The 67,659-nt window shown below is 60.3% G+C and overlaps 8 protein-coding genes across 8 annotated transcripts in view; 3 read left to right on the top strand and 5 right to left on the bottom strand.

Annotated features, from left to right (window-relative positions):
- Positions 1-17,399, bottom strand: part of PIP5K1C (phosphatidylinositol-4-phosphate 5-kinase type 1 gamma) — a gene marked incomplete at both ends in the record, with an annotated part of 30,856 nt that extends 13,457 nt beyond the window's left edge. The window contains 6 exons of the mRNA XM_079546731.1: positions 459-611; positions 2,387-2,504; positions 3,099-3,229; positions 3,553-3,639; positions 5,207-5,238; positions 17,300-17,399. Coding sequence (XP_079402857.1) covers positions 459-611; positions 2,387-2,504; positions 3,099-3,229; positions 3,553-3,639; positions 5,207-5,238; positions 17,300-17,399 — 621 coding nt within the window. The remainder of the gene's footprint in view (positions 1-458; positions 612-2,386; positions 2,505-3,098; positions 3,230-3,552; positions 3,640-5,206; positions 5,239-17,299) is intronic.
- Positions 17,400-21,776: 4,377 nt separating this feature from the next.
- TJP3 (tight junction protein 3) lies at positions 21,777-28,555 on the top strand (the record flags this gene model as incomplete). Its single annotated transcript, XM_079546614.1, has 19 exons — positions 21,777-22,043; positions 22,121-22,245; positions 22,361-22,463; positions 22,701-23,166; positions 23,442-23,545; positions 24,095-24,257; positions 24,347-24,437; positions 24,638-24,702; positions 24,863-24,941; positions 25,077-25,233; positions 25,573-25,681; positions 26,113-26,332; positions 26,647-26,843; positions 26,928-27,023; positions 27,306-27,376; positions 27,466-27,777; positions 27,875-28,099; positions 28,312-28,352; positions 28,456-28,555. The coding sequence occupies exons 1-19, from the start codon at positions 21,996-21,998 to the stop codon at positions 28,553-28,555; spliced, it is 2,772 nt and encodes a 923-aa protein (XP_079402740.1). The 5' UTR covers positions 21,777-21,995.
- A 1,337-nt stretch (positions 28,556-29,892) lies between these two features.
- APBA3 (amyloid beta precursor protein binding family A member 3) lies at positions 29,893-34,269 on the bottom strand (the record flags this gene model as incomplete). Its single annotated transcript, XM_079546812.1, has 10 exons — positions 29,893-29,964; positions 30,102-30,242; positions 30,615-30,734; positions 30,953-31,165; positions 31,330-31,509; positions 31,815-31,973; positions 32,231-32,317; positions 32,420-32,565; positions 33,015-33,054; positions 33,355-34,269. 10 exons carry the CDS (start codon positions 34,267-34,269, stop codon positions 29,893-29,895), a joined length of 2,073 nt encoding a protein of 690 aa, XP_079402938.1.
- A 532-nt stretch (positions 34,270-34,801) lies between these two features.
- On the top strand, positions 34,802-35,867 carry MRPL54 (mitochondrial ribosomal protein L54; the record flags this gene model as incomplete). The annotated part of the gene is made up of 3 exons (XM_079546934.1): positions 34,802-34,877; positions 35,299-35,455; positions 35,616-35,867. 3 exons carry the CDS (start codon positions 34,802-34,804, stop codon positions 35,746-35,748), a joined length of 366 nt encoding a protein of 121 aa, XP_079403060.1. The 3' UTR covers positions 35,749-35,867.
- A 658-nt stretch (positions 35,868-36,525) lies between these two features.
- Positions 36,526-41,286, top strand: LOC306955435 (mucosa-associated lymphoid tissue lymphoma translocation protein 1-like; the record flags this gene model as incomplete). The annotated part of the gene is given in 18 exon segments (XM_079546730.1): positions 36,526-36,662; positions 36,771-36,937; positions 37,627-37,757; positions 37,833-37,971; positions 37,974-37,986; positions 38,206-38,290; positions 38,292-38,384; positions 38,513-38,609; positions 38,719-38,766; positions 38,836-38,871; positions 38,979-39,182; positions 39,307-39,484; positions 39,606-39,680; positions 40,031-40,158; positions 40,231-40,377; positions 40,573-40,730; positions 40,814-40,948; positions 41,038-41,286. Coding segments are annotated over 18 exon segments (2,220 nt in total).
- A 1,907-nt stretch (positions 41,287-43,193) lies between these two features.
- On the bottom strand, positions 43,194-45,137 carry RAX2 (retina and anterior neural fold homeobox 2; the record flags this gene model as incomplete). The annotated part of the gene is made up of 2 exons (XM_079546570.1): positions 43,194-43,637; positions 44,895-45,137. The coding sequence occupies 2 exons, from the start codon at positions 45,135-45,137 to the stop codon at positions 43,194-43,196; spliced, it is 687 nt and encodes a 228-aa protein (XP_079402696.1).
- A 5,691-nt stretch (positions 45,138-50,828) lies between these two features.
- LOC306955416 (complexin-3-like) lies at positions 50,829-52,245 on the bottom strand (the record flags this gene model as incomplete). The annotated part of the gene is made up of 3 exons (XM_079546702.1): positions 50,829-51,044; positions 51,347-51,434; positions 52,094-52,245. 3 exons carry the CDS (start codon positions 52,243-52,245, stop codon positions 50,829-50,831), a joined length of 456 nt encoding a protein of 151 aa, XP_079402828.1.
- Positions 52,246-53,308: 1,063 nt separating this feature from the next.
- Positions 53,309-56,763, bottom strand: MATK (megakaryocyte-associated tyrosine kinase; the record flags this gene model as incomplete). Its single annotated transcript, XM_079546729.1, has 12 exons — positions 53,309-53,491; positions 53,588-53,674; positions 53,911-54,106; positions 54,228-54,301; positions 54,436-54,520; positions 54,602-54,701; positions 54,821-54,886; positions 54,962-55,055; positions 55,709-55,928; positions 56,263-56,378; positions 56,473-56,586; positions 56,755-56,763. The coding sequence occupies 12 exons, from the start codon at positions 56,761-56,763 to the stop codon at positions 53,309-53,311; spliced, it is 1,344 nt and encodes a 447-aa protein (XP_079402855.1).
- Between the last annotated feature and the right edge of the window lie 10,896 nt (positions 56,764-67,659).

Genomic DNA, 67,659 nt, shown 5'->3' with positions numbered 1-67,659 from the left:
TTCCCAGCTCTAAAGGAACTCAGGATGAACCTCCTCTGCTTCCTCCTCATTCACACTGAATGGGTTTCCCAAAAACAGCAGAGATCAGGCTTTAGCCCTACGCTAAGCCCCAGGCATTGGAGTGCTGCAGGGAACTCGCAGCTCTGCGCCACAGCAAAACTCTTTGAACTGAGGGAATTTCAGTGCCCTCATCTGTAGAGCTGGGTCTCTCAGTGTAGGTATGCAGACAGGCAGCTCCTGCTTTGCACATATCTCTAGGCAGCAGATTCTGGTTCTACTTTACTGCCTGTTTGCAAACAATTGGTAGGGTTTTTGCTTTGGGATTGGCTGCATGAACAGCACTGGTGCACAGGGCAGGAATGCCACAAGAATCCTGGATGGACAATGTGCTCTGTGTAGGGCTGGGAACAGAAAACTGCCACCGCAAACCCAAATCCCAGGTGCTGGGTGATACCCACCATGTAGTAGCCTGGAAGGAGCTTCTGGAGGAATTCAGCTTCTTTGTGCATCACAGTTTTTATGATGAATTCGTCGTCGCTGGTGACATAGAAGAGGGAGCCGCTGGCACCAGGGTTGGAAAGCTCTATCAGGGGCTCGTTACATAATGAGTACTAGGGAGGAAAAAGATGATGTTTTCAGCCCAGCTCATTGCACACTGAGCTCCATGACCTTGAGGGCTTTCCCCAGCATGCTGCCTACCCGGGAGATTAAGGGGTAGCAAAGCTCAAAAGAGAATTATTTTCATTATAGGTTAGGTCTAAGCAGCAAAGCTGATGGACAATTTACAATTAGAGAGCAAGATTACAGTTGAGGGCATCCCAACTGCTCAGAATCAAGCTAATCTGCTTTCAGCAACATCCAGGCTTCATAATGACATCCTATCTTCTCCCATTGTGCGTGTCCATGCGCATCGCATCGCGGCTCCTTTCAGCACAGACAGAAAGACAGGATTTTAAGAGACAAGCCAGTCTGCTCTGGGTATCTGTGCTGGAGGGAACACGATGCTCTGCTGCTCTCAGCAGCCTCCCTGGCCTCGTGCTGCCCTGCTACAGATGTGCTTTACAGCCACATCTCCCCCAGCTCCTGCTGGAAACACGTGAAAAGCCTAAGAGCAGGTGTCCAAACAGAAAGGAAGGGATCAGCACTCAGAACAGGGGGGGATTCTGCATCGGGAGCACATTTCTAGGCACCAGGCTGCAAACAGCAGGAACAGAAATACAAAGCTCGAGTGCAGACGTGCACTTTGCAGTGAGGCACCAACCCCAGGTGTCTGTGGGGTCAACAGGGTCCCCACAGCACCAGGTGAGGTGAGGAGAGGAAGGCAGGGGACGTAAGGGCCGTAATCAGAGCAATGACTCAAATGCTCGTCATCACGTACTGAAAACAGCTTTCAGCACTGCGCAGATTAATGATCCAAGACTTTATCAAGTTAATTATCTCATGCATAATTAAAGGCATTTGCTGCTGTGGCAGGCAAGAGAGAATCGGGGGAAGCAGAAGCAACAAATCAGAGCTGTGACCTTTGCAGCAGCTCTGTGCCTCACCCGGGTTCTGAGCCACTCATCAAAGCAGGCAGCGTTATCTCGGCTGGCACAGATGGGGAGCGCAGTGACTGTCAAGCCATGCAATGGCACAGACTCGTTTCTGCTTGCATGGTTACAGCTAGGGTTACCCCTGCCTACTGCTGGAGTCAGAAAAAAGCGGCTGTTAGAAAGTGGGGAGGGTGGGAGCTCATTTGGATGGGCGTTTTACCCCCTGAGCAGGGCACTGCTAACATGCATGGCACCTAATTCAACCCCAGTGCACTCCAAGCCTCAGCAGCCGGCATCTCTGGGCAGTTTAAAAGCAGCTCTGAGGAGCTTTCCGAGCCCGGGAACAAGCTGTGCGTTATTCTGTCTTTATAAGATGATTAACATAACTGCATTCACATAGTTCTCAAGTGAGTACACAAGGACAAATTCCCATCTTTGTCCTCGGAGCCCCAGGGGACATTACAGGGTTGCGGCCAACAGAACACAGCCCCTTTTGCTGGTAAACACAGCGAGTTATTGTTAGGGACAGCAACAGAGGAACCCCATAACAGCCTGTGCAGCGCACACTTGAAGCAGGTCATTTCCCCTTCCCTCCAGTGTGAGCTCACAGCGAGCTCTCAGCAAACACAAGCTTTGGTTGAGTGGTGCTGGCCTCACTGGGATTATCCCCCAAAACTGAACAGGAGCCCCAGAGCCACAGCCTCTTCCCACTCCTTGCTGGGATTCCTTCACTCTTCTCTGCCCCTTTTAGGTGAGATCAGCTGACAGCCTCAATTTAGGGGTACGTTTACTGTATTGCTCCAGACCATCTTGAATAAAGCAGGGTAAACACAAGTCCAAAAATACATCCATACCAAATAATCATCTGGACGAATCCCAAAGAGTTCTCGGAAGTACCGAAAAGCCACTGGTGCATAGGTTTTGAACCTGAAGTCAGCATAATGGTGAGCTGGGGTGAGATTGCTTCCTTCACTGCACGAAACAGACATGAGATGTGTGAGTCCTGGTGTTACCAATCACAGGAAAGCGGTCTTGTCGAGGCTACTGTATGGTAAGGATAAATTGAGCCTTGCAAAAAGACACAAACAAACAAACTGCCTTTCCTCTGTGGCTGGACAACAGGAAAGTGGGTTTTAAATTATCTGCCACAACCTATTGCCAAAGAAAGCAAGGAACAGCCACTTGCCAAGCAGGACGTGTTCACATGGAGAATACAGCTCTTGTGAGCTCAGTTCATTTACAGAGGTGAAGAGCCCTAGAATGAGCTTCTCCCATCTTAAACAGTATAATTTGGAGGCAGATATCCTACAGATAGGAGGAAAAGCACACAGCAAGGCTAACCCAAGCACACAGCACTGCACCTTGCATTGTACTTCCTTGCAAGTCAGTGCAAGAATCTAACACTTCCCACTGCTATGTTTGCACAAAATAGATGCATACTTAAAGCACCCAGAGCATCCATCTCTGTCATCCAAAGACAGATGGAAGCTCTCTTGAAAAAATCAGTGAGAGGAAAAAAAAAAAAAAAGAACTCATCCGTTCACTTTGTTTCCTTGTCTCCTTTACCTTGGGAAGAAAATGCTCTCCACCACGTAGAAGTCCTGCATCAGGACATCTCTCTCTGGCTTGGAGCTCAGGTTGCCGACTGTGTACCCGATGCCCAGCTGGATGGCGCCCTTCAGGGTGGAGGAAGTGGTCTGGCAGGGAGGAAGGAGCCGTGTGTCAGTACACAGAGGCTGTGGCTGTGATACTCCTTGCACTGCAGCAGGGCCGTGCCTGTGCCTTCCACGGCCATCCTGAGCACTGCATTCTGCTAAAGAAGCTCAACCAGCTGCTGAACGCATCCTTCAGGCCTCCAAAGGTTGGCACTTTACAAGACAACACAGCACAAGGGCGCTGCATAAAATCAAAATCAAATTGGCTGCTATTGGTTGCTAAGCCAGGAAAGCTCAGCTGCAGCACTCCTGACCCCTGGCCCCGATTTCTCTGCCCACCACCAACGTGCTCCCCAGATCCAAACCTTTTTGTAGGTGGTTTCCCCAGAAGCATCAACACTCCGATGACCAATCTTCTTTCCTTGGCCAGGCTGCCCTGGTAGCGATGGGCCCTGCAAGGAAAGGGCACGGTGACATCCCAGAATAGCCGGCCTGGCCGACAGGAACAAACAGAACAGCACAGGCTGGACCAAGCCGTAAGGATGGAGGAATCCTGACTGCAAGAAGGTGCACTTGGCACTGGCAAGCTCCACCAAGGCTGTTCGATTTATCCATCCATCCTTCAGGACAGCAGGGCTGAAAATACCCAGTCCCCCCCCCAACACACTCAGCACCAACGGGGCAGAGCCTGCGGCAAAGCTACCGAGCCAGGAGAGAAGCTCGTGCCCGGGATTCCCTGCATGCTTGGCTCTGGTTTCCCATCGATTACAAACAGCGACGCATTAAATCAAACCGCGAGAGGTTTGCTCTTAAAAACCCCATGCCCTCAGGTTTCATGGCAATGCCTCACACTTCACTGGAGAAACGAAAGGCTGATAAGGTGGATAACACAACCCTGCTCCTGCGTTCACATGGAGATAATCCATTTAAGCGAGATCTCATTTGTTAACAGTTCAAAGGACGGGCTGCAAAAACAGCTCCTCCTGAAGTTTTGCAAAGGAGGGAGCAGATGGCAGCTGCAATCCAGCAGGCTGGCAATGCAACCCACTGGGTTAAGCTGCACGCAGCTCCTCTTGCAGCCCCAGCAGCCAGCTGTGGGGAGCACCGGCAGCACTTGGGGTCTTGGGACACTATGGAATGGCCAGGCCCTGGCTGCTCTTAAAGCAGAAAGATCCAAGGTCACTTCCCAAGTAACAGTGTTACATCACTGTCTCTCAGTGCTGCACAGAGCCGTCTCTCAGAGCTGCAGCAAACAGCAGATAATTTTGTTCAGACAGAAGTTCTTTGTGGTTTAGCTGTTCATCAGGAGCTTGCAGCTATTTCTGGTCCCGCACTTCAGGAACAGGGGGGCAGCCTCATTTCTCCTTCAAAACCTTCCTACCCCTCTTTGAGCATCTTCCTGCAAGCCTGCCTTTCCTCACGGCTCACCACCACCCTCCCACAATAATTAAGCCACAGGTGTTGGTTCAGCAATTCCCATCGTATGACAAACAGCAACAAATCTCCTGCACAGAACCTGCATTTTCAGGCCAAGAAGAAGCGGGGCTCATTCTGCACTGAGGAAAGTAACTTTCAAAGGAGTTTTCTGCAATGCGCATTTCTGGGCAGGCAAAAGGAACAACATCCCATGTTCCTGGCAGCGTATGGAAGGTTCTGCTATTCATGTGTATCAGTGCTCATCATCCCAGGTGAGTAATACAAAAGGGGAATGCTGGAAACTCGGATCAAAGAAAACCCATTGGAACACAGTGCCCTAAAGCACGAGTTTGGGGCACAGCTTCCAGACACAACAGCTTCCTCACACTGGGCTCCTGCTGCCAGGTGATCCAGGAGGTGACAGTGATTCTGCAGCCTGGGCTATGGGACAGAGATCAACCCCTCGAGCTGCTGCAGGGCTCTGTGCTGCACTGCTGCCTGGTCCCACTGCCAGGAGCAGGTGAGGCCCTGCAGGAGCCCAGCATGCAGCCTCCATTCATTGCGCTCTCATTTCTCTGCAAGGGGTTTTCAAGACCATCTCACCTCGGTGATGGCTGCTTTCTTCGGTGCCAGACCTGAGGAGAGAAAGGCAGAGCATCACTAAAGACAGGCATGTGAGATTAAGAACACCAGAGACAACAGACTGCTTTGCTCACTCAAGCAAGCTGCAAAGCCCATCAAGCAGTTGTGCTGTTTTCAGTTTCACTTCAGTGCAGGAGCCTCAAGTTCCTGGGTTCACCCAACGACACAAAAGCACCATTTCTCCCAGCAGTTATTTTTTCTGGAGGTTCCAGCAAAGAGTTCTAAGACCCATGTAAGCAACTGGGCTGTGCAACACCACGGCCAGATGCACCCAGAGGCCCACAGAGATGCTCGTGAAGCTGCTTCTCATCACAGCACAATGCACAAGGATCACTGAACTTATTTACAGAACCCAGCGTCCAAATACAACACAAAAATGAACCCATCGCTTATCTCCACTGCTGACTTTGGGAGAAGCCACCATTCTCACCATTTCTCCATTACAGCCAACAGTGAGACAGTAAGATTTTGCCTACAGCCTTCAGATACAGGACCAGAGCTGGGAACAGCAGCCAAAACCACCTCATCCCAGTGGTACGTTCACAGTCTGCAACTCAGCCTCCCAAACCAAGTGCTTTGCCTGCATATGCAAAGCTGGAGCAGCTTTGTTTTGCTGTTTTGCTTTACATCACACTGCCTTCACTCGCATGGGTTGAAATCCAGCTAATCCACAGCACAACTATAAACCAGACAGGGTGACCATCAATGGAGCACAGCACCGTTTGTCTTGGAGAACCTGGAGCTGAAACTGCAGTTCTTTGGCCCACGACAACTCGCCTTCCTGGTCACCCAGCACAAAGCCCAGCAGTGGGCAGGGCAGGGGGATGCACAGCACTGCAAGGGCTGGGATGCTGCCCCGTGGCCAGGAGCCCTGCTAATCTCTTTGCTGCGCTTTGTCACGATTCCAGAGCGGGAGATTATCTTTAATTTTGCGATAATTACCACAAGCTGCTTTCATTGCCAGCCTTTAAGTGTCTGCTGCTGTACACGTACCAAGTGTGGGATCCACACCAACCGCTCGTAGGAAGGACCCAGGGCAAGGACTGGGGATCTCCAGGAGAAACAATGCTTCAGGTGCATGAGGGAATCAGCAGCAAAACCTCTCCAAAGAGGAAAAAAAATCAGCTTTATGAAATCAACTCCAGGCAGAACACAAAAAAGAAAAACCTTCCGCTGGCTCAACACGCTGACAGATGGACCTGCGCAAACTGCCCCAACCCCAGCGCGGGGGCTGCGCAGCCATGAGAGCTGGCGCTGTTCTGTGGGGCACCAGAGCTGTGCAGGGGGAAGTCTGGGTGCTCAGCAAGCTAATTGAAACGATTCTTATCCGATTTGGTGCAGCTCAGCGCGGGCGGAAGCGTTTGGTGCGGCTCTGGTTGGAGAAGCGTGGGCCGGCCTCAGCCCTCTGCCCGCTGCAGGGCTCTGCCGGGCCCGACCTGCTGCCTTCAGCTCTTCTCACCCACACGCTGCTCTCATTCGGTTCGATGCTGACGCTGTGCCGCTCACCGCTCCCATCTCCGGTTTTGTCTCCATTGCTTCCATCCGCCTCTCAGCACAGCCCGCCCGGCTCCTGCATTGCAGCTGCAGCCAGCGGGATGCGATCAGCCCCACAGCTGCACGTCTCGGCTCCAGCACGTGCCCCAGCTCGGTTTCTGCATTCAGTTCTGCCTCTCCACCAGATTAGATAACCCGTTTCTGCTCTTACACAACATGCTGCCTCGACAAATTCACGCTCTGAGCTCTCCAGGCCCCTCGCCTCTCATTCGTGTGATGCAGGCAGGGGGCTCACCAAGGAACCCGCACCTTCAGCTTCGTCCTCCTCCTCTGGGCCCTCAAGTCAGCACGCAGTGCAGTGGGGTTGGGGCACCCTCTGGGTGCTGCCAATGGGGACACACCAGCGGTGGCACAAGTTCAGCAGTCCAAGAATCATCGATCTTTTGGGCTGAAAAACAAAACTCTGGGGAAAAAACTTTTCCTTGCTGTCCACAACCTATCCAGAGTTAAAAGCATGGGTTGCAAGCTTGACTTACACGAGGAATTTCTCTGGAAAGAAGCCTTCTTTATGAGACATGTGCACACACTTATAACTCACAGATATTTAATGCTCTACGACACTCCAGAGAAGCAATGGCAGCAAATTGTAGGAGCTGGTAGATCTGTCTGGGCTCCTTTACCCCAACAGAGGTGGTGCTGCATTCGAGTATTTACCAGGAGATCTGCACTGTGACTGCAACTAAAATTCATGGAACACAAACAGACCCCTGGATGGAATTCTGCTGCCGTTCAACGATGATGGAGCCAGCACCAGCAAACCTTTTGGACTGGAGAAGGTGGAGGCTGTGAGCACAGCACTGCTGTCTGCTCAGGCTGCCCCACGCCGCCTGCTTTAGGGCACGAGCTGGGAAAGGCAAGGGCTGTGCATGGGGAGCAGATGTGTGGAGGCAGAAATATGGAGAGAAAGGCTGGAAGTGCAACGTGTCCATCCAGAGAGACAGCTGCTGCTCTCCGCGAGGGCCTGCTGAGAAAATGAAACGAAGGCAACACAGCAGCAACTGGGAGAAGATGCCAGGAAACAAACCTTGGCCAGGAGCAGTGCCCAAATTGGCACACATGAGAAGCAGCCCCCGAACTTCTCACAGCCCAAGAGCAGCATATGGCACCGAGTGGCCTGAAGCAACGGGCTGGGAGGAGCAGGGACAGGAGCAGGGACAAGACGTGCAGCAGCCACCCTGAGAAGGCAGCTCCTTACACCCTGCCCTTCCCAGCCACGATGACCTACTTCTGATCACTACGTGCACTTTCTCTCCTTTGGACAACAACGTTGGGTTGGGATGGGAGGCATCAAGAAAGTCGCAATACTAAATGGAGCACTGAGGTCTTCTCCCACTTTGATGCAGCATCTCTGGGCAGACGAACGATTTCCAGGACCACCTACAAGACCCTGCGCTGGTTCCACACCACCTGGCACCCCGATAAAGCTGGCGGTCAGCAATCCCCATAACCCCACACAGATTCCACTTGGGGAAAGCTGACGGCGCTGGCACCGTGCCCTCTGCCATGCCAACACCACACCCTGCTCTCCCTTCCCACCCCTTTGCCTCGTTCACCTGAGCATAAACTTGTTGGGGACAGAACGTTGTGGATATACGAGCAAAGGGAAAGCGCTCCACGTGCTGCAAGGCAGGACGGGGCTCTGGGGCACTGCGCACAGCATGCTCCATCCCTCACCAGGCACCAGACCCACAGCCAGCCCTGCGCAGCATCACAGGGACCGCCACGAAGAGGTGTTTCTGCACCAAAGGCAGCCATCAGCCTGCTTTCCTGCTCCAAGTTTTAAAGCAGAAATTCACCCTGCCTCGCACTCATCTGTTCAGCCAGGCCAGGGCGCAGGGATGCCAACGCCTTCCTGCCCAGCTCTGCTCCCTGGATGCAGGTGCAGGACAGCATCAGCCCTTTGGGATGCAGGTTGCTGAGGCAGGATGTGCCCTGCTAAAACGTTTCCTTGACAACTAACCAGAAAAACGCTTACAGCAGGGAAGGCCAATTACAGCAGGGAACAAGCAGGACAAGCTGGGGGAAATGAAATTTAAAAAGAACTGATTTGTTTCCTTGTCTCCCATCAGCTGCATGTAGGAAAAGGACAATTTTAGAGCGCCTGTAGCCCGAACCGTGTGACACATCTGACAAAAAAAGCCAAACAAAAACCTCATCAAGAGGAGCCCACAATAGCTGACATCCAATAGCAGAGAAGGCTGCAGCCGCTCGGCTCTGCTGTGGTTATGCAATGCAGGGATGGATGCTCAGCCTCTGTGCTGGATGGGAAAGGTGCAGCCTTATCTGAACGCAGTGTTCTGGCTGCAGGAGGGCGGCGGGGATGAGCAAAACACGCTCCCAGCACCCAGAGCGGGGTGAGGGTGAGACGGTCCCAAGGTCAGCAGCTGCAGCCTCCTCCCTGCCCCGGCTTCGCTCCTCAGTGCAGCCTTCAAGCCCAAGTCTGCCTAAAATTCAAGCTTGATTAGGATTAATTAGAGACAGCGAGCAGCACGGCAGGAAGCGCAGCCTCTCTGGGATGGAGGCAGCTCTCTGCATCCATGACACCACAGCAAAACCACGATGCTAATTTAGAGCAAGGCCATTACAGGCTGGAGGACTTTGAAGCTATGGCAAGGGCCAGCTGCCCCCGGCCTTTGCTGGGGGGGAGGATCAGCTCTGCATCCCTGCACACAACGCAGGGCAGAAGGAGGAGGTGGCTGGAAAAACGAACCTGCCTGGAGCCAGTCCCAAACTTCTGGAGCCGAAAAACAGGCTGGGATGTAGCAATGGAGAGGAGCCGGGACCCCACAGAGTCATTAAGTTGGAGCAGACCTGCGTGATGCTCCAGTCCAACCCCAAACCATCCCACCGTGCCTGCTGACACCAAGTGCCACATCTCCAAAGTTCTGGAGCCCTTCCAGTGATGGTGACTCCACCTCTCCCTGGGCAGCCGTGCCAGCACCCCTCCAAAGAAACTGCACCTAACATCCACCCCGAACCCTCCCGGGTCTGAAGGCCACAAATCATCTCGAAGACACACCTGGATTTTTCAGGAGCGAGGTATTTCCTGATTTACTCCAGCCAAAGCTGCTCGCCTAAATCCTCTAAGATTTAATTCCCCTCTTGCTAATGTCTCCTGACAGAGATTTTCCTGGGGGTGCTCACACACCGGGGCTAAAAGGGGATTTCAGAAATGGGTCGCAGAGCTGCGGCAGGGGAGGCTCAGGCTGGGGGATAGGAAGGATTCAGCAGCAGCGGGCAGTGGGCTCCTCGAGCTGCTCACCACCACCTTCCCTTCCCTTGTTGAGGCCATTTGTGCTCTGTGTCCGCAGTGCTTTGGTCTGATGCTCCTGCTCCATGCTAACAAAGGCACCTGAACAGATGGAACTAAACAAGCCATAGCAGAATGAGCTCCAAAGATGATGTGTGCTGCTCACCCCAAATCCCAAAGGTGTTGGGGACATTGCTGGGCTCCCAGCACACATCCATGCCCAGAGCTGCACTGCTGGGGATCCAGAACACAGCACACAGCCCCAGAGCTGTGCCAGTGGATGGAGAATCTGAGCATCCCCTATGAGGAGTAGGTACAGAACGAAGCAATAGGAGACAGCAGCACCACATGAACTGAATGCCAGCACTTCTGAACCATGTGGCGCTCAGCTCCATAAGAAAAATCCTGCAGGAGCTTTAATCCAGCTTGCTAAGGCTTCCTGCTCCCAGCACAGCCCTGCAGGCTCCGCGCTTTGTGGGGTGGGAGGAAGAAAGACAACATGCAACCATGCTGGCCAACCATTCTCAATGGGGAATGCAACACACAGAGAAGTCGTGCTGTGTAAATCCCAAACCCCGTAGCTTTTATGCTATGGGCAGACAGCTCAGCACACAGGTCAGGGCTCCTTCAGGCTCATCAGTGAGGCCAGGGGGGTTTCAGTGTTGTTTTCAGCACATCAAAGTGGAAGTCACAAGGCTTGGAGCAGTTGAGCATCCATGGCTTTGTGTGCAAAGAGCCCAAGGCAGCTGTGATGAAGCAGAGCTGGATGTTGCGGGGCCACGAAGGACGGATGCAACCCAACGCCGCAGCTCTGCACAGGGAGCCTCTCCAGCCCCACTCTGCTGAAACAGGTGCACCAGTTTTGCCAGCGCTTAAAGGCCAGCCATAAGGCACAGGACACATGGAGAGCGTTCTCTTGGCAAGTCCAACGACCCAAAAGCAGAAGCTCTAATAGAAAACATGAAATAACAGGCAGCACTTGCCACTTCTGCCCATGATCTGCTCATTCCCCCTTGGGATGAGCAGCTGCCATTCACACACGGCCCACCTCTGCCTCCCACAGCCCTCGGAGAGCCCCATGTTGTTACAGAATGATGTCATTTTTCCACCCTGAATTCCTGAAAATCCTCCGTCCTCTTGCAGCAGCTCCCTGAGAGCAGTTACAAGCAACCTTAGGATGCTCATTCCTTTGCTTTCACATCTTTAATGCTCATTTTTGGGCATTCTCAGCCTGGCTGAGCATCCCAGACCCTTCGTCTCCCTACGACTCCTGCTTAATGCTGCACAGAGCACAACATCCATCCCTTGGAGAGTACAGGGCAAAAAGGTGTTATCATCTCTCTTCCATCAAAACCGACTGAAGCCCGAAGGGATTCTGCCCTGCGAGGAAGCACTCTGGATTTAACAGCAGTGCACACACCAACACCGCACCTGAGCACTGGGAGAATCAACGTGCAGCTTCCACTGAGCAGAGGTTGAGAAGAGAAAAATCAAACACTACCAAACTGTTGGTCTTCCAGATGTTGGGCTGAGCAGAAAGAACTGTGCCTGATTTCTGGCTTGGCTGGAGCACAGCACAATCAGCTGGCACTGCCAGCACCGCTCCAAGATGCTTCCATCTCCCAGCACTTACACTGAGGATGCAGCAGTGCTCAGCAGGCGACGGCTTCAGCTAGCTGCCTCCCTTTGGAAAACACCAACATGGATGACTTTGCCTGGAAAAATCCACAAAGTTTGATCCATCAAATGTGCAGAGAGATTATAGGAGAAGTGCTGCAGCAGCTGCTGTCTCCAACCTGTGCTAGAGGAGCTGGTAATATTTTGCTTGTGCAACTGAACACAGCAGCAGGGATTGCGTGGGCATGAAGGCACACACAGGTCTTCCCTGGGCTTTCAAAGAGGACAGCAAGGCAAATTGCTTCTGCCCCCCGAACTGAACCACCACACTGAGCATCATCAGCGCTGCGAAGGAACCTCAGCTCCTCCTCTACACATATATAGCACTTTCCAAAAAGAAACCAGGCCACCCAACCAGGCAACCAGAGCAAATCACCTTCATTTTACTTTGCAAAAGTAGAAACCTGCATTTCTGGGCCTTATGCCAAGCCCGAAGGTTTTTTTCTTAAATCCCTCTGATCTTCAGGACCTTGAGTAAAATCCCATTCCCATGGGCTCAGCTTTGGGAAAGCTCTGCTTGGTGCAGCCAGGAGCTGCCCAGCCTGATGGAGCCACGCAGAAGTGGAAACAGAAGGGAGAAAGGTCTGAAAGCAGCAAAAACCGAGCCTCAATCGCCAGCAGGCTGCAAGCAGCAGCGCTGGGAACAGGGTGTGCTCACACTGTGACTGCAGCACCGCCTTCACTGCTGCCCGATTGCAACTGGAGGGAGAAAAACAACAAGTGAAGATCCAGGAGATTGGGAGGATGCTGCTGGCTTGGCCTTCAAACCAAATCTCTTCCACTCACAAACGAGGAATTTCACCCTAAGAATTCTCTCCTGCTGTTGGAATGGGTGGCAGACTCAGACAACCTCCCTGATTTAATACATGGCAGAATAAGAGCAGTGCTGCCCACCTCCTCCCTGCCCACCCCTCCAAACTGGCTGTTTGTTTCCCCACCAGCTTCAGAGCAAGCAGCAATTTCTGCCGAGAACAGATTCTGCTAATTACAGCCCTGTGCCCTGCAATGAGCTGCAGGTGGCCCAGTGCTGATGGGGCACTGTGAGGGCTGTGCTCAGTGGCTCTGGGTGCAGCTGCAAAAGTTCCACTTACATCACCCACCTTGGCAAAAATAATGGAATTCTTCAAAAATCACTTTGTTCCTGCTTTTAATATTTAAGAGAACCACTCATGTGATGCACAGAACCACAGAATGGCCGGGGTTGGAAGGGACCCCAAGGGCCGTGAATCTCCAACCCCCTGCAGGGCCACCAACCTCCCCCTTTCACAGCAGCCCAGGCTGCCCAGGGCCCCATCCAACCCGGCCTTGAACACCTCCAGGGATGGACGGGGCATCACAGCCTCTCTGGGCAGCTGTTCAGCCCCTCACCGCTCTCACAGCACAGAACTTCCCCTGACATCCAACCTCCATCTGCCCTCCCTCCATTCAAACCATTTCCCCTTGTCCTGCTGTCATCTCCCCTTGCACAGAGTTGATTCCCCTCCTGTTTGCAGGCTCCCTTTAGGCACTGCAGGCTGCACTGAGGTCACCCCCAGCCTTCTTTTCTCCATGCTGAATGAGCCCAGCTCCCTCAGCCTGCCTTTGTAGGGAGGTGCTGCAGCCCCTGCTCATCTCTGTGGCTCCTCCAGACCCTCTCCAACAGCTCCCCATCTTTCTTGTGCTGGGGCTCCAGCCCTGGGCGCAGTGCTGCAGACGGGGCCTCACAAGAGCAGAGCAGAGGGGGACGATCACCTCCCTGTCCCTGCTGCCACCCCTCTGCTGATGGAGCCCAGGTTTTACGACTGCAGATTCAGGTTCTATGCATTCTAGTTGCCCAGGGAGGTTGTGGATGCTCCCACCCTGGAGGCATTCAATGCCAGGCTGGATGCGGCTGCGAGCAGCCTGGTTGAGCAGGAGGCACCTCTGCCTATAGCAGGGGGTCGGAATTAGGTGATCTACCAACCCAAACCATTCAGTGATTCTATGAGAGGGATGGGTTTGCTTTGGTGAAGGAAGCAAAGGGACGAACCCTTATGGTGAGCAGCCTGCAGCCATGGGGTGACCGCTGTGACTCAGCCCATGTTTCTCACCACAACCCAGCGCCAAACCCACACACACACCGGGAAAGCCACGAGAACACCCGATGGAAGACAACAGCTTAATTAGGGGCTGACAGAGCTTTTTGCTGCAACACGTGTGGGTGAGAAGAGACGAAACGACAGAAACGCTGCTTCGATCGCTTTTAGCTTTTCCATTTCCCAGAAAAGTTCTGAGGTGAACTCGGCTGCTGGCAGCACTGCAGCACACGAGTGAGTGCCAGGCTGCTGGGGAACGCAGCACTGCTGAGAGCTACCTAAAGAAGGCACAACCACAACATCACTGTATCGTTGGCTCGCCCTGGGCTGCTCAGAGGCTCCGAGCGCAGGGCTCACCTCACACAGCCTGATTTCCTCAGAGAGTAAATCCCCAGAGAGCAGCTGGAGAGCCTAGGAGAGCCCCACAGCGCTTCTCCTTCCAGCACGACACGAGCTGGCAGAGCAGCACTGGGCACCGTGCTGAGAAATCCAGCGCTGAAGAGCTCAGGACAAAACTCACCCACGGGATTTCCACATGACCCTCCTTCCCCCCTGCACTTCTGCAGTTTAATCCCGTCATGAAATCGGCCCTTTGCTTCACGGTGCCTTGGTGTACCTCTCCACCACAAACACGACTGCCACCAACCAACCCTTCCCACTGGGAGAACACCATGCAGGAACACCATGCAGAGGAACCGCCCTGCACTGGGAACGTGCTTGGCAGTCCAAAGAGACAGCTGGGCACAGCAAAGCACAACAAGGGCAGAAGCAGCGTGCAACGAGAGCAGCTCCCTCGGTCAGGACGCTGCCCAGCCCTAATTCAGCACTCAGCTGCCTGCATCTGAACGATGGATGTGCTGGGAAAGAAAGCAAGTGTTAAAATTCCTGTTCCTGCTCTTCAGGCTTCAATCACCTTATAAGGGAAAATCACATTTATTTACTAAGGCTGTGCATCCCTGCAGCCCTCAATGGCTGTGTCAGTGACTCGCTTCCACCATCGCTCGCAGTCACACGCTCTGCACACCAACCCCTCATGGGCTGCTCCCCATGGGGCTGTTCAATCCCCCACAGCCCCAGCCTCCGTGGCCAAGCAGCAGCAAACTGCCACCAGACCCATCACTGCACGCCCTGCTGTCCCAGCCTCCCTCCCTGGTCCGGGCCCATCCACGCCTCAAAGGAGGAGGATTCTGGAGCAGGCTGAATTCCATTCACGCTGCCTCGCTCCTTCCCTGCAGCTGAGCTGTGACTTATTGACTGTGAAGGAGCTGCAGGGTCTTTCTGAGTTCAGGGCATGGGGTGTTTTTGCCTAGCTGGCTCCCCCTGCCATCATCTTATAGCACCATTTCACGGGAAAGAGGCACGTGACATCCAACTGTGAACCATAATCGTGCTGAGGACGATGTTTACATTTGATTTTTCCTCAAGCTGATAAGCTCTCTCCAATTTCCCTCTCCATCACGTTGGTACAGATTGAGCGGCTCATGCCCCACGGGTTGGAATTCTTCTCTTATCTCTCATCTGCTCACTGGAAAAAAAAAAAAAAAAAAAAAAAAAAAAAAAGGGCTTTCAGCAGCCCTTCAGTTATCACTGCAGAGGGAAGGGCTGCGGAGCTCTGTCTGTGGCATCCAACGCTGCCCCAATGCCTCTGGGGCTTCAGCTGTGCCCAGCACACGCAGAGACCTCCACGCATCACTGCAGCTCCTGAAGCAGAGGGATTCAGCCCCAAAGAACATTCCGTCCCTGCTGCAAGCTGTAAGCAACACACAGGCTGCGATCCATGCAACAGGAGCCACGAGAAATGGAAACAGATTGAAACCAACTCTCAGCCCAATGGGGAATCAGGATTTCCAGACTCCACCTTTACAAGGAGAGGGAGGAGAGCGCTCTGTCTCTTCTGCTCTCGCAGTTCCTACTGTGAGCCGCCAGCAATGCGACCCCCGGCTCAGACGCAGCCCCTGAGGGCAATGCTCTCCTCTCCCAGCTCCTGGGGACACCCCAGACCAAAAGCCTTCGGTGCCCACTGCACTCAGAGTTCCTCAGAACCCCCCAGCAGCTCCGAGCCCTGGACCAACACTGGTGAACAACCCCCCATGCTGCCTGCAGCTCCCTCTGAGGACCAGAGGCAGAGGGGCCAGGAAGGAGCCATTCACACACGTCAACTTTTCCAAACTCCATTTGCAGCCACGGCGATTACAAAACGTTCAAAACCTCAAGGCCTTGTTCTCACAAAGACATGGATTAGCCCTGTTTGCTCACGAGCATGCCCGGCTGGCAACACTACGCTGCCTTCCTCCTTCAAAACACACCCTGAGGGTTCCCAGAGCTCCAGAAGGGGCCCCGAGCTCAGTCCCGTGGGGTCTCACTGAGCAGCAGCCTCGCTCACTTCACCCTTCCACGTCCTGTGGGGGTCTCACTCCAATGGGGGTCCAAATGGCAACGGTGCAGGGCACGTAACGTGGAGATGCTGTGACTGGGAGTCACTGAAACAGGATGAGGTGAGCATGAGAGCCCAGTGCACAGTTCCATCTGCTGCAGCCAGCAGAGCTGATCACGATGCTGCTGCCATGCCACCAGGCCTGCGGGTTTGGCTCCTTCCAGAAAACACTCAGGGCTGCTTTACCGCTGTCTGCAGCCTTGGGAGCCCCGAGCGACACAGCTTGGGATCTGCTTAAGTGAGCAGCGTGCAGCTTGATTCAAAGAAACGACATAAACACTGAAGCATCGGTGTCGTTACCAGCTCCACTTCATCTCTGCTATCAGTGTAAGGTAAGAGCCCATAGGCTTGGGAAATGCAGGTTCACTTGTGATGGGCAGAAAAGCACCCAGCGCTGAGCTCCAGTCTCCATAGACACCTGGTTTTGGACTGAGCACCAAACAACCGCACAGAAACGCAGAGAGGGGGGGGACATACATCACAACAACGTGCCAGGGCCGAGCACAGGGACGCGGGTGCCTTCCCTGCCATGCTCCCCAGCAGCACAGCTGAGGGCTGTCAGCCCCACAAATCCTGCAGCAGAGCCCAAGGGCTGTGCAGGCAGCTGGGGGCTGCCCCACATCCACGCGATGACGTCCCTGAAATAAGCACGGACCCGCTGCCAGGTTTTGGTGTGAGCGCTGCAAGGCACGGGGTGGCCGACAGACCGCAGCCCGCATCTCTCAGTGCCGCGGAGGAGCTCCGGGAGCGGACAGCCCCCCGGCCCCCCACACATCCAAAGCCGGTTTTGAGACCACGAACGAACCACAGAGCGGCAGAAAGGTGCAACTCCGGCCGGCGCGGGCCGCCCCGTGCCCCCCCAGCACGGAGCCCCAGAACCACGGGCTCCGTCCGCGTGTGTGGGTACGGAGCCCCCACCCACATCCCCCATAGGGCGGAACCATTCGGGCTGAGGGGAGGGGGGCAGCTGGAGCGGCCCACGCCGAACCCCGAGGGTGGCGCTGAGAGGAACCACGAGACGGAACTGGGGGGGGAGGAGGGGACACCGCCCGGAGGGGCTCCGCGGGGGGACGTTACCACGTTACCTCCCGCCGCGTCCGGTTCCCCTGCGCCGGCCTCCGGGGTGATGGCGCCGGCCCCCGCCACGGCCGAGCCCTCCGCCTCCTCGGGCACCTCCAGCTCCATGGCGGCCGCCGCCAAGGGCGCGGGCAGGGCACGGCAGGCCGCCGCCGCCGCCGAGCTCCTCCCGGCTCCGGCCGCCGCCGCTGAGCAGCCTGGGAACGGTGGGGACCATAGAGCGCGGGAGGCGCCGCGGCCAGACACGCCCCGGCGGCTCAGGGCGGAAGTGGGCCGCGGCCACAGCCGGAAGTGGGGTCGTCCCCTTCCGTCAGAACTAATCGCGACGCGGAATCTGAGTGTCGCGATAGTCCTCGGAACCGGGACCGAGATCGGGACCGGGATTGCGACCGGAGTGGGATGGGAGGAGCGGGGACGGGAATGGGGCTCAGCGTACCATAGAGCGGCGGAGACAGAGCGGCGCCAGCTGTGCCGGCGCGCAGAGGGCGGGACCTAAGCGTCGCTATGGCAGCGGAGCCGGGCCGTTGCCATGGCAGCGGGGCCTACTGCTGCCCCGCGGTTGGATTCCCCCTTGCCGGGCCCGGTGCATCGGAGCCGCGCTGAGACCGCCGGGGTCGCTCCGTGCCGTGGAGCCGCTCCCCCTCTCGGTTCCAAAGCCCCGCTCGGCCCCACCGCATCGTGTGGCCCCAGGCCGAGCCCCGCGCCCTCCGGCCGTCGGCGCCACCTAGCGGCGGCTGGGCCCTGCGAGAGGCTGCGGCGGGCAGCCCCCGGCCCGTGACGTCTCGCCCCGAACACGGCGTGGCTCAGGGGACGGCCGTGGCTGCCCCGGGCTGTGAAACCCGTCCGGCAATGGGCCGCATTCCCCGCCAGCCCTAATGATGCTGCTCGGCCGCCCCGCCGTGCCCCCGAGGGGCCTGGGCCGCGTCCCTGCGAGGGAGGGGACCGGGAGGGGACCGTCCGAGCTGCCCCGTCCTCCTCCGAGACGAGCGGCGAGCGGCGGCACTCGGACAGGGACGTCGCCATGTCCCCAACCCCGGGGTGGCCGCTGGTGGCGGGGGGATTCCGGAGGAATTGGTCCCCCCGCGATGCCCTGGCATGGGGCCTCGGCCCGCCGCAACCCCACGGGAACCAAACGCAGGCTGCTGGAGCCGGGAGCCGCGGCGTGAAGCTGATCTCGGTGGCTGGAATCCCACCCGGCGGCAGGAGGAAGGGCTCCCGGCCCGTAGTGAGGTGGGGGCCCGGCAGAAGGGATGGGGAGGAAGGCAGGTGGCAGCTGCCGCTGGGGGGCAGGGGGTTACATTTTCTCCAATGTGGCCCCCCAGCATTGGTGCCGTGGGTCAGCTGGCAGCGTCCCTGTGCCCTCTGGGGCCTGAGGCACCCATGGGTGCTCCAGGCAGCACAGGTGGCACAGAACCCCGTGCAGTACCCCATCCTCAGGCACTGCCACCCCGTGTCCCCAGGTGCCCTGTCTCTATCTGGGGCTGAGAATGGGAGCAGATGTGGCTGAGCCACTAGCCTGGGGGAGTAGCAGAGACAGCCCCCCCTGGGATTTCCACTGTGCTGCTGGAGCTGCCCAGGGACCCTCAGCTCCTGTTGTCTCCCTCCTGCAGGCAGCGTCTGGCCCACAAAGGGTTACGCAAGGCAGCACCCAGGAGTGTCACCGCTGCCACCAACCCTGGCGCTCAGCTCCTTCCTGGTCACATTCAGCTGCGGGGGACGAGCCACAACACGGTGAGTGCTGGGGAAGTGGGACACAGCTATGGGCTGCCTGTGCCCAGCAGCCCCAGGAGGGGGTCTGAGGACCCTCCTGGAGCTCTGCCCCAACCACGGGGACAGATTGGGAAGAGAAGCCCCAGGGCACTTTGGATGTTGGCAGGAGACCTGGGCAGGGTGTGCCCTCCTTGGGGTGCTGTGGCTACAAGCTGTGTGGGCTTGAGGATGCAGGGCTGGAACCCTGTCATTGTGGCTCCGCACCCCAGCCCGGAGGCCATGCCTCCATTCCACCTTTGTACACCCAGCTGGGGCAGCTCCCAGCACCAGGGCAGGATCAGGATCAGCTCTGGGATGCAGCTGGGGCTCGGTCGAGTGCTGGGCGGCTGCTGTTGGGGCTGGAACCTCAGCGATGCCTTCCTGCATGGCTGATGCTAGACAAGGGATGGGTGGCTTGGCAGAACTGGGTAGGCTGCGGGGGGCATCTCAATGTGAGTGGGGCACGTGGGGCTTCTGGTGCACTGGGCTGGACCATGGTCTGCTCAGCCCAGATACTGCCTTCCTCGGTGGGGCCACTTTGGGTGCGGGTTGGTTTCTGTCAGGAACCGGCTGAGCCGGCTTCTCTGGCTGCCAGTCTCGGCCTTTAGCTCGAGGCAGGGCCCCCGGGGAGGCTGAGGGCAGAATGGGGGCTTGGTGTCCCCACGGGCAATTCCCGGAGAGAGGGAGCTGCCTGTTGTCCCACTGTCCCTTCACCCCCACAAGGGCAGAGAGCCGTGGGATGCAAACGTGAGATCAGTTTACCACGTCCTAGTGATGGGTAGGAGATACAGTTTGGGGTCCACTGAAGCTGTGGCTCCCTGTGGGTGGTGCTAGGGCTGGTTTCGATGACCGGTGATGTTGGGTGTTGTGGGCCGGCCTCCTGGACTCTGCCCTGTGCTCTCAGCCTGGCTTATTCCCAGGATCAGGTGAATGATTGCATCACTCTGCTTGTTACTCTGTGCTGGCATTTTGGGGCTCTTTTGGTGTGTCTGGGGCTGCATGCTTGCCCTGAGCTCTGCCCTTTTTGGAGTTGTGTCTACACTCACTGTGACCCCAGGGACAGGTATTTCCCATGGGCATCAGCATTCATTTTGGGTGCCTGTGGACCCACTGGTGCTGTGCTGCGGTTCTCATGTGGGGCCATGGGGTTTCCAGCCCCAGTTGTCAATGTGAATGGGCTCACAGGGGCCCAGAGGTGGTGAGCTGTACTGGGGCCCAGAGCAACCCTTTGGCCCCTGGCAGCACCATGCTGCAGCCCCCAGGCAGGACAGGGACCTGTGGGTGGCACAGGACAGGCACACAGGCAGCAGGGCCAGAGCTGGAGGCTGCTGCCACGACGGATGGGACGATGGACAGTGGGAGATCTGAGAGGTCTGCTATGGCAGAAGCATTGACCAACGAGAGCCCTGGCAGATCTGCTATGGCAGAACCAGCGGTCAATGGGAGTCTTTGTAGATCTGCTATGGCAGAACCAGAGGGTAATGGGAACCCTGAGAAATCTGTTGAGGGAAGGGCAGCGGCCATTCTGAGCCCTTGGAGATCTGCTATGGCAGAGCCAGTGGCCAACGGGAGTCTTTGTAGGTCTGTTACGGCAGAACCAGTGGATAACGGGAGCCCCGGGAGATCTGTTACGAGAGAGGCAGCGGCCGTTCAGAGCCCTGAGCGATTGGCTGCGGCAGCCCCACTGACCCCGTGCCGTGCCGTGCCATGCCGTGCCGTGCCGTGCCGTGCCGCACCACGCTGCGCCGTGCCGTGCCGTGCCGTGCCGTGCCGTGCTGCACCACGCTGTGCCGTGCCAACAGGGAGCGCAGATCCCCTGTCACCTGCGGTGCCCGCCCAGCCCCACGTGGGCACGCCCCGAGGCGGCGGGGTGCGGCGGAGGCGGGCTGTGCCAAGCCGTGACCGTGCGTGCCGTGCCGAGCCGAGCCGAGCCGTGCCGAGCCGTGCCGTGCTGCGGGTGCCGAGCCGAGCCGTGGGTGCAGCGGCCACCTGCCGAGGGCCCCGTGCCGCAGCATGGCCGTGCGGTTCCAGGTGCGCTGCTCGCCCGGGTGGGAATGGGAGATCCTGGGAGGGCTGCGGGGAGGTCACCGAGGTGGGCTCGGGGCCGGGGGGCAGAGGCGGCCCTGGCCTGCGCGGTTGCTGGCTGCGGGGAGCAGGCGGGAGCCGGGCGGCGGTGGCACCGCACGGAGTTGCCGGCTGTCCGTTCCCTGCCGCGCTGCACGACGGCGTTACAATCTCACCGCGATTTCCTTGGCTGTGGTTGATCCATCACGGCGTCGCCCGGCCCTCCCGGTTTGTTTTTCCGTGCCCAGATGACCCTTGAGATAGAGGCTGTAAAACAGCTGCGGGAGCCACCGCCCCACGGCAGCTTCCGCGGTCTCTCCAGCTTTGTTTGCAGGATTTTCCCCTCCTGGTGCACAGATTCTGTGCCTCTCCAGGGTGCTGGGAGCTGCTGGAGGGGATCCCGATCCCACACCCTGTGCAGGGCTGTGCTTCAGCCTGCACGTGCATCCCAGTGAGGTTTCTGTCCTAAGTGGAAACTGTTGGCTTTGGGGAAAACCAAAGGGCGAAGCCAGGTGCAGTGGTCAGCAGAGCCACCAGCTCTGTGGTCACACCAGGGCCTGAGCTGAGCAGCTGGGAGGGCGTGGGAGCACCGTCAGAGGCAGCACTGGGGGCTGCTGGCTGCTGGGGCAGGGAGGGCAGTGGGGACACGGCGATGGCAGCTGGCAGGTGCCCCATCCGCAGCACCCTCGTATCCCCAGCGCCTGCGGCTCGGCTGATGCTGAAAGCCCTTGCTTCGACTCTGCCTTGCAGCCCAAAGCAGGACAGAGGAAGGGGCTGGTGGCTGCACAAAAGAGCTGAAGCCGATCTGTGCCCCCAGCCCCTGGGCTGCAGCCGAGGCACCGCTCAGCCTCAGCACTCACCCTCCCTCACTTGCGTTGGCAGGTGGCTGCCATGGAGGAGATGCTGATCTGGGAGCAGCACACGGTGACGCTGAGCAAGGTGAGCGTGGCTGAGGTGGCCGTGGGATGGCGGTGTTGGGGACGGGCTGTGAGCTCCTCTCTGCCCCTCCCTTCTAGGACCCTCATCGGGGCTTCGGTTTTGCCGTTTCGGGTGGCCGGGACCATCCCAACAAGGTGACTGGGGACACGGCGGTCATTGTCTCAGATGTGGTGTCCAGGGGACCGGCGTTTGGCCAGCTTCAGTGAGTTCACGGGGATGTGGGGGTGCAGTGGGGTCGTCGCTGCCGGCAGGGACCGGAAGGGCAGCAAATTGCTGCTACAACCCCATGCAGAGCCACGGCTGCCTTTCCCTCACAGGAGGAGGGATCAAATCGTGATGGTGAACGGCCTTTCCATGGAGAATGTCTCATCCTCCTTCGCCATCCAGACAATTAAGTCCTGCGGCAAGATCGCCAACATTGTGAGTGTGCCCTGCAGTGGGACGGCTCTGTGCTCGTCCCTGTCCTGTCCCTGTGTCCCTGTGTCCCTGTGTCCCTGTGTCCCTGTGTCCCTGTGTCTGTTTGCAGGGTGCACGGTGGCTCTGGGCAAAGCTCCTGTTGCTGCACATTTCTCTGCCACCTCAGAGTACCCATGGTTCCTATTCTGGGCTGGGAAATCGCCTCATCTGCATCCCTTCTTTCTTTCTTTCCACTTGCAGACACTGAAAAGACAAAAGAAAATCCACCTCCCCGCGAGCAAAAGCAGCCCCGCATCTCCCGCTGTGACCCGGCGCTACGACTCAGACGAGGACTACGACCCTCGTGGTGGGGATCCGGCCCTGCGCAGCACCAGCCAGCACCGCTCCCGAGATGACCTGGACCACAACCAGGGCTACGACGGGGACTCGTCCAGCGACAGGAGCTCTGGTCATCACCAGGACGACCGCCGCCACTGCAAGTCGTCCCGCAGCCGGAGGCGAAGCCAGGACAGCAGCCACTGGAGGCGGAGCCCCGACAGCGGCTCGGAGCACAGGGGTTACAGCCGGCACCGCTCCGCCAACGGCCTCGGCCCCGAAGGGGGCACCAACGGGCTGGCACTGGTGTCGGGGTTCAAACGGCTGCCGCGCCAGGATGTGCCGACGAAACCCATCACATCAGTGCTGGTGAAGAAGAAGGAGGATGAAGGTAGGGCCTGCCCGCTCCCTGCGTGCCTGGGTTTTGTCTGGTCGGTGGCTGCGTGTCCCCAGAGTGAGGCTCTGGCATGCAGCACTGGGGCAGCGTGTGCTGTGCTGCAGGCACTGAGCCTGCTGGCCTCAACGCAGGGTGTCACAGCTCAGCTCTGGGGCTTGCTGATGGCCTGATGGGAGCTGGAGTGTGCTTGTGGGGTGGTGGCAAGGGGGAACTTTGAGGGAGTCCCGCTTCTGCCCAGCCCCAGCACTGCCGCAGGTTCTCTGATGCAGAGTACGGCCTGAAGCTGGGCAGCCAGCTCTTCATCAAACACATAGTGGAGAGTGGGCTGGCGGCGAGGCGCAGCTCATTGCAGGAGGGAGACCTCATCCTGAAGGTATGGAGCAACAAGGGTTGCACAGCACTTGGGGGGACTCAGTATCTCTCTTTTGGTTGGCTTTTTGCTGGCTTGTGTCACTGCAGGGGACAAGCTGAGGGTGTGTTAGGTTGGCTGTGGGGGACTGCAGCTGGACTGGAGGCAGCTCTGCCTGGGGCACATATCCTGCCTTGCTCCCTGGCCACCCCTTGGCACTGCACACGGGTTCTTGGGCTCTTGGGGACCAGCTCCACTTGGTGCCAGGGGCAGCAGCTTGTCACCTCCACCCTCCCATCCCCGTGGCACCAGTCCTGTGCTGTGTGTGGGTGTCCCTGCTGGGGGAGCAGCCGACGAGCAGTTTGGTGCATGGCGAGGTGTTTGGGGCATGACAGGTGAAACGGTGCTCGAGGTGTCTGGGGAGGATAAAACTGAAGAACGGAGGCTGGTTTGCAGGCGCGGGGAAGGGACCTGGGAATGCTGCGGTGGGAGCAGCTCTGTGTGATCAGGGTTTTCCTGGGGTGCCTTTCCCAGGAGCGAGCACCCTGAGGCCTTCCCGCTCTGCCCCTCCAGATCAACGGGGTGGCCAGCAAGGACATGTCCCTGGCTGACACCCAGCGGCTCATTGAGCAGACGGAGGGGATCCTGACCCTGCTCGTCCTCCGGGACCACCGGCAGTTCCTGATCAACATCCCCAACATGGAAGACTACCAGAGCGACAGCTCCCGGATGGACGGTGAGGGGACAGAGGGGCAGTACTGGGGTCCCACTGCGCAGCGTGGGGACTGGATGGGCACCGATGCCTCTCGCTTTCTGTCACTGCAGATATCTCCGACATCGACTCTGACCTGTCCCACCCACCATCCCCTAAGACCTCCCCACAACTTCCAGCTGCTGCCAGGATGAATTCGCCAGGGTAAGCCATGCTGTGTCCCCATTCCCGTGTCCCCATGAGCCCTCCTTTTTTCCTCCATGCTCTCTGCCTGTCTGGACGGCCTCCTCTATGCTGGAGCCAGCTCACTGGAGGTGGCTCTGCATTTTGGCCCCCATCTTGCCCGTGCTGATCAAACCCTCATCTCCTCGCCCTCCTTAAATCCTGCCCTGACTCTGTTCCAGAGAGAGGAGACGATCAAGCAGGAGTGCTGCAACCAACACAAACATGGACGATACCCTGGGCCGTGGTGAGTGACTCAGATCGGCCTGGGGGGAGCTGAGGGCTCTGAGCAGGCTCCAGGCTCCTCCGTATCCCCACTCCCATCCCACCAGCTCTCCCTGTGTCTCTGTGGTCTGGGGAAGCACACAGACACCAGCACTTCCTGAACCAGCTCTCCTTCCCTGCAGACATGCTGGAAGCTGTGGAACAGGATGGCCACCACAGCCCCCGCAGCAGACCCAGTGCCCAAGCTGCCCCCAGGGACGGGTGAGTCTCTGCAAGAAGTGGTGGGAAGGGCTGAGCAGACAGGGATCTGCCCCAAGGCAGCTCCAGGGCTGGGGGTTCAGCACTGGTGACCACCAGCACGTCGCCACCATGCTGACTGCAGCCTCCACTGGGCAGGTACAGTCCTGACTCCAGAGTTGTGCAGTTTGTGAAGGCCAGGAGCGTGGGGCTGCAGCTGGCTGGTGGGAACAACGTGGGCATCTTCGTGTCGAGTGTGCAGGAGGGGAGCCCAGCCGACAGCCAGGACATCGAGGAAGGGGACCAGATCCTGCAGGTACCTGGGAGTAGGAGTGGCACCGAATGCTTTAGTGCCTGGTTTGTCCCTGTCCCTTCTGTGCCCAATACCCCTCATGCTGTTTGGATTTCTCCCACTGGGCATCATTTTGAGGCAGTGTTGGTAGGGGATGGTCCTGTCCCCAGCACTGTGCTAACACCCAGCAGGGTCCAGGCGCCAGAGGAGCCGTCCCCAGGATCACCCAGGGGTTGTGGCAGGCATTTGGGTAGCAGGGGCCAGTTCCCCCTGCTACCCCCAGGGCCCCCTGCCCTGAGTTCACCTTGGAAGCCGTGCCCTCCATCCCACTGGTGGGACACATCTGAGTGCTTTCCCACGCAGGTGAACAGCACCAGTTTCCAGAACCTGACCCGTGAGGAGGCAGTGCAGTGCCTCATGAAGATCCCGCCGGGTGAGGACGTCACTTTGTGGATCCAGAGCAAGCAGGACAGTGAGTGATGGCTGGTGACTTCCTGGGCTCATGTCTCTCCATCTCTTCTGAGTGAGCATCGGACTGCTCAGCTCCCCACAACTCTTTCTGCCCCACAATGCGGTCCTTCTTCCCCACGCCATCCTCCTCTCCCCCTGAGAGGTGATGGGAGAGCACTGGATGACCCTGGAGAACCATCTGTGCAGTGGCATCCTGGAGCAGGGGGGTTTCTGGCTCTGTGGATCGGCTTGAAATGGCCACTGTGTGCTGTGGGGCCGAGTCCCGCTGTCCCCAGTGTGCCCAAGAGCACCACGTGTAGACAAGGTGTCCCCAGAGCCTCCTTGGCACCGAGGGCTGCTGTGGTAGATCGCACCCAGCCCAGCACATTCCTCCACTCCCAATTCCTCCTCTACCTGCTCTTCCCTCATGCTCACTCTCACCCCGGGCTCCAGTTTACAGGAAGATGATCTCCTCCAACATGCGCGATTCCTTCTACATCCGGACGCATTTTGACTATGAGAAGGACACGCCGTCGGGGCTCAGCTTTGCCCGTGGGGACGTCTTCCATGTGCTGGACACCATGTACCGCGGCAGGCTGGGGAACTGGCTGGCTGTGCGCATGGGCAGGGACCTGCAGGAGCAGGAAAAGGGCATCATCCCCAACCAGAGCAGGTAGGGAAAGAGCCAGGAATGGCCCCGCTGGGGGCAGAAGCAGGGGATGGCTCCCTAGTGATACAGGGTGTGGGTGCTGGGCCCAGTAAGAGCTGGGCCAGGGCTGAAGGGTGGTGGTGGGAAGCGTGAGCTGGTGAAACGCCTTCCTGGTGCCTGGGGTGGGGTTGTTGAAGCTGTGGTTGACGGAGGTCCCGGAGGGGCTTTCCAGCCTGAATCGGTCCTGTCACCAAGTGGGGACCTTGACTCCTGCCCAACTCCTTGGATGGAAGGAGCAAATCCAGAGGCTGCAGATCCTGAGCCCTTTCCCTTCCCAGGGCCGAGCAGTTTGCCAGCCTGGAGTCTGTGCTGAAAGCCACGCCTGGCACCAACCCGTTGGGGGCACGGGCTGAGTTTTGGAAGCTGCGGGGCCTGCGGGGAGCCAAGAAAATGTTGCGGAAGAGCCGTGAGGACCTGTCTGCTCTCACAAAGCAGGGCCACTACCCCCCATATGAGAGGGTGGTTCTGAAGGAAGGTGGGTTGCCTGACCCACCCAGGGTCCTCAGCCCTGGGGCTGCCCAGCCCAGCCCCCCTGAGCTGCTCTGTCTTCTCCCCACAGCCAGTTTCAAGCGGCCGGTGGTGATCCTGGGCCCCATCACAGACATTGCCATGCAAAAACTGAGCATGGAACAGCCCGAGCTCTTTGAGATTGCACGTAAGTCCCCTCCACAGTGGGGGTGAATTTTGCTTAGCAGCTGAACGTTGGTGTAGGTGGCTTTGGGAGCTTTTTACTCTGTCCTGATCCTTCCTTGTGACCACTCCGTGACACCCCAGCACCCTCTTGGACTCAGGCACCCCCTCCCCACGCACCGTGAGGCAAGCCAGGTCCCAGACAGCCCCCATGGAGGCACACGGCCCTGGGGCCTGACATGGCCAGACCCACAGGGATGGCACAACTGCCCCAGCCCCTCTCAAACCCTGTTGTCTTGTCCTGCAGCGAGTGTGCCACGAGATGGGGCGTCGTCTAAGGTCATCAAGCTGGATTCGGTGCGGCAGATTGCTGAAAAGGTAAGAGCTTGCAAGACTTTCCCCGTGTGCTGGCAGCCAGGTGGGTGACCCTGTCCCCAGCAGGGCTGAGCGCTGGTGCCCTGCCCCAGGACAAGCACGCACTGCTGGACATCACGCCCTCGGCGGTGGAGCGCCTCAACTACGTGCAGTACTACCCTGTGGTGGTGTTCTGCGAGCCCGAGAGCCGGCAGGGCATCAAGGCCATGCGCCAGTGGCTGGCACCTGACTCCAGGAAGAGCTCCCGGCGCCTCTACTCCCAGGCCAGCAAGATGAAGAAATACTGCAGCCACCTCTTCACGGCTACCATCACCCTCAGCGGCAGCGGAAACTCCTGGTATGAGGAGATCAAGAGCATCATCAGGAAGCAGCAGAGCCAGCCCATCTGGACGGCAGCAGAGCACGTATGGGGCAAAGGCTGAGCCCTGCAGGGGCCGCACAGGGCTGCGTCCGCTCTCTTGGTGCCCAGAGACCCGGGGTCTTCATTGTCCCCATCCGCAGGTGGACGCGGCGCTGGAGGACAGCCTGGAGCTGCTGAACCCTCCCAGCAGGGCGGCCTCGGGCTACCTGACCTGCGACAGCCACGCCAACAGCGACTACGATGACACGGATGGTGAGGGGGGCGCCTACACCGACGGCGAGGCGGAGGATGCCTACGGCCATCCTGCACTGTCCCGCTCCTCTGAGCCGGCACAGACGTACCCCAGTCACGATGTGAGTGAGCAGGTGGGTCCCCCGCAGCAGCACGAGGGGCACAGAACCCGGCCACAGGGGGCGATTCCTATCCCCTGTGGCCCTGGCAGAAGGGCTGTCACCTCTAATGTCTGCAGTTCCGGTGTTGGTGCCTTGCCCACCTTGCCCTAGGGGAACGCAGCCCAGTCTCCAGCTGGGGCACAATTCTTGCCTGCCCCCTCTCACATCTACCTGTTTGTTCACAGGTGACGGAGCATCAGGGACAGTGGGCGCAGGAACACCTCAGGTACGCTGCGTGCCGGGGCCAGCTCTGCGCAGCCTCACCCTGCGTGGCAGCGACTGCCCCCATTGATCAGTCCCAGACGTCACTGCAGCATTTCCTCCTGCAGGGATTACGAGCACGAGGCCGTGAGGAAGAGATTCACACAAGCCAGGGATGACTCAGATGAGGACGAAGGCTACGAGTGGGGCCCGGCTACAGATGTGTAGTGAGATCGATGTCTGCGCACGACTCCTGAGCATCACTGCACATCTCTGCCCCGCAGGGCCCCTCAGTCCTGCTGCAGCTCCATGCCACCAGGGCTGGGTGACAGCCCTGGCAGTGCCACGCAACACCCCCCAGCTGTGCGGGCTGTGCCTGCGCCACCAAGTGCCTCCTTCCCCTGCTTCATCCACTGCCTCAGGATGAAATAAAGGGGACGTTTTGAGTAGGATGGGCTGCTGCTGTGTGTGCTGTGTGACAGCATGCAGGGCAGAGGTGCAGCAGGGCAGCCTTGCTGGGATCCACACCCTTCCATGGCCAGGGCCCTCAGCCTTCTGCTTGTAAGCACCAGCGCAGGACCCTCCTGAGGGCAGCAGCCTCGGGCTGATGTCTGGCACTGCAGTGGGCTCAGGGCTGCATCCTTTGAGCTGAGCGTCCTCATCTGCAGCCCAGCAGGGTGAGATGCAGCCTTCAGCATTGCCCCAAACTTTTATTTTTTACATCAACCAACCACACAGGCAAAGTTGTGACAGGCCACCTTGGGCAAAGGGTCCCAGCTGTCCCCTTGTGAACAACGCATCCCCACAGAGCCCTCAGCTGCAGGCAGGGCTGTGGGGTTCACATCCCCAAGCTGTGTGAGACGTGGCAACGCTGTGTTCCCTTTGGTTGCACAAAGGAACAGCCCTGAGGGGTACCACTGTGCACGCAGAACGGTTCAAGGCAGTGCTGAGGAAGCAGAGGTAGTTTCCCAGCTCAGTGCAACAGGGCCAACAAGGTGTTGTTTGCAGCCCAGCAGGCCCCTGGCAAAGCTGGGGAGGAGAAGCGGGTGCTCAGGGTGCTGCTGCCCTTAAGGCTGAGTCTGGGGGCTGCTGGCTCTCCCTTGGGGTGCCAGTGTACACCCACACCTCAGGGTGCAGGGGCAGAGCTGCTCAGGACTGCCTGGGATGAGCCCCTGGAGCACAGTTCCAGCCCCACCTGGGAAAAGGCACCTTTGGTGAGTGTGAAAGCACGATCTGTAGTGATGGAAAAGGGGGTGGCCTTTCATGCAGGGTCCCCTCTCCCCTGCCAGCACCAGGCCAAGGCGAGGGACCTTAAGGAGCAGAGGGCAGCACTGCGCAGGCACTGAGGCAGAGAGGGGTGAATGGATGTGGAGAAGGGTCGCTGCGGGCCCTAACGCTGCTCAAGCTGAGCATCGGCCCACAGCCTCCTGTCGCGTCCCGAGTCCAACTGAAAGTGAGCAGGATGAGGCCCTGCGGGGGCCAGAGGGCTCTGGTGGCAGCGCAGGGGCAGCAGGCAGAGCGGTGGCCCCCAGGGGCGTGCAGTGACAGCTGGGCCCAGGCAGCACTCAGAGGAAGACGGGCTGCTCCTGCCCCGTCAGCAAGCGGTACGTGGAGGCTGGCATGGTCTTGATGTGGACCTGCACAGAGACGCTCAGATCAGCTGGGAGATGGCAGCTCCAGGCTGGAGGCTCAGGGCGAGGACCCCGAGCCCGGCCTGCGCCGTCCGCAGCCACGGGAGCACGGGGCCAGGCGCCCACCCTGCTGCTCTGCTCACCTCGCTGACCGCCTGCGTGAGGATCTGGATGATCTTCTCGTGAGGTGTGGCCACCACGCTCTGCCCGTTGATCTCGATGATGCGGTGCCCCACGCGGATGCCGCCCTTCTCAGCGATGCCCCCGCGCATCAGGCTGCAGATCTGGGGAGCAAGGAATGCTGGTGAGCCGTGCTCACGCCCCACGGCCATGTACAACCACCGCCCTGAGCCCTGCTTCTCCAGCAAGGACTGCGACAAATGTCACCAAGGACACGCCAAGGGAGCCAGGAGGAAACCACCACCCCCAAAGCAAACAGTTGACGAGCACCAAGGAGACAAACCCAAACAACAGCACTGTGGGAGAGCAACGAGGAACCTTCCACCGTGGCACAGAGCCCTGTGAAACCTCAGAAACTATCAGTGCTGAAGGCCCGTCTGCACAGGCACAGCCAGGGCTGCAAGTCCCTCTGCCAGGCAGGTGGAAGAAACCCTGGGCAGCCCTGGCCTGGCTCTGCTCCCACCCACAGCACTCACCACACCGTTCTCCACGCAGAAGCCCAGCTGGTACTTGGAGTCGGGGCGCCGGATGACAGCTGTGGTGACGGGGGAGCAGTGCACTATGTTCAGCATCACCTCTGTCTGGTGCTTCAGCTCCTGGAAAGCGAGGGGGGATGTGTCAGACTCAGGAGAGTCACTTGGAGGGGTTGAGAGAGGACAGAGCTGTGTTGCTCAAGGGAAGGCTGAGGATCAGCACAGGACAGGTACAGGCCCTCCTGCCCCTCTGCCCCACTGTCACTGACACCCCAGACACCACCAAGCTGTTTCCCATCTCTGCCAGAGCAGGGAGCCCCCCAGGCCCAGCCCCAGCTCACCCTGATGATGCTCTGGCAGGTGGTGAGGGGCAGCCCCACCAGGCTCGTCCCATTGATGGACATGAGGCGGTCCCCGATGCTCAGCTCACCCGACCTCTCTGCAGGGCCCCCGTGCATCAGGTTGGCGATGACAACGGTGGGCAGGATGGAGCCCCAGCCCGACTCCACGATGGCGATGCCCAGAATCTCCCCCTTCTGCTTCCGGATGCAAACCTGAGGAGGGGGGACCGGGACAGGGAGCTGGGGTGTGTGCCACATCCCCTGCACAGGGGTACTGGGCTCAGAGCGAGCTGGGATAGGGCCTAGGTTGGTAGGGAGCATCTCAGCCTCTCAGTGGGGACCCCACGCTGTCCCCACCCCTCCAAAGCAGCTCTTACATCCTTGCAGTTCTCCTGCCGGGAGAAGTGGGTCAGCTCTGCATTGTGCTGCTCCTGGTCCTCAAGGGCACGGCTGTACTGGCGAGGGCTCAGCTCACTTGGGTCGATGCTGTTGGCCTCCAGGAAGCGCTGGTAGGCCACACCAAATGCCTGCCCGATGGCCTGAGCGATGATCTGGGCCTGGGGACGGACGGGGGACATTTGTGCTCAGGGCCACGGCCTGACCGCCAAACTGGTCCCAGCAGCTCAGTCCCAGGTCAAACAGGTCCCAGCACAGACGGCCTGGGAGCTGCAGGGCACCCTGCCCCTTCCTGCCCCTTCCCAGTACCACACCCCTCCTTTTCTCACTGGGCCACTCTACACAGCAGAGCTGCCCGGGCTCCCACTCTTTGCGCCCCAGCACAGCGATGCCAAGCTGTCCTGCAGCAGGATGGGTCCAGGAGCCCCCAGCAGCCCGCCCTCCCTCAGGGCTCGCTCCCACTCACATCAGCCGAGTGGAAGACGTGGCAGATCATCTTGTAGAGCCGCTTCTCCTCCGCCGCCTCTGCCCTCCGAGGCAGCTTGCGGCGCGCCATGAGCACCACGAGGGAGCCGATGTCGGCGATGTAGGAGATGGTCTGCAGGGAGTGATCCATCATGGCCTCCTGGCAAGGGAACACAGCACAGACCTTCAGCCCTCCCCTCCATGCAGCCGGGCGCTGCTGCACACCAGGAGGATGCAGGCTCACTGGCTCAGATCCCGCTCTGCCAGAGTGGCATCGCTCTGAGTGACAGCTCCTCCCAGCTGCTGCCCCTGGCCATCCCTGGGCACGACCCTCCATCATGGCAGGCAGAGAAGATCCCACAGCCCACAGGAAGGTCCCAGCAGCCCCAGGGCCACGCAGGCACAATCCCTGCTCACCTGTGTGTCAGCTGTCAGCACCTTGATCCTCTGCGTGGAAACAAACAGATCCACCTCTGTCATGGGTTGGGATTCTCCCTCTGGTGCCTGCAGAGCAAAGCAGCTCAATGAAGTCGCTGCTGGGTCCCTGCCCTGCAACAAAATGCTGCCCAGCACCCGCAGGAGGTCAGGACGTGCCCCTCCCTGCACCTTGATTCTGTCCACAGCCTCCTGTGCCTGTGCCATGCGGACGCTGGTAGGAGGGTTCCTCTCTGAAACCAGCTGTGTGGAGCCCAGGTACTTTGCCCCAAAAATCACACCGTCCAGCAGATCCTCTGGGTCACAGGGGCCTGGAACTGAGAGACTGGGAGGGCTAAAGCAGGGGCTGGTTTTCTCCTGCCACCTGTTAGCTGTGCTCCTGTATGTGAGGAAGTGGCTCAGCGCTCGAGAGATGTGCTCCTGGCATAACAGAAGAACCAATGCTGACCCTTGGGCTGCAGCCCCCTTCCCCTGGAGAGCCCCCTTGGGCTATCTCCCCTTCCTCTAGAGAGCCCTCCTTTTTCTCTTTCCAAACCTGGGCACCCCACAGGATTCCTGAAGCTTCTTCATGCCCAGCTGTGCACAAACTGTGAGCAAACCAGCCACCCCAAGTCTGCAGCCACGTTTCCCAATAAGTGGCAGCAATGCCTCTGCCCTGGGAGACTCTTCTGGGTGCAGAGCTGGACTCCCCCAGGCACCCCAATGCTCAGGTCAGAGCAGGCAGCGGTGGGTTAATACTCCCAGTTCAAGCAGAGAAACAACTCACCTTCTTTGAAGGCCAGGCAGGAGGAGGGGGATTCCTTGTTCTGCAAAGCAACAAAAGGGCGAAGCGCTGGCTGGGAGCCTGGGGAGCACCAGAGGAGCAAGGGCACAGGGTGCCAGGGCTGCGGGGCTGTTTAGACCCACTGGCTTCCCCCCACAGTCAGACAGGCACAACCCTCCCCTCACAGTCAGGACAGCACGGCCCAGAGCAAGTAAGGGTGCTCTCCCCTAGTGCCACAATGTCCCACAAGACCCAGGGAAACGCTGCCCCTCACTCCCCCCTGCCCAAAAAATCCCCCAAGGAAGGAGAGCGAAGGGGACCACAGCCATGCGCCTGCACTCACAGTCACACTGCTTTGTGGCAGCCGCTCCTTCTCTGGGGTCACAGCAGGAGACAATTCTGCCCAGGCTGGCTCTGGCGAGCTGTCTCGACTGCCCTCGCAGGTGGGTTTGTCCTCACTCAGCCCATCTCCACAAATCCAGCCTCCAGAAGGTCTTTCCTCCAAACCACCCGGCCCATCAGCAGCAGTGCGTTCCTCAGGCGTCTGCAGCATCTCCAGCTTGGTCCCGGTCAGGACTTCAGAGCGGGTCAGGGGTGTCTCAGTGTCGGCCTCAGGCACCCCCCCCTCGTAGCACAGGAGGTTCAGCAGGTCCTCCCGGTCGGCCTCAGCAAAGAGCAAGCCGTGGCAGGGCCGCGAGCGGGCCGAGTGCTGCGCACAGCAGGGATGCACAGCCAGGCCCCTGCCTGTGGCCACGTGCAGCGGGCAGGGCTGGCACTCACCCCGGCACTCTGCATAGCCCCGCTTGCCTGCCACAGGGGCCGTGTTGGGGGCGTCGCACAGACTGGGGCTGAGTGTCTCCAGCTGGGCCAGCAGACCCTGCATCTCCGAGGGCTCCTCCTCAGGCGCCTCGTCCAGCTCCATGGTGCCACTGCTGGGGGTGCGGGGGGGTCCCGTATCCCGGGAGGTACTCCCAGCTCTCGGCCTCCAGTCCGTGGGGCCCCGTGGTCCAGTGGTCACCACCTCCTCTTCCATCTCTCTTCCTGAGTTCCTGCAAAGCCCGCTTTGTTCATCCCCGCCGTTAAGATTCATGGCTGAAGCAGGCCCCGATCCAGGCTCCGGACTTCTCTGCTGATCCACAGCGGTGCTGCTGAAGGTGGGCCCCTCCAGCTGCCCCTCGGCTGCAGTGGGTCGGGAGGCATCGCGCTGCCCTTCTTCTGTGTCCATGGCTGGCAGATCGGGGGCCGGCTGGAAATCCATGGCGCTCTCCATAGGGAACAGGCAGGTCGGGGGGAGATGGGGAAGGAGCACGGGGGAGGGCAGGCATAGGGGAGGGAAAGGGGGGGGGAACGAGAGGCCAGAAAGCGGGCGGTGGGGGGTCAAGGTGGGAGCAGAGAGGGGTCAGGAAGGGGGCACAGGGGGTGCGCACAGCCGTGCTCGCGGGGCGGGCCGCAAAGGGTCACGAAGGGGCCGCAGGGCAGCTTGGGGGGGCCTGAAGAAGGGCCGCAGAGGAACACACGGGGTTCCAGGGCCGGGGTTCCCGTCGTCCCTCCGGCCTCCAGCCGCCACTCGCTGCCTGGAGGCGCCGCGGTCCGGCCGGGCCCGAGCGGAACGGAACGGGTCAGGATGGGACTTACGGAGCGGGCCGACCCCGCGGCGACTTCCGGGCGCCACCACCCCCCCACTTCCGGGCGCTGCCGCGTCCACTTCCGGACCCGCCCAGCAGCCACTTCCGGGCGCGGCCGCCGCGCATGCGCGCTCCGCAGTTGTCCCGGCGCGTCCCGCCGCCGCCATGGCCGCCCGGCTGCTGCTGAGGGCGGTGAGCGCCGTGCGGCCCGGCCCGGCCCGCGGCTACGCCAAGAAACCGGGTGAGGCCGGGATGGGCCTGGAGCCCGGGCCCCGATCCCAGTCCCGTTCCTGTGTCCCGACTGGGCCCTGCCCCGTGTCCCGTTCCCATCTCCCAGCCGGGTCCCGTTACAGAGCCCCATCCCCGCGTCTCGTTCCTGGGTCCTGTTCCCGGATCCCGATCCCGTGTTGTAGTTGGGTCCTTTTCCCACGGCCTGTGCCCACATCCCATCCCGTGCCCCATTCCCGTGTCCCAGTTGGGTCCCATTCCCATGTCATGTACCCATGTTCTATTCCCCTATCCAATTCTGTGCCCCAGTTGGGTCCTTTTCCCCCACCCCATTCCATTGTCCCATTCCCACCTCCTATTTCTGTCCCAAAGCTCCTGGCCCCATGCCCCCCAGCTGCCCACACCCTCTCACATCACCGTGTCCCCTCCCCCAGGTGTGAAGGCAAAGGGGAAAAGCACTCCGAAGGAGCAGCTGAAGGGGCCGGAGGTGTGCACAGACCCCGTCAAGTTGGCCAACTATGCCGTGGGGGTCAATTACCTGAAGGACAGCCCTGAGGTGGCCCTGAAGCCCGACTCTGAGTACCCTGAGTGGTATGTGGGGCTCACCCAGAGTGCTGCGTCCCGGCTGGGGGTCCTGAGGGTGGGGGAGATGCGGCCTTCAAAGCTCCCCTCCAACTGTAGCAGCTCTGTGATCCCAGGAGCTGCTCTTCGCCTCCCCCACCGCAGCCTCGCCTGCTCTGTTTGCCCCCAGGCTGTTCCAGATCCACCTGGGTCCCCCCAAGAAGCTGGAGGAGATGGACCCCGAATCCCTTGAGTACTGGAGGCGCCTGCGGAAGTACAACTCGTGGCAGCGCAACAAGCTGAAGAAGAGCAGGAAGCTGTGAGGGGCTGTGATGAGGCAGCAGGTGTTGGTGTTGGTGTTGGCGTGGCCGACTCTGGGGCAGCTCCCACTGCCAGTCCCATCTTCTCACTACAGACTGACAATAAATCTCAGCTGAGGCCTCTCACAGGAACTGTGGCATAACCAGGAGCCCTGTGTGCTCAGTGTGCTCATCCCCTCCTGCACAGCGCTGGGGGAGGATTGAGGCTGTCATTTCTCGGGGCTCTTTCCACAGTGGGAATTCTGTTTATTGCTGGCAGCAGGACCCGTGGCAGCCCAACAGGTCCCATTCCTTCTGCCAGCGTGCTGCTGTGGTGGGGATGGGTGGGAGGGCAGCGGCTTTGGGGTGAGAGTGACCCAACTGAGGTCACCGTGTCCCCGAGGGTGGGCAGAAGGGGTCCCAATCCCCTCCCCGTGTGCCCTCGGCCTGGCTTAGCCCAGCGCTGGCCCTACTGCACTGTGTGGTGGATGAGGGGGGCTGCTGCTGCCCCAGGGCGGGGCTCTGCTGGTTCCCTGAGGGCCGCGTCGCTCTGCAGGGCAGGAAGTGGCAGAGGAAAGCAGAAGTGCTGCAGCGTGGGGCCGCTTTTGTTCCTAACCCCCATTTCCTCTGCGCGGGGCTCAGGGTGTGCTGAGCTGGGTGCTGGCGGCTCCGGGCACACTCAGTACCTGGAGGTGAGTTCTCTGCACCTTTTGGACTCCATCCCCTCCTCTCCCGCTTGTGCTGCCATCTCCTGCTGGCACCCTGTCCCCTCGCAGCCAGAGGCAGCAGCCGTGGGGCAGGATGGGGGACTGGAGCTTGTCCATCAGCTCGCTGGGAGAGGAGGTGGTGGCCCAGCTCTGTGAGCTCCTGGACACAGCCAGCCGGGGCTGGCGCAAGCTGGCTGAGGTGGCCGGGGCAGAGAAACGCTTCAAGTGCAGGTAGGGATGGGGGGACAGTGGGATGGACCCCGTGCCTCCCAGCGCTCCCCCCCCCACGTCCCTGTTGTGGCCACATCTGCCCTGTTGTGGCCCCACTGTCCCTCACAGTGAGGAGGAGCTGGAGATGTGCTCGCTGAAGGTGCTGGAGCCCCTCGGCAGCCCCACACAGAGCCTCCTGCAGCTCCTGGCTGAGCGTGAGTGCAGCCTCCGGTACCTGTGGGGCTGCCTGCACAGGATGGGGCACACGCAGGCCTGCCAGCTCCTCAACAGTGCTGGTAGGGATGGTGTCACCTGGGGGCCGAGGGGGTCAGCAGGGGGAAGGCGGGGAGGTGAGGGGGTCATCCTGCTGGTGGAGTGGCAGTGGGGAGGTGAGATGGGCTGCGATGGGTGCAGCAGGGTGGGTGGGATGGGATTGGATTGGATGAATGCAGCATGGTGGAATGGGATGAGAAGGGTGCAATTGGGTGGGTGGGACGGGATGGAATAGGTTGGAATTGGAGGGGTGGGATGGAATGAGATGGGATGGATGAAGTAGGGTGGGTGGGATCGGTTTGCAAGGGAAAGGATGGGATGGATGCAGTAGGGTAGATGAGATGGGATGGGATGGAATAGGATGGGATCGAATGGATGGGACGGGAAGGGATGGGAGATGGGTGCAGTAGAGTGGGTTAGAAGGGAAGTGAGTGTTGGTGTGGGATGGGAAGAAGGTCGGTGAGGTGTGGACAGGCTGGGCTGGGACGGGGCAGAGTGTGGTGGGACAAAGTGTGATGGTCTGGGATGCAATGGGATGGGCTGAAGTGGAACAGCACAGGATGGGATGGGGCCAACAGGGACAGAATGCAGTGATACAGGCTGGGATGCCATAGGGTGACACTGAATGGGACAAGTGGGATGGGATGGATGGAATGGGGCAGGCTGGGGTGTAGTGGGACAGAGCTCTCAGCCAGCCCGGGCTCTTCTACAGTCCACGACATGATTCGCATCACGGTGCAGCCGGAGTCGCAGGTGGTGGCAGAGGGGACGCGGGTGTCCCTGACCTGCTGGGCCACCGGCCCACCGGGGCTCACCTACCAGTGGTTCTGTGGTAAGCAGGAGGTGAGACCCACATCCCCTCCCTGGCACCTGCACTGGTGGGTGTGAGCGTCCTGAGCCCTGCCCCCGATGCTGTAGGTGCCTGGAGCCACAGCCCCAGAGCTGATGGTCGACACGGCTGCGCCTCCAGGACTGCCCCAGTGGTACATCTGCCGTGTGAGCTGTGGGGCTGCCTTTGCCTTCTCCAGGTGGGCTCACATCCAAGTGGAGAGGAGCCACAGCCCCGAATCAGGTGGGCTCTGGGGTCTGCGTTTGTGGGGCACTGCTCACCCGTGGGGCCGGGAATGGCTCCTGTAGGACGCTGCTCACACATGGGGTATGAGTTGCTCCTGTAGGGCATCACTGACCCCTGGGGCTGGGAACGGCTCCTGCAGGGCATTGTGGAGCTGAGGCCAGCTGGGAGCACCCCTGCCACGGCCGGGTGCCAATCTGCCGCCCTTCCCATCCACAGCCAGCGGTTACTGCCCCAGCATGGCGGGGCTGCAGATCCTGCAGCAGCCACAGCCGTGCCGCCTGGCCGAGGGGGACCCTCTGGTGCTGGAGTGCAGAGCCCTGGGGAACCCACCGCCGCAGTACCAGTGGTTCAAGAACCGGCGCCCTGTGGAGGGTGCACGAGGACCCCGGCTCCAGGTGCTGTAGAGCCCTTGTCTGGCACTGCGTGGCACGGCATGGCATGGGGCAGCAGGACATGGGGCAGCAGGGCATGGGGTGGCACAGCATGGGGTGGCACGGTAGTCCCAGCTCTCCATCCCCTGCAGGTGCAGCTGGTGACGACAGCTGAGCGGGGCATGTACTCCTGTCGTGTGTTCAACCTCTTCCACGAGCTGTGGAGCCAGGAGGTGGATGTGGAGATCGGTGAGGGTGACCTCTGCATCTCCTGCTCCCCACCCTACAGCACCCTGGGTGCTGCGAAGCCCCGCAGCCCCATAACTGCTCCCTCCTGACCCCACTTTGTGCTGCCCAGGCCCGTGGCTCTTTGCCTCCGGAGCCCCCTGGCAGGAAGGGGATGGAGGTAGGTGCAGGTGGTGGCACTGTCCCATCGCTGTGCTCGGGGCCGTTGCCACCATCTCTCTCTTTGCAGACTCCCCAGAGCCCGGCAGCCCTGACCAGCTGTATGGTGAGATCCCATCCGGGAGGGGCAGGGGACCCTGCAGGGGCTGCAATGCAATGTGGGGCGCTGGGGACAGCGTGAGAGTCCCTCTGTGTCCCCCTCTGTCCCTGCAGCCACCGACAAAGTGGCACTGCTGGTGGGCAACATGCACTACCTGCACCACAAAGACCTGCAGGCGCCCATGGTGGATGTGCACGCGCTCAGCGCGCTGTTGCGGCAGCTCGACTTCAAGGTGGTGTCACTGCTGGACCTGCGCCGGGATGAGATGCAGATGGCAGTCGATGAGTTCCTGCTGCTCCTCGACAAAGGGGTCTACGGTGGGGCAGCTCCTGGGGGGCTGCGGGGCTCCCAAGGGTGGGCTTTGGGGCGGCGGGGCGGAGCTGTGGGGTTTGGGGACGCGCGAGTTGGGGTGAGACGTGCCACCATCCCCTCTCCCACCAGGATTGCTGTACTATGCTGGACACGGCTACGAGAACTTTGGCACCAGCTTCATGGTGCCCATCGACGCGCCCGGCTCCTACACCTCTGCCCACTGCCTGTGTGTGCAGCACGTGCTGCAGCGCATGCAGCGGCGCCGCACCGGCCTCAACATCTTCCTGCTCGACATGTGCCGCAAGAGGTGACCCCACGTCCCACCTACGGGGGCATGGAGTGAGGGGTCCCCACGCCCCCCCACCTGTGGCTTTTTTGGGTGGCACCCCCACGGGGCCCCACAGCTCTCAGCAGCCCTTCTCTTGCAGGAACCTCAATGATGACGTCCTCCCGCAGGTCGGGGCGCTGGAGGTGACGGCCAACATCGTCTTTGGCTACGCCACGTGGGTCCCCTCTCGTGCACCCTCCTTGCTGTGGGGTCAGGAGGACACAACCCCCTGGGCCGGGGCAGGAATGGGGTCGGGTTCTGATATTTCAGCCCTATTGGCATTTTTCCCTGATGTGTGGATATGCTGTGACTCCATGGCACCGCTCCGGGCTCCCGGGGATGCCGTCCTTTATGGGGTTGGAGATGCTCGTGGCTGCACCAACCTCCAGGCAACACCCAAGGGCCCAGAGCACCGAAGCTCACCTGGATTGCAGGGATTTGGGTTGAGGACGCCCCACCCCAGTGGGATTCCTACTGCACGGGTGAGGCTCCCAGCACCTTAACCCACCCTCCCCATCCCCACAGATGCGCGGACGCCGAAGCCTATGAGCTGAGCCAGGGCGAACTCTCCAACGGTGTCTTTGTCACCTTCCTCAAGCGCTGGCTGCTGGAGGACGAGAAGATCACGGTGCTGCTGGACAAGGTGGCCGAGGGTAAGTGCTGCGCAGCGGGGCTTGGAGGGGCCAAAATCCCCCGCTGAGCCCACGCTGTGCCCGGCCCTGCAGACATGGGCACGCTGGAGCTGACGCGGGGCCGCCAGGCGCTGGAGCTGCGCAGTAACCTGTCGGAGAGGCGGGCGCTGACCGACCCCATCCGCTCCTTGGGACGGGCTGAGACCTCTGCCAGGAACCTGCAGTGGGCCAAGGCTCACGGTGTGTGCCACTGCTGCGTCCCCCAGCGGGTGGGGGGCACGGAGGGGGCAGCTCCGAGGCACGGGACGGCGGCACGCGGCGTCTCCAATGCACCCCGGCTTCGCGCTGGGGCCGCCTCAGGTGTCACCCCCAGTGTCAGCCCAAGTGCTGGCAGGGACCAAAGTGGTGTCACCGAATTGCTTGCTGTCCCTGCAGTCCTCCCAGAGAGTCGCCACCTCCGCTTCGACTGCGGTGTCACCGTGCAGCTGGGCTTTGCTGCTGAGTTCTCCAACATCATGATCATCTACACCCGCATCCTGGCCGCCCCTGGGGACATCACTGAGTGCGTGGCCAAGCTCACCGACCTCCCCGAGGTGGGGTGGCACCCCTGGAGGGGCAGCACTTGGGGTGGGGGGTTCCCAAGCTGCCTTCCCCTAACCTGAAATCCCCATGGCAGGAGCTGGACGTGGACCTGAAGTACACCAACCGGGAGAGCCCCGAGGAGCTGGGCAGCCCCTTGGTGCCCACCTGGAGCCTCACCTGTCCGTCCTGCTGCCTCTACAGCCGCCTCTGTGGGCTGCAGAGATTGCGAGTAAGAGCTCTGCCACACCGGGTGCACGGGGGGGGGGGGAAGGGGGGTCATGTGAAGCCCCCCTGTGCCCACATTGCCGTGCCCTGCAGCAGGAGCTGACCTTCACCGTGTGCCTGCAGTTCCGCTACCGTGGCGTGGCCGACTTTGTGGAGGAGCGGCGGGCTGTGAGTGTGGGGCGGCCGCTCATTGCCAAGCTCAATCTGAGCCCCCGGGACCCCGGCACGCCACCCACCTCGGGGGGGTCCGGCAGCCCCCTGTCCGCATCGCCCCCCGGCAGCTGGGGGAACAGCCCTGAGGAGAACCTGAGCACCGAGGTGCATGGATTGCATGGGGTGTAAGGGGGCACGTCTGTGTACGGGGCACTGGCACCCCATATAGAGAGCAGTGTCACCCTATGTGCAGGGCACTGCCATCCCATTATAGGCAGGGCTGTGCCACCCCATATGCAGAGCAACGTCACCCCACATACAGGGCCATGCCACCCCACGCACAGAGCGGTGCCTCCCCATACACAAAGCTGGGTCACCCCATATGCAGCGCAGGGCCACCCCATACACAAAGCTGTGTCACCCTATTCCCAGTACACAGCCACCCCATATTCAGGACAGTGCCAGTTCCGTGTCCCTTAGCAGGGCAATGAACCCCATATACGGGGAGGTTCCACCCCGTATACAGAGCAATGCCAGTCTCATGTATCCTCACAGGGCAGCGCCACCCCATATGGACACCACGGCCCCCCATGTGCCCCGGCAGCTGTGGGGTGGGCAGGGGGCAGGGCCGGGTGCTGCAGCTCAGCAAGGCGTCGCACCGGGGCGGGATTGGGCTCATTCAGGCCTAGGAGAAATAGAGAGAAATAAGCAGATTAGGGGGCAAATCCCACTGGGGGGGGGATGGGAGGGGAGGAGTAGAGAGCTCCCGCAAGGCCGTGGGGTGAAGATTTTGGGGGACGGTTGAAATGTGGGGTGGGGAGGAGGAAGAACGCCTTTCTGCTCCGATGACGGGAGCCGGGGGCCCTCGCTGCTGTGCGCCAACGCCGTGGGGCGGCGGTCGGGGCCCCTCGACCCAATTAGGGTGGGCTATGGGGCAGCCCCCTCCCCACCGCCCGCCCTTTGTTGGCCGAGGGCCGCCCGGGCGTCGCGGCGGGGTCGGCGCCAACCTCTGCCATTATGTCATGCGAAAGGCGCAGCCCCCATTCAGCGCGTCCCGTCCCCCGGATCAAACCCCATTACTTCCACAGCCGTTGCTTCATTATCTCCCGCGCCGAGCACGCCTCTGCCCGTGGCCCATTAGCTGGGCTGGGGGGCCGGGGGAGCATCGATTATGCGTTTAATGGGTTGTTAAAGGTTTAATTATCGCTAACGAAGCAGATGAGCAGCAGCAGCCGGGGGACGGGGACGAGGAGCCGGGTCCCCACGGGGTCAGCGCGCGGCCCGGACGGTGTCAGCAGGAGACCCCGATGCCACCGCAGCCACGGGTGCAGCTCTGCCCCGTGTTTGGCCCCAACCGACCCCATCTGCCCCGAAACGTTCCACGTTTGGAACCCTGAAGCCCCCTCGTGTGCCATCGTCCCCTTGCCGCCCCAACGTTGCCGACCGCACGCCGTCCCCGGCGCCATCGAGGGGCATCTCAGCACCGCCGCCCTTCCGTCCGCGCTCCTATCGGGACACCGCTGGCCCCATTGGGGCTGAGCCCCCCCCCTTCTGCCCAGCAATTACGGCAGCTTTGTGCCACTGGCACCGCTGGAGAGCAATTAGGGCTGGAGTGACGGCGGAGCAGATTCCCCCTGACAAGCAGGCGGGATGCGGGCTGGGATTCGGTCACCCATGTGTGGGGACGGCAGCGTTTCCCCGCAGATGCAGGCTGTGGGTGATGCTGAAGTGGGTTTCCCCATCGCCGAGCGGAGCACCGCATCCCGCTCTTCTCCTTACCCACCGCACGCCCATCTCCCACAGCGCACCCAACGCGGCTGAAAAAACAACAGCCCCTGGTTGTTCCCTACGAAACTAGAGCGTTTCTGTTTGTGCATAAAAAAAGGAAAAAGAAAAAAAAAAAAAAAAAGAAATTCTTGATGGTGGTAATAATAATAAAGGGGTGCGGGGATTTCCCCAGGTCCTGCGGGCCGCGCCAGGGCGGCTGCTGGGTGCCCCCAGCCGCTGTCCATGATGCTGCATCCGGGGGGGGGTCACCTCCCTGCTCCGGTCCTGCCGAGCGCCCCGTCGGGGTAGGGAGCAGTGGGGAGCGTTCATCAAATGGGCTGCCAGGTCTTGTCGATGGTCTGAATGTGCTCCTTGGCTTTCATGCGGAGCGAGGCGATGCTGGAGCTCCTCTGGTCGACGTCCTCCAGCGGGTACTTGTCCACAAAGGGGGTGCCGCACTGGTAGGGCGTGGGGGCCATGGGCTGCATGCCCTGAGCCATGGCCGGGGGGGTGTTGAGGAAGGAGTGCCCTCCGTAGGGGGGCTGCAGGGCCTGGGGGGCTCCCATGAAGCCGGGGATGCTGTGCACAGGGGTGGCACTGGAGATGGGCGACGTCAGCCACGGGTCGAGCGGGAGGGAGTTGCTCATGGGCCCCACGTTGGCCGTCATGGGCGGCCGGTTGAAGGACAGCATGGGGGTGTCGTGGAGCTTCATGGAGCTGGCCTCCATCTTCTCCTGCCGCCTCCACTTGGCTCGGCGGTTCTGGAACCAGACCTGTCGGGGTACAGTGAAAGTGACCCAGCGGTGTGTGCCCCGTGGCTACGTTGTCCCTCACAACGTGCTCCTCAGGGGTGCCCCGTGTGTTGTGTCCCCTGTTGGGTGATCCCTGTGCCGTGTCCTACGCAAGATGTCCTACACAAGATGCCCCACGTGCTCTGTTCCACGTAGAGTGCCATTGTAGGGTGTCCCATGTGTTCTATCCCCTGTTGGTTGACCTTCATGCCATGCCCTATGCTAGACACCCCATGAGCTTTGTCCCATGTAGGATGTCCCTTGTAGGGTGCCCCACGTGTTGTATCCTTTGTAGGGTGAGCCCTGTGCCATGTCCTATGCAAGATGCCCTATGCAAGACACCCCATGAGCTTTGTCCCATGTAGGGTGCCCCATGTGTTGTATCCTTTGTAGGGTGCCATGTCCTATGTAAGATGTCCCGCGTGCTGTGCCCCATATAAGGTGCTCCATCTGTTGTGCCCCACACGTGGTGGTGACACAGTGACAGTGGGCACGGGCTGGTGGCTGGACTGGCTGATCTTAGTGGTCTGTCCAACCTTAACGATTCTGAGATTCAGCGCCCCGCGTAGGGTGACCTGTGTGCCACGTCCTGTGCAAGATGCCCCATCTGCTGTGTCCCATGAAGGCTGTTCTATGTGACATGGCCCACGCACAGTGTCCCACGTGGCGTGTCCCCCCCGTGCCGCGTTCTCAGCGGGGTGCCCCACACGCTGTGCCCCGTGCAGGGTGCCCCATGCAGGGCGCCCCGTTGTGCCGTATCCCACGCGGGGTGCCCCATGCAGGGTGCCCCACACGGGGTGCTCCAGGCCCCCTGCGCTGTGTCCCCTCGGGGTGTCCTGAGTATGGTGCCCCACGCACTGTGTCCCCCGCGGCTCCAGCGATCCCTGTTCTTTTGTCACTCCTGCTCTATTTGGCTTTCTCTCCTTTTGTTGTGCTTTCAGACCCGGTGACTGGAAGGGCTGTCGCTGCCTGTGCTGGCAGCAGGGTCTGCTCCAGGCTGAGCCTCCATGCAGAGCAGGGCTTTGTGCCAAACCACCCCGTGCCCCGGCTCCAGGAAACCTAAAATCCTGAATCCATGAGAATCTCAGGGCTTTCCTGGCCCTGAGGAGCTGACAGTGGTGAGGAGCTGCTGTGGGTTGTCACCCTTCCTACGGAACCAGGGCAAGATGCAGCCTCAAGCACCTACTCTGAGCTCACGCCTTGGGCGATGGGGAAACGAAGGCGTAGAGCCGCCCCTACCTGCACGCGGACCTCGGGCAGGTTGACCTTCATGGCCAGCTCCTCTCGGCTGTACACGTCGGGGTAGTGGGACTTCTCGAAGGCTCGCTCCAGCTCGTGCAGCTGGTAGGTGGTGAAGGTGGTGCGGTTCCGCCGGTGCTTCTTCTTGGGCTGCTCCTCCTCGGCAGCAGCTGGAGGCGTCTCCTCGCCGTCCCCCGGCTTCCGCAGCTCGCCCAGCTCCCCCTCACACTTATTGAGGAACATCTCGGCACCTGCGAGGGGATGGTGGGGGGTCAGAGGGGTGTGGGGGCAGCAGACCATCCCATGAATTCCATCTGGATGAGCGGACGGACAGGAGACAGGCCATCCCTGTGGCACTTCCGTGGGGACTTTATAGGGCCAGCAGCTCTGAATACCACTCAGAGCTGACCTGAGCTGGCCAGATCCATCCCCCCTCCCCACTCCCACACTCCGTCCCTTGAAACTGCCCCACATCGGTGCAGGACCCCACTCCAACCCCCATGGCACGGCCAGAGCATGCGGAATGAGCAGTGTGTGTGCAGAGCCCGGTGTGCGGTGTCCACCATGCAATGCCTGCCCTGCAGCACATGCAATGTGTGGGGCACGGTGAGCGCAGTGCACGTGCAGTGTGCGTGGCACAAGGAGTGCAGTGCAGTGCACGCACAACCTGCAGGCACAGCGCTGTCTGCAGTGCTTCTGTGCTCAGGGCACGCAGTGCCTGCAGTGGCAGTGCCTGCAGTGTGCTCCATGTGCGTGCAGCTCTGGGTGACGCCTCCCAGCCCCGTGGGTTCTGGTGGGGTGTGGGTGCTGCAGCCTCGGGGTGCCGTGCCCTGTTGTCACCGTGCCGGGGCTGGGGGCACGCTGAGGGTTGGGGACCCCCTCTGCCATCCCACTCACGCTTACCCGCTTCTCATTTGCGCAGCTCCACACCTGCAAGGAGAGGGGAGAGGGGTGAGCGGTGCGGGACCCCACAGGGTGAGGGGGATGGGGACGAGCGGGGACAGGGAAGGTCGGGACAGTGGGGTGAGGGCCAGGGCTGTGTATGGGCTGGCCCCCACAGCCCCAAACCCATCCAGAAGGAAAGGAGGCCCCAAGAAAACAGGAAGAAGGGAGAAACCACTCTGTGGGATGGGTGCGCGGCGCCCCGCTGCCGCCCTGCTGCCGCCCGCCTCGTCCCCAGCGCTGTCACATCGCATCCCCATGGCACCGCGTCCCCCTGCAGCCCTACCACCCCGCTGGGCACAGCAGGCACAGCAGGCAGCCCCTCCAGCTGCTGAGGCCATCGGTGTCCCCACACCCCGCATGCTGCAGGGGAGCTCTGCACTCCGTGTCCTGCAGGAGCTTTTGGGACAGTGGCTGCTGCTCCCTTTGGGGATCGGAGGGCAGCCGGGATGCCCAGTGGGGCGGTCTGGGGACACCCACCGTCCTCCCCCACATCCTCACATCACAGCACAGCAATGTGCCCACCCCAGCTCCGCTCTGAGCCTCCTCCCCTGGCACTTTCTCCCAAATTCCCGTAAAACGGCGTTACCTGCTGGGCCCGACGCGGCTTTTCCAGGAGTATTTAACTTTGCCGGTCCCTCCTGGGAACCAAACAAGCGGCTCAACCTCACCAATCTTGCAGCTTGGCAGCCAAAGTTGCCTCTAGTCTTCTTATTTGTCACAGAACCGCCGCGCTAAGGCTCGGGAGAATCTTTATTTAGTGTTGCAGATGTCACCAAGGCCCCGCAGATTGGAAATGAGTCCAAAGGATTAAGACGAGGTTATTAATTGGAGGCCTTCCCCTTTAAGAATGATTGACAGTTACTTTCTGGACAAGTAATTGCTCTAAATGTCCCCCCAGCGCCGGGCGGGCCGGGGGGGCTGTGGGCGCACAAAGCCCCGCGCTGCCTTCCCCGCTCGGATTGTCTCCCCACAAAGGCGTCCTGCTGGAGTTTTCCTTGTAATCCCCTCATTATGGGAGAGGAAAAAGAATTAGAAACACGGGGCGAGGAGAAGAAAGGCAGGGGGGTGGGGGGGGGAGGGAGAGAAACAATTTCCTTCGGCTTTGCCAGCGCTGCGCCGCCGGGAATGGGGCTGTGCTGGGGATGCCATGGGGGCTGCGTCCCCCAGTGGAGGTGGTGGGGTGGCCTCGTGGCAGCGTGTGGGGTCCTTTGGGATGCTGGGTGTCACAGCAGGCAGTGGGACCGGCTTGGAGACCATCGATGGGATCAGCTGTGGAAGTCAAACCAGGCATGAGGAGTGGGCATGGGGACCAGCGATGGGATCAGCTGTGGATGTCGCACCGAGCATGGGGAGTGGGTATGGGGTCGAGCAATGGGACAGCCTTTGGATGTCACATCAAGTGTGGGAACTAGCAAGGGGTCAGCTGTAGATGTCACACCAGGCATTGGAACCAGCCTGGGCACCATCAGTGGGATCAGCTGTGGATGCCACGTCAGGCATGGGGACCAGTGATGGGACCACCTTGGGATGTCGCACCGAGAATGGCAAATGAGCATGGGGTCCAGCTGTAGTAGCAGCTAGGGATGTCACATCAAGCATGGAAGTCACACCAGGCATGGGAACAAGCTGTAGACGTCGCACCACGTGTGGGGAGTGGGCAAGGGGTGCAGCAATGGGACCAGCTATGGATGTCATCATACCAGGGATGGGGGCCAGCAGTAGGGACTGGCAAAGGTGTCACACCTTGTGTGGGGAATGGGCATAGAGAGCAGTCTCGAGTGTGGGGAGCAGCTTGGGGACCATCTGTGGGATCAGCTGTGGATGTCACACCAGGCACGGGGATCCGCTCAGGACCAACCATGGGTACCAGCTTTGGGAACCAGCTCTGGAGCCGTCTGTGTGTGTGTCACATCAGCCATGGGTACAGACAGAGAGGAACAGGTGTGGGGACTAAGAGCAGGGACAAGCGTTGGGCATGGGACACAGCGTGAGGACACACTGTGGGGCCGTCCATGGGGTCTGGCCATGGGCTGTGGGATGTGGATCCACAGAGCAGGCAGCCCTACACCTGTAAGGCTGTGGGACAGAAACACTGCTCCGCTGGGGGCCGGGAGCATTGCGATGGTGTCTCCTCCTGTCTGGGTGCCTGTGCTGCCCACCAGGATTCCCCTTTCTGCCCCCCACTCCGTTTTACTTTCCCCCAAAACTCTCTTCCTGTCACCTGCCAATGCCGCAGCCCTTGGCCACTGTTTCAGCTTCCTCCCACCCCCATCCTCTCCATAGCACGGTTCCCCTTTCAGATGCTGAATGTCACCGTGGGGCTTTGATCACCGCCAGGCACTGTACTGACCCACAGAAGTGCCTCTGCCTGAACACTGGGCGCAGACCAGAGCCACTGCGTGTCACTGCTGGTGGTGCTGCACTGTGAGCCTTCATCCCCGTGCGCTGCCGTAGGGCGGTGGGGACGTTCCCAGGCTGGGATCCCGGATCCCAACGAGATGGATCCCAATTAAATGGATCCCAATGAGCACCTTGTGCCAGCGCCGCCGCGACGGCAGCAAGAAGACCCCGATCCCCTGCTCTGCTGACTTCCCAACAGCACCACAGGGACACAGAGCGCAGAGCTGCCCCAGGAAGACCCCCAACCCCAGCGCCTCTCGCAGACACCAAGAGCTCCAAAGTGGCTCAGAGCGAAGAGATCCCCCCCAGAAGCGCTGTGTGCCCACCAGGGACCAGGACCACCCGTGGGTTGGTTTTCGGCGCGGGCGCAGCCGCCCCAGCTGCCCGGATTTGGATTTACCCACCAGGGCCGTGTGTGCGGAGCCGGCCCCGCTAAACCGCCTTAAGGTGTTGGCTCACACGGGCGAGGGAGGCCAGCAGGCTGATTTGACAAATGATTATAATTGCCTTTTAGGAGCAGATAGCAAATTGATTTGCTTCCTCGTCCAAGGCTCGTAATCGCTTCATCACTTTAAAATATTAATGCTATACTTCTTTGCTAGTTTCCCAATTACCCTAATTGAAGGCAAATTGGTTAAGAAGGTGCAATGCAGAGTATCAGGGGGTTTAGTTCACTCAAATGACAGTTTTAAACCTCCCTAATCCTATTAGCGGGCAAAGCTGCTAACGCTTAGAGACGCTGCGTCAGCTTACCGGGGCGGTGGGGCCGGGGCGGGGGTCGGGGCCGGGGGCCGCTGGCCGCACGTGACCAGCTCTGCCGGGGATTTGTCACTTTTTTAGTTCATTAAGAGGCCCGGGGCGGGCGGGTGGGTGGCAAAGGGTGACCCCAAAAGGGTGAGGAGGCACAGGTGGCAACGTGGGGGCGGCGGGGGGGCAGGGCGATTAGCTGGGAGACCTGGCAGAGGGTCCTGACCCGGATCCCAGCTGGTGCCGGGCGCCCCGTGGGGAGCGTGGGGAGATGGGGACTCGAGGGCTGCCATCCCGGCACCCGGTTACGGGGGATGGCGGGGATGTGGGGTGGGACTGGGCTGCCCCACAAAGGGGCCGGGGGCCGTGCAGCCATGTCCTGTTCGGCTCAGGTTGATTTTGTGTCCGAACGGGAGCAGTTCTGCAGGAGGGCTGCGCAGCGGGGACGGCGGGGCGCTGGGGGTTGTGGGGCACAGCGCCAGGCCTGGGGGCTTCAGCAGACGCTGCCACAGCAGCACACAGAGGTCAAGGCCCCCACCCCACAACCCTGCTGCTGCGGCTGGGGCAGCTGAGAGCTGCGGTGCGACTCCCAGCCCAGCAGTGCTGGGTTCCGCCCCACTGCCACGGGCACACGCCCCACAGGCCCCATACACTCCTCAGGCCCCACACGCCCCACACATCCCACTGGCCCCACAGAACCCACAGGCCCCAAAGGCCCCAAAGGCCCCACAGAACCCACGGGTCACACAAAACCCATGAGCCCCACAGAATCTTCAGGCCCCATAAGCCCCAGAGAACCCACAGGCCCCACAGAACCCACAGAAGCCACAGGCCCTGCAGGCCCCACAGGCCCTAGAGAACCCACAGCCCCCACGGGATCCACAGAACTCACAGGCACTGTAAGCCCCACAGGCCCCACAGACCCTGCAGGCCCCACAGATCCCACAGGTCCCACAGGCCCTGCATGCCCCATACGCCCTGTAGACCCCACACACCCTACAGGCCCCACAGGCCCCACAGATCCCCCAGGCCTTTCAGGAGCAGATGGCCCTGGCGCTGGGAGCCCGGGGGCGGTGAGCGCGGCCCTCCTTTCATGTGAACGCAGCGTGAGTCCGGCCCGGCTCCGTCAGGCGGTGGCGTTCGGGGCCCCGGCGGTGCATTTTGCACGGGTTCAGGGAGCTTAGTCCCTGGGGACAGGCGATTCAGGCAGATTAGACCTCCCTAAAATAGGCAGGTATTATGATCTCAGCAGCCTGCAGCCTTCCGGCGGTCGCCCGCGCGGCGGCGTTTAAGCCCACGGTGCTGCTGAGCCTGCAGCGGGGGGGGGGGGGGGGGGAGCAGAGGGGACCCCCGGGTGGGGACGCTCCCCCCCTGTGGAGCCTGCAGGGTGCAGGCCTGCGTCGGGGTGGTGAGACTGCGGGCGTGGGGCTGTGTGTGGGGTGGGGAAAAGCCTACGGTGCGACCCAGCTCTGGGAGGTTGGCACTGCGTGGGATGGGGATGTGCAGGCGGAGCTGCGTGGTATGGAGGCGTCGTGCAGCAGCACGAACAGGAAGCTCATCCCACAAAATGACGCTTTTATTGATCCGAACAGCTCAGGAGATTCCAGGGGTGGCGCTGGGGGTGTGGGACTGCTGCCTGGCTGGACTTGGGGTGGCACCAGGGAACGCCGTGGGATGGGATTCGATGGAAAGGACCCCAGCGTCTCTGCCCAGAGCCCCCAGAAACCCAGGGAATGGTTTAGGCAAGGACAGCTGACCTCCAGCACAGGCATAGGCCCCCAGCCTGGCATGTTGCACCCACAGCACCCACAGCACCCACAGCCCACCCGCTCCTGCCCAGCACTACATCAGGGAGCACTTCTCCTTCACTTCATCCACAGTGCCCAGCGCACGGCCCCGCAGCGCCGCCAGATCCACGTCCTGCAGCTTGGTCAGGAAGGCGAAGGCGCCCTCCTCTTCCTCCTCCTCCTCCTCCTCACCACGCACCATGGCAGCCAGCTCCTGCGGCAGCTCCACCGCGCCGCCCGCCACGTGCAGCTGGGCATCGTCCCGCTCATCCTGCGGGTGGGAGATGGCGCTGGGGCTGCAATGGACCCTCAGCAGCCTGGGGAGGGAGCGGGAGCAGCGGGCTCTTTTGGGACACCCGTGGATGGGGGGCGTCCCAGCAGCTGCCCAGCCCCACACTGGGACTGCTGGAGAGACGCGTGCGCGGGTGGACGGGATGGACGGGGACAGCAGCCGTTTGCTGCCCTCTTCAGGAATCGCTTCCCATCCTATGGGACTGGGGAGGGGGAGGATGGCTGCCACCCAGCTCGGGGGCATTGGGGCTCGGGGCTCGGGGTCCCCCTGTGTGTCCGTACCTGGGCCAGGTGATACTTGTCCCGCAGGTGCATGCGCACAGTTGCCCGTTCTGCCTTCTTGTGCGCAAAGGTTTTGTCCCGCTCGATCCTGTGTGATGGGTGACATGTTGTCACCTCTGCCCCACCTAAGTCCCCGCATTGTCCCTCAGCCTGGCATGGCTGCACCCATCCAAAGATCCAAATATGCAGTGGTCCACATGAGGGGTCCCAGGGCAGGGTCTGTGTCCTGCCCCCTACCCAGTGGTGACAGCTCTAGTGGGAGGACTCACCCCTCCCACAGCCTTTCACCTCCCTGACACCACCCCCAAATCACCCACATCTGTGGTGGTACCTGAGTGCAGCCCAGTCCTGCCCCCATCTTCCCTCACATTTGTGGGCCCTGGGATGAGGGTGGCCCTGGGCACCTCCCTCTTCCTTGTCATCTGCAGAATGCTGAGTCCCTGCACCAGCACCCACGGGGACCTCCTGCACCGTGGGGACATCCCACACCACGGAGACCTCCTGCACCACTGGGACATCTCACTATCGGAGCATTTCATACCATGAGGACGTCCTGCACCACAGAGACCTCCCTCACCATGGGACCTCCTGCACCACGGGGACGTCCCACGCCATGGGGACCTCCTGCACTTTATGGACCTACTTTGCTCCCACCCTCTGCCTCCCTGTCCCTGTCCCACCATGCAGAGGACAAGTGACACCCCGGTCCCGCTGCATGAGGACCCTGCAGCCCCAACCAAGCCTTACTTCTCCTCCAGCAGCTGCCGCTGGTACTCCTCGAACTCCTCGCGGGACATGCCGTGGGGCAGGGCAGCCGCCTTGCTGTCCTTGGGGGGTGCCTTGGGCTCCTCCTCACCCCCCCGCAGGTTCCTCAGGGCGGCCGTGAAGAAGGCAGCCATGGGTGGGTGGATATTGTGCCCAGCACTGGGTCCGGCGCCTGCAAGGTCAGCGGGACCCAGGATAAGGGCTGGATTATGGCATTAGGAGGGGAAGCCAACACCACTGGGATGGGAAGACCTTCCTGTGCAGCACCCGAGGGTGCTGTGGACCTGGACTCGGTGGAAATAACCCATTGCCTGGGCCTTGATGCAGGGGCACGGTGGGCATCCAAAACTGCTTTCTGTGGTGGGGCGAGAGGTGCAGAAAGTGGGCATGGGGGAGATGTGAGAGCATGAGCCAAAAACATCAACCCAGGGTCGAAGGACTGGAAGGGAGACAAGGAATGGGGCGGGTGCACACACACGCGCACCCCACACTCCTGTTAATCCCTGCTCCGCTGAGATATTGAGATCGCTTGTGAGCTGGTGCCTGGGGCTGCCCCTGCCCTGCTCCCACAATCTGTGTGCGAGCAATTCCCATACAGGCTCTGATTAAAACAATAATCCCTGGCTGTGCGCACAGCCCAGAGCAGAGTGGGGCTGGGCTGTGCATGGGGGGCTGAGGGGGCCGGGCCTCCCACCCCTCCTCTGTGCTCACCCCAAACAAGGGATAGCCCTAATGTGAGTCTGGAGACTAAAAGACGCTGCCCAGCGAATTTCTGTGGTTTAATCAAGAGGCCCAAGCCCGCGTGGCTGAGCTGAGTGCGGTTGGTGTGTCCATGCAGCGCAGGCATAGGGCTGTGCCAGCAATGGGGTGTTGTCTTCCATAGGGGTGGGACATCCCGTGTTGTCCCCACCACTGGGAAAGGAGAGGGGGCTCAGAGGGACCTCGTGCTCCTGGTGTCCCCAGGCATGGCTGGGCCCCACGGGGACGGAGGGATTCATCTGTCCACTGCATCCTCCTGGGAGATGGAGGGTGGACATTGCATCCTCCGTGTGCATGCAGGGGAGGAGGCACCCTGCAGAGCCACTGCCCCATCTTCACCAGGAGGGAGCAGCCTCCAGGCTGCCCGTTTTCACACTGCTCCCCAACTTGGGGGCTCCTCCTGTGGGTCCTGGGGGCTCCTTGGGTGTGGAACGTAGGTTAAACATCCTTCAGGTGCTTCAGCTCTTTCTGCAGCTTCTCTGTGAGCTTCTTGAAGGACGGCCTCTTGCCCGGCTCCATCTCCCAGCAGCTCCTCATCAGCGCGTACACAGTGGGCGGGCAGCCCTCGGGGGGCTCCATGCGGTACCCCTGCTCCAGCTGCTCCGTCACCTCCTTCAGGCTCTGCGGGTGGAGCAGGGAGCTGGGGTCCCCTCTCCGGGGGCAGCAGGGATGTCCCCATCCCCTGCACCTCAGCAGGCTGTGAACCCCTGCACTCACCAGCTTGGGGTAGGGCGCTCGGCCAAAGGAGAACACCTCCCACAGGAGGATCCCGTAGCTCCACACATCCGACTTGGAGGAGAATTTCTGCCGTGGCGTGGGGAGGGAGCTGCAGCCAGCTGGGGACCCATCGCTCCCGGCTGCACCCTCACCTCCCCACAGCAGAGGGACCCCACACCCATCCCATCCCCTGCAGATGCCCTCACCCTCAGGATGAGGATCGGGACAAAGCCCAGACGTGGGGAGATGGGGAGACGGGGCAGAGGTGGGTTGTGGGATGGGGTGGGGGAGCTGCCCCGGGGGCCCTTTGCTCCATCACTCACATTGTGCTTCAGGGCCTCGGGAGCCGTCCACTTCACGGGCAGCAGCGTGGTGTCCGCACCGCGGGGGTTGACCCTGGCCAGGCCAAAATCGCTCACTTTGGCCACGTTGTCCTCGGAGATGAGGATGTTGCGGGCGGCCAGGTCCCTGTGCACCAGCTTCTTGGACTCCAGGTAGTCCATGCCCTGGGCCACGTCCCTGCGGTGGTGGGGCGGCGTCACTGTGTGTCCCCCTGCCCTGGTGTCACCTATCCCCCGTCCCGGTGTCACCGTGTCTCTGGGAGCTCCCCAGCGATGCGGGCGATGGGAGGAGGACTCACAGAGAGAACTGCAGGAGCTGTGGCAGTGAGACGAGCGCGCGGCCCCGCGTGCGCAGGAAGTTGACCAGGTTGCCCTGAGGGATGAGAGCCGTGGAAGGACCGTTGGGATGGGGCTCCCGGGATCCACACAACCCAGCCCCAAGCTGTGGGTTTTATCTGAAAATGGAGCCGCAATCGGCCCCATCGTCTGAGCCCCAGCCGCCCTCACCTTGCTCATGAACTCCATGACGATGTAGAGGCCGTTGTGCAGGATGACGCCGAGCAAACGCACCAGGTTCTTGTGTCGGACCTTCCTGAAGTGAGGGGACATGGTCAGGGCCAGTACCCCCAGCACCATGGGATGGGGTCTGTCCGTACCCCTGTGCCCCACTCACGTCATGGCGGCGGTCTCGGCGAGGAAGGCCTGGGCGGTCACATCACACTTGACGTTCTTCACAGCCACCTTCTGCCCCATGTACTCGCCCTGCAGGACATCTGGTGGGGGATGCAAGGCATCAGGCGTGGGGACACCGCACCGAGCCCTAGGACAGCAGGGATGGCATCCAGGAAAGTCATCTGGCGATGCCCTCTAGGGACCTCTGGTCCCATCTCACCTCCAAACTCGCCTTGCCCGATGCGTTCTCCCAGCGTGAGGTGCTGCAGGTTGAGCAGCCAGCCGGCTGCATGGCACAGGGATGGGTCAGAAGGCACCAGAACCACTTCCTTCCCCCGAGCTGGCCCTCACCCCTTCCCACCTTTGGCCAACTCCTCCTCGGCTGACTTCATCCCGCTCTTGGCTTTGGGCTTCACCAGCTTGGTGCAGAGGGCTCCTTGCTGCTCCGTGTAGTGCTGCAGGATGGGGCAGGGAGTGAGGAGTGGGGAAATGGCCACAGGTGCTCCGCAGGACCCCAGCACCAAAGCTAGCCCTCTAGGTGCACAGAGCCCATCCTCCACAGTGGGAAATCCCAAACCAGCATCTCCATGTGGGGCACAGTCAGGGCACACCGCAATGGAGCAGCCTGTCCCCGGGGTGGGGAGACAGGAAGGGGGGTGGTTTGCAGAGCTTCAGCAGAGGCAGATGAAAGGAGAAAAGGACCATCTGAAAGCAGAAGTTGTGTCTAAACATGGAAACAATCAGGAAGCGTGAACTCTCAGAGGAGAGGCATGGAGTAGATGTGGGTCAGGGTAGAGGAAGAGCTGGAAGAAGAGCTTTCTGAAAGCAGGAGAGCCAGTGTTATATTTGGCAGCAGGCAGGGCACAGTGGGAGCATCCAGTGCTCCCCAAACCAAGCGGGGTCTGGAGAACATCATGGGATGGAGAATGGCAGCAGGTAATAAAACGCACCCACAGCTGTGGTGAAGCCCCAGGGGCCACAGGATGAGGTGGCCGTGATGTCACACCGCACACCGCTGGCCCATGGGGTCAGGATCACCCCGTGTTTCTGCATCACTGCGTGCCAAACTGGAGTGACCCCAAAGTCCTGCACAAAGGGGGGCTCTCACCTCGATCATGTCGATGAGGTTGCAGAAGTACTGCTCGCTGTCGATGCTCAGCCTGTTCTCCTGGTGCAGCACCCGGTAGTGGATCACCTCCTTGCCAAAGCTCACGCACAGCACGTAGTCACCGGGGTGCCGGACTGACTCACGCACCAGGAACAGCCCGTCCTCGGGGGGCTGCAGCTCCTGCACCGCCTCCACCCCCGAGATCTTCCCATGGAACCAGCTGGGAAGAGGGGTGTGGGGATGGGGGGTGTGTGGGGCGAAGGGATGAAGAAATGTGGGGTGTGGGGTGAGGGGATGTGGGGCTGGGGATCTCTCACAGCACCAGCAGCAAGGCAGTAGAAGCAGAGACCACACAGAGGCCACGCAGACCCCGCAGCAGCCCCTTACCCACCAGGGCTGTCCCAGACGGTTGGACACAACGGGGGTTTTTGTAGCCAACAAATCCCTCAGTGACCCGGGCTCTTGGCTGCTCTGCCTTCAGCAGCCCGTCCAGATTTGGGGGAGGGGAAATGTGTGGGTCAGCCCTGCAGCTGCTGGGACCCCGCAGTACTCACGGCATGAGGCTGAGCTTGTGGTCAGCACGGATGGCCCCGCGCTCCCGCAGCGCTCCGGCCGCCAGCAGCCCCTCCTGCCCGCTCTCGTTGTGCCGCGCGCGGTACCAGTTCCTGCCCTGCAGATGGGACGGTCTCAGAAAGGGGACACACAAACCAGGAAGGGGGTCCTGGACCCGGTGGCACTGCCAAACCCACGGCCCCAGAGGTCACCTCCACGGCCTCGATGATGGTGATCACATCTCCCTTGTGGAAGGCCAGCTCGCCGGCCTTGGGCTTGGTGTGGTCGTGCTTGGTGACGCACTGCGTCCCCGCAGGCCAGTGCTTCTGCAGGAAGAAGGCAGCGTCACCGGGATGCTCGGCCCCGAGGTCAGCCCCAGATGGAAGGATTGCGTGGTGACATGGGACGGGGACAACATCCTGATGGGACGGGATGCCCCGCTGTCACATCCCTGTGCTGGTGCAGTGCAGGAGAGGACAGTGAGCCCCGCTCACCCTGGACATGATTGGCCGTCAGCACATCAGGGACTGCTGTCTGCTCCCGATGTCACCTGCAGAGAAGAAACCAAATGGGGCCACAAAGAAATGAGGCTGAGCCAAAGCTCTGGCCTGGTCCATCCCCCCCCCCACACAGAGCACAGCGGTGCCCCAGTGCCACATGAGGCCGTCACAGCGCCAAGTGGTTTTGGCAGGAACTCGCTTTCTCATCTCCTGCCTGCAGCTCACAGCTGTCGGGGCCATGAGACGTGAGGCTGGGAGAGGCACGGGGTGACGGGCTGCAATGCCAGCAGTGAGGGGCTGACTGCCCCGCGGGGTCACCGCCAGGCATCTCACATCTGCAGGGTCCCCGTTCTTCCCTGCTGTCCCAGGCGCTGTGCCCGGTCCACGGAGCAGCGACACACAGCACCTTCACCCTGCAAGGAAAGCCGGTCCTGGACGGAGCTCCACGCCTCGGAACGCCGCTGACACTCCTTGCTGTTCCTCTTTCTGCAGGTGAGTCACCACCACTCCTCTGCGTCACGGCACTGAGCCCCGTGACAGCGAGCAGATGAGGTCCGGTGCGCCGGGCGTGGGGCAGCACTCGGCTGTGAATCACACTCCTGTGGGTGCAGCTCAGACCCGGTCCTAAGGATTGTTCCTGGGGGCGCTCAGCCCACCGAGCTCCCACTGCCCTAAAGGTTGTTCCTGGGGAAGTTTAGCCCACCGAGATCCCGCTGTCCTGAAATGTGTTCTTGGGGCGCTCAGCCCATGAAAGTCCGTGCACCGTGAGCATGATGAGTGGGAAGAAAAGTGAGGAGAGCACGCCGGCCGGATTGATGGCACAATATTTCACTTTCCCACCACCCCCTGCAGTACGGTGGGCATGGGTTGCTGGTCAGACTGGTGGCCACAGCGCTCTTGCCAACCTCAGTCATTCTGTGGCACTATGAAGGGTCAGCGGGGACAAGCGGTGGATGTTTGTCGCAAACGGGCGACGCCAGGCTGTTCTCCCCACTGAACCCAGTGCCTTCACCCCCCATCCATCTCACCCCACATCCATCTCGCCCCCCATCCATCTCGCCCCACATCCATCTTGCCCCCATCCATCTCGTCCCCCATCCATCTCGCCCCACATCCATCTTGCCCCCATCCATCTCGCCCACATCCATCTTGCCCCCATCCATCTCACCCCCCATCCATCTCGTCCCCCATCCATCTCGCCCCACATCCATCTCGCCCCCATCCATCTCGCCCACATCCATCTTGCCCCCATCCATCTCACCCCCCATCCATCTCGTCCCCCATCCATCTCGCCCCACATCCATCTTGCCCCCATCCATCTCGCCCACATCCATCTTGCCCCCATCCATCTCACCCCCCATCCATCTCGTCCCCCATCCATCTCGCCCCACATCCATCTCGCCCCACATCCATCTCGCCCCCCATCCATCTCACCCCCCATCCATCTCGCCCCACATCCATCTCGCCCCACATCCATCTCGCCCCCCATCCATCTCGCCCCACATCCATCTCGCCCCCCATCCATCTCGCCCCACATCCATCTCGCCCCCCATCCATCTCGCCCCACATCCATCTCGCCCCACATCCATCTCGCCCCCCATCCATCTCGCCCCACATCCATCTCGCCCCCCATCCATCTCACCCCACATCCTTCTCGCCCCACATCCATCCCGGCCCTCTCACTTACCCCCAGCTGCGTCCATTCGGGGCTGTGATGCTTTGGGGCTGTGAAGCTGTGGGGCCGCTCAACCACACTCCAACCACTGAACTCCTGGGCAAGCGACTCCTCCCGCAGGGTGCAGCGCGGTGTTGTTTCCAAAGGGCACAGACAGAGCCACGGCGTTATTTCCTCATTTCTCTTCTGGTTACGAAGATGCGACGTCCCAGAGGTCCTAGTGCCCGCCCGCCATCAATCATTAATCAGAGCTGGCTTCTTAGTTAATGACACTCGAAGCGACTTTTGCCCTTTAACAGCACAGGGTTGCACCGTCCAGGAGCCTGGCAGAGCTGCTATCGCTGCCCTCCAGACACAGTGGGGAGGAAGCAGCTCCTCCATGGTTGGTCGGTGCTGAAAGGAAAAGTGAAAGTGGAGACCACAGGAACACACTTTGGTGCTTCAAATTTTCATAGGAAAATGGGAAAGAAAGAGAGAAAGAGAGGGAAGGGGAGGGGTTAGAAATGTACGGAAAAGGAACAACCCCAAAACAACTCAACTTCATCTCCAACACAATCCCAAAACTACTCCAACTCCAACCCCAACACAGCCCCAAAACAACTCAACTCCAACCCCAACACAGCCCCAAAACAACTCCAACCCCAATACAGCCCCAAAACAACTCAACTCCAACCCCAACACAGCCCCAAAACAACTCCAACCCCAACACAGCCCCAAAACAACTCAACTTCAACTCCAACACAGCCCCAAAACAACTCCAACCCCAACACAGCCCCAAAACAACTCCAACTCCAACCCCAACACAGCCCCAAAACAACTCAACTCCGACCCCAACACAGCCCCAAAACAACTCCAACCCCAACACAGCCCCAAAACAACTCCAACCCCAACACAGCCCCAAAACAACCCCAACCCCAACACAGCCCCAAAACAACTCCAACCCCAACCCCAACACAGCCCCAAAACAACTCAACCCCAACCCCAACACAGCCCCAAAACAACTCCAACTCCAACACAGCCCCAAAACAACTCCAACCCCAACACAGCCCCAACCCTAACTCTTAACCCAACCACAAACCCGTCCTCATCCCAGCCTCCACCCCAAACCCCACTCTCAACACTGCCTCCAACCCAACCCCATCCCCACCTCTCACTCAATCCAGACTCCACCCCAACCCTCACTCCAATACAAACTCAAACCCCAAACTCAACCCCATCCCCAACTCTGATCTCAACCCCAATCCAACCCCCACCTCAACCCTAACTCTAATCCCAACCCCAACCCCATTTCCAGCCCCAAACACAACCCCATCCCCAAACCCAACCCCAACCTCAACCCCATCCTCAACTCTAAAATAACCCCAATCCCAACCCCAACCCCAACTCTAACCCTCATCCCAATTCCAATCCTAATCCCAATCCCAATCCCAACCCATCCCCAACTGGGAATTGGGGGAACGGGAGGGAATGGGAGGATTGGACTGGGAAATTATTGGGAACTGGGGGGGAATAGGGGGGAATTAGGGGGAATTATGGGGATTTGGGGGATTGAGGGAATTATGGGGATTGGGATTGGGGAAGTAGGGGGGAATTAGTGGGAATTGGGGGTACTTGATGGTAATCATGGGGGTAACAGGAGAACAAGGAATCATTAGTAGGCATTGGGGGTAATTAGCGGGAATTGGTGGTAATTAATGGGATTTCGCGGGGTAGTTAGTGTGAATAGAAGGTAATTGGGTGTAATTGTTGGGAATTGGGGATCAATTAGTGGGATTTTGTGGGAGTTGGGGATAATTAGCAGGAATCAGGTGATTAAGGTGAATTAGGGGTAAGTAGTTGGAATTGGGTAATTAGTGGTAATTGAGGGTATTTAAGGATAATTATGGGGAATTAGTGGGAATTGAGGGTGTAATTAGTGGGAATCGGTGATAATTGGAGATAATTGGTGAGAATAAGTGGGAATGGTGGTGGTAATTAGTGAGGAGTATAGGTAATTTGGGGATAATAAGTAAGAATTGAGAGATAATTAGTGAGAATTAGTGCTAATTAGGGGGGTAAAAATGGGGGAATTAAGGGATTTAGTGGGAATTGGGGGTAATTAGTGGGGATCAATGGCAACTGGGGGTGATTGGGAGTAATTAGAGGCAATTAATTGGTAACTATGCGTAACTAATGGTAATGGATGTGTAATTAGTGGTAATGGGGTAATAGTGGGTAATTCTAGCATAATTATGGGGTAATTAGGGTTAAATGGTGGGAAGTAACAGGTAATTAGTAGTAATTGTGGGTAATTGGTCAGGGAAGTATTGGGAATTAGTGAAACTTTGGGTAACTATCGGTAATTGGGGTCATTCCGGGGTAAATAATAGCGAATCAATGATAATTAATGAGCAATTAGTTGATGAGGTTGGGATGAAGGAGAGGTTTTGGGGATTTCAGGAGTCACCGATTTTCCCATTTCTGGCCCCATTTCCAGGTGCTGACGGCCACTGATTTATGGGATTTGGGGGATTGAGGGAATGATGGGGATTTGGGCACTATGGGGCTGCATGGGGGGCGCAGTGGGGCCGGGACTGGGGAGTAATGAGCTTCTGCCCCACGCTTGTGGGTCTCAGCACCCATTTATCTGTTCACCCCACACTTGCGGGTCCCAACTCCCACCTATGGGTCCCACCCCACACATAAGGATCAGCCCTGCACTTATGGGTCCCACTCCACTCGCGACTCATCCCACAGTGACTTTTGGGTCTCAGCCCTACATCTCTCAACTGCCCCGCACCCTACCCCCAGCCCAGCCCCACGCTGTGCCACCAGCACTGCTCTCGTGCCACCTGTGTGGGCTCCTATGGGGCCGAGAGCAGCTGCTTCTGGGGCCTGCAACAGACATGAGGCAGACATGGATGCATTATGGGGCCCGTGGGGTGGTTATAGGGTCTGGAGTGCAGTTATGGGGTGGCTAGGGGGTTTATGGGATGGTTGTGGGATCTATGAGGTAGTCATAGGGACTGTGTATTATGGGGTCCATGGGGTCTATAGGGCAGTTATGGGGTGGCTAGGGGGTCTATGGGGTGGTTATGGGGTCTATGGGGGAATCATAGGGACTATAGGGCCTATAAGGCAGTTATGGGGTGGCTATGGGGTACTCATAGGGTGGGTAGGTGGCCTATGGGACAGTTATGGGGTCTATTGGGCTGCATTGACCCCAGTCCCACCCGTTGACCCCTTTCTGACCCCACCACCGTTCTGGACACGCCCCCCGTTGAGGCCCCGCCCCTTTGAGGCCCCGCCCTCGTTCCATGATGCCGCGGGGGGCGGGGCCTGCGGGAGGAAAGGGGCGTGGCCTGAGGAGCACTGGGGGCGGAGCTCTGTGGAGGGCGCTGCCAGGGGGCGGGGCCACGCAACTGCTGCCTCCACCTCCCGGGCTACGATTGGTGCACTGCACATGAGGGGGCGGGGCCTCGAGGCCTGGGGGTGTGGTTTAAAGGGGTGGGGCTTAATAGGGGGGTTAATGGGATTGGGATTGGAATATGGGGGATATGGGGCACATGGGGAAGGTTGACGGGGGATCTATGGGTTACTATGGGGCAAGGTTTGTGAGAGAATACGTGGTGGGTTATGGGGTGTCTATGGGGCAGGCTGTAGGACGGACTATGAGGGGTACATGGGGCAAAGTGTGGGGGCGATGAGGTGGGGTAGAGGTGTTTAATGGGGCAGGATATGAAGTAAGTATGGGGGGTCTGTGGGGCAGGAGATGGGGCAGGGTGTGGGGAGTTGTGGGGAGCTATGGGGGTATATAAAGGGTCTATGGGGCAGGATATGCAGTGGGCTATGGGTAGGGTTATAGGAAACCTGGGGGGGGGTCTATGGGGCAAGGTGGAGGGGTATGGAGCAGATTATGTGGTGGTTATGGGGGTTTTGTGGAGATGGCTGAGGGGTGGGATGTGGGTCACGTGGGCCTATGGGGTGGGTATATAGGGCAGGCTATGGGAGTGGATGGGGGGCACATATGGGACGGGGTAGGGGCCTGTGGGGCAGAATGCATGCTGGGCTACAGGGAAGTCCTATGTGGTAGGGAATGGGAGCATATAGAGCAGCGTGTGTTGTCATACAGGGAGTCTATGGGGTGGCCATGGGGCAGGGTTTGGGTCTGGTGCCTGTGGCTCTGATCTCACAGCTCTTCTGCTCATCACAGCTGTGCACCAATGTGGTTTTTAGTTACCCTGCTGAGCTAAGGAAAAATCAGATTGCGTGTTGTTTGTGAATGGAAAATAACATCCCGTAACGTAGTGATGCTCTGACGTTACTTTGGGGGATTTTTGGCCCAAACTTGACTCAGCTCTTCCCATCGGGTCACTGCAGGAGGACCTGGAACACAGCACGGCTCCCACTGCAGCTCACCGCTGAGCCAGGGGGCGTTCAGCTCTTTGCTGAGCACACGCGGTGTTACTGCACTGCTGTGCTGCCCATGCGGAGCGGCGGGAGGCGCCGGCCCTGCTGTCCCGTGGGATTTGCTGCTGCACACTGCTGCCTGCATTTCTGCTCCGACAGGATCAGTTCCGGAGGGCAGTGATGGGCTCAGCCCCTCCTCCTCACCCACAGGCAGCAATGGGCACAGTCCCTCTTCTCCTTGCCAGCAAGCAGCGATGGGCCCTGGGTTCTCCTCGCCTACAGTAGTGATGAGCTCTGGGCTCCAGACCCTCCTGCTCCTCAACCACAGTCAGCGATGGGCACAGCCCCTCTCCTCTTTGCCTATGAGCAGCAATGGGCTCCAGCCCTCTTCCTCTTTGCCAGCAAGCAGCGATAGGCCCCAGGCCCCTTTCCTCCCCAACCGAGGGCAGTGATGCAGCTTGGGGTCCTTCTCCTCCTCGCGCGCTGGCAATAATGGCCTCTAGGCTCCAGGTCCTTTCCTCTACAACAGAGGGCAGTGATGGGTTCTGGAGCCCAGACCCTTTTCCTTTCCCTCCCAAGAGTAGCGCTGGGCTCTGGGCTCGAGGTCCTTCTCCTCGTTGCCCCCGGGCAGCCTGGGCTCCAGCCCCATTTCTCCCCGCCCGGAAGCTGCGCTGAGGTCCGCTCCTTCTTTGCGCCCGCAGGCAGCGCGAAGCTCCGGGCTGGAGCTCCGTCCCGCAGCACGGCCGCGCTCCCGCCGTCCTCCTCGCAGCGCCGCAGCCCGGCCATTTCCGGTGCCGCCCCTCACACCCGCGCTCCGTCCGGCTCCCGCCGCCGTTCCCCGCGCCCTCCCGCCCCGCGCGGAGCCCCGCGGTTCCTCCCGCTCTTCCCGGGGGCGCCCACCCCGGCGCGGCGCCCCTCCCCCCGCGGTTCGCGGCCGCCGCGAGACGGACGGCCAGGCGGACCAATGAGACGCGGGACACGTGCGCGCGGCGTCCAATGGCGTTCGGCGGGCGGGGGCGGGGGGGCGTGACCGGCGGCGCTGCGAGCGGCTTGTTGTGCGCTGCGGAGCCGTTCGCCTCCCGCTGCACGGCCGCGCCGAACCGCAGCGAGGTGAGAACGGGCCGCGCCGGGCCGGGGAGGGGCGGCGCCCGCGGAGCTCCCGGCGCTCCAGGGCGGGGCGGAACGCGGCGGAACGGGGGCGGCGGGGATCGGGGCGGCGAGGCCTAGGCTCGGGCCTGCGGGGGAGAGCCGGGCCTGAGGGGGGAGGGGCCCGGGGCGGGCGGGGCGGGTGATGGGGCGGGGGGGCGGGGAGGGGAGGGGCGAGAATGAGCGGCAATGGGCGGCAGTGAGCGGTAATGGGCGGCAGTGAGTGGCTGTGCGGGGCGGCGGGGCGCAGCGGACGGCGCCGCTCAGCTCGGCTCGGCTCAGCGCTGTCTGGCTCGGCTCGGTGCTGCTCGGCTCGGCTCGGCTCGGTGCTGCTCGGCTCGGCTCGGCTCGGTCTGCCTCGGCTCGGCTCGGCTCGGTCCGGTCCGGCTCGGCTCGGCGCCGCTCGGTCCGGCTCGGTCCGGCTCGGTTCGGCTCGGCTCGGCTCGGCTCGGCGCTGTCCGCCTCGGCTCGGCGCTGGGATCCGTCCCGTTAGCCTTACCTGATGTGAGCGCGGAGCCGGCAGAGCTGCGGGGTTTCCCGTCCTGCCGCGCAGCGCTGAGGCCGTGTGCGATGTGCGGCTCCGTGCCGCCTGCCCGCCGTGACCCGCCGGGCTGCCCAGCACCGCCCTGTGGAGGTGATGCACACGCTGTGCAGCTGAGCATCATAGGCTGAAAAGGGCCGTCACGGTCATCTGGTTCCAACCCGTGCTGTGTGCAGGATTTAAGCTGGTCCTGGTGCGTTTTTACAGCAGAGGAGATGGAGATGAGCAGGTGCTCGTGGCTGTGTGCTCCTTTGCTGTTCTGGTTTCCTTCCCATCACTGGCAGTGGTTTCTCTTTTGGCCTCCAGCCCTTCTTGCTCTGAGTGCCACCAAAAGCACTGGGAGCAGCACTGGCTGTATGGCGGTGGGTGAGGATCACTGAGAGGAGCTTAGAAGGGTTCTGAGGTAAATGTGATCATTGTGGAAATGCCCCTTGGAGGCATGGAGAAGTAAAGAATGTGGAGATGTGTGATGGGTTTTGGCAGTAGCTGGTGATGGTGATGGAGGGAGGCCTTTTTGAAATTAGAACTGAGAGGAAATGTTGGCATCTTCAATACAGCTGAGCCGAAGCGATAGGGAAGGGAAATGTGTTCATTCCAGGGTTGCAAAGGGGAGAAAGAAATCGATAGAAGCCCATTAATGCTGAAAATCCATCAGGACAGGCAAGCAGGCACGATGCATTCCATGGATGGATGAGCAAAAGGGGCTTCAACACATGTGGGTTCAGCAGCTTGTGTGGCCTGACAGTGGGCAAGGATCCTCCTGGTGGTTAAAGGCAGTTTTAATGGAGACCCCCACGTGGGCACATTTCAGCAGCTGCCTTGCTGGGGTTTATTTCTCCATCCAGAAGAAGCAGATCCCAGATGCCATATGGGTGCCCTGTGCCACCAAGCCGGGCTGTGGGGGGGCTTTGTGTGCAGGGTGCCAGGAGGGTCCTGGGGGGAGATGTGTGGTGTCTGCAGAGGGATCCGGATCAGGAGGTGGGACAGCAGCATTCTGGCTGCAGAGCGTTGGGAGATTCATCTCTTCTCTTCCTCTTGGAAGCACGTAGGCCTGGTGCTGTTGATCTGCATCCTCACTGTGATCTCCGTGGGGATTTGTTGTCCCGCCCCTGTGCCTGGATTGAACTCTTGCTTCTCAGTGCCATCTCTTGGCTGCAAAGGAAGCTCTGTTTTATCAAGGCTGTGTTGGAATGTTGTTGGAAGTGACTTTCGTGGCGGGTGGGGGCTGATGGGAGCTCACTGTGCTCTGCTTTGCCTATCGGTGTGTGTGGCACTGCCATGTGCTCAGTGCTGGGCTTCTCAGTCCCTCTGCACCCATCCCTTGTGACTGTGGGGCTCTGCTTGGCACTGCCCTTGGCGTAGCAGTGTCCTTCTGGCTCTGTTTCAGGTGTGGTCTCCAAGGAAGCCTGCCCTGCAACCTCACCATTGAGCAGTAGATGCTCAATGGCCAGACCAGGCAGCAGGTTGCTGTTTGCCTCTGAGCCTTGTGGGAGGGGAGGCATGCCAATAAGCATCGTCCTGCTGCAGATGGAGGAGCAGGGCTCTTTGTATGGCCCTGGAGTTCTTGAGGTCAGCCAGTGCTTTTAGGGCCCAACCCTTGAGACCAAAGTTGGCCCAAGCAGAGCCCCGCCAGCACTGCATGGCTCAGTGCAGCCCCTGCTCACTCACCAGTGCTGTCTTGGGCCAAGTGTCAGCTGTTGGTGTAGGCTGTGATAGCAGAGATCATGGAGCCGTTCACAGAGCTCTGATCTTCTTGTGCTCAGCACTGCTGGCAGCCTGGGTGGATGAGAAGTGCTCCAGGGCTGGAGAGCAAAGTGCTGGTGTGACAGCACAGAGCTCGCTGCTCGTGGAAGAGCAGTTTCCCTCTTAGGTTCTGCAGCAGCTGACATGTTATCGTCTATCATCTGTTTTGGTGTCTGCATTCAAATCTGTGAGCCCAACAGTGGTCTTGTGCCTTTGTGGGCCTGTAGGTGAAGGGAGGATGTAGCAAACCTCTGAGCTGTTTGTGTCAGGAGCAGGAATCCTCCCTGAGAGCGTTCCTGTGTCAGCCTGGTTCGTAAGTTTGCTTTCTTCGCAAAGTTCTGAATCAGCAGTGCCCTGGGCACTGTGTGTATCTCAGGGAGTGGAGGTGAGCGTTGCAGGCAGTGCAGTGAGAGGCTGTGACTTCAAGCTGATTCCACTTCCAAAGTGCTGTTGCTTCCCAGACCGTACACGGGTCTGGGAGTTCCGTGCTTGGCAAAGTTGCCTTTCAACAACTTAGAAACTGTCTCAGCCACGTGGCCCAGAGGCTGCAGTGAGGAAGGTTCAGGTGTGCTGGTGTCCTGGAGCAGAGCAGGAGCCCAGATTGTGAGCCTGTGCCTGCACGGCTCTGGCACAGCTGGAAGGGGACCTGTGCTTGCTGTACAGCTTTGCAGTACAGCTGAGACAGTCTGACAGCTTGGGATGCAGAAGTGAGGAATATCTTGCTTGGCTCCTGGCTTTGCAGCTTCTCTCCTTGCTCTCCTATTCCCTGTTGTTGGTTCCTGTGCTTATCTTGCTGCAAAGAAAGCGGCTTAGAGCTGCTGATACAGCATAACTGCTTCCCTCCTGCCACGATTTCCCACTGCCTCCGTGGAGCAGATGCCTGTCCTGGGGGCAGGGGGGGGTTTGCTGCTGTTGGCATTTGAGATGTAGAAATGTGGGGCTCAGAGGCTTCTCAGTGCAGAGTAGCAAGACCCCTTCCGTGGTTTGCTTCATTCCATCCTCACCAAACAAAGGATTTGGTCTCAGTGTTCAGGGCTGTGGGTCTGGTGGTGGTTTGTTCCCACACGATGTGCTCAGTGATTTGTTTTTTTTCCCATTAAGAACGCTGACTTTCCCAAGTGTGAAGCAAACACTCATTGCTACTCAGCAGATGCTGGAGAATGGACTGAAAGCCTCTCTTCCATGGCAGTGTTCCCTCTGTGGATATGGGCTTTCTGACTTTAACCCTGCTGTGGTGATGGTTGGGTTTATAGCGACGTGCATGAAGAGCTGCTGCCATTCCTTTGCCCTGAAGGAAAGGAGCCGTGGGAGCCATGCAGTGTGCCACGTGGTCCCTGAAATGCTGTTTGAAGGAATGAATTCTTCTGGGAATGGCAACAAAAATAGTTTTGTTTTACAAGTGGGG

The sequence above is a fragment of the Tetrao urogallus genome (assembly GCF_951394365.1).
Source record: "Tetrao urogallus genome assembly, chromosome: 25".
Lineage (NCBI taxonomy): Eukaryota > Metazoa > Chordata > Aves > Galliformes > Phasianidae > Tetrao > Tetrao urogallus.
This window is presented reverse-complemented; position numbering and strand designations above follow the sequence as displayed.